The following is a 72,089-nucleotide window of genomic DNA, read 5'->3' on the forward strand; positions in this document are numbered from 1 at the left end:
AACAAGAAAACTAAATACCTGTAAATAAAAAAGAACTTTGACTTCTTTTTCTAAAATCTTCTTATTTCAGCTCCCCCAAAAAACAAATAAAAATCCATAATAACCGTTGCAAATGTTAAAATAAAATAAAAAATAAAAAAAGACGGGAAAAAAAAACAACCCGATGCCCATAAAAATAATCCATCTTCACCCAGCAAGGGCACCGTGCAGACTGAGCTCCGCAGAGCGGGGAATGGCTTATAAATCCTTCCCACGCCCTGCAATTTGACTTGGAGCACTCTGGTTGATTTCAAGTCTCTACATTTACCTGTCACAGCACTGTGATTGGTTGGCTTGAAATCAAACCAATCAGAGAGCTCTGTGTCATTTTACACCATAGACATAGAATACATAAACGCCGCATTCTCTGCTGAGCGGCGAGAAATGTGGTGGCCATCTTGGACCGGTCGCTGCTCTAATGAAGCTATTGAAGAACACTTGGAAAGCCCATCTCACTAAAGGTAAGTGAAGGACTTGAGGGCACTTATAGCCCTTAATGCCCATACCCCTTAGTACCCCTAGCCCATGTAATTAATGCCCCTACCCCTAATCCTTAAAGAGAATTCCATAGACGTGCGGCATCTAGGTATTCTATATCTATGTTTTACACAGTGTGGGAAAGTTCTTTGGAATTTCCCCATGCTGTGTAATTTGACTCATAACACTGTGATTGGATACTTTTCAAAAGAGATGGTCAGGCGTAGGAAACCTCCATAAGACAAAATGGTCCCTACTTTGTCTTATGTTATAAATAAACATAGAGCAGACAGGAAGAAATGAAGAACAGATCCTGACAGAGGGAGAGAAGAGAAATTGATTGGGGAAAGGTAAGTTTGGCATGACAGTGCCGCTTTAAGTCACTAAAAGAGTTATTGCTGTGCTTACCTCCATACTATTTTTAACAGTATGTGAATACATTTTAATTCTGGAATTCAGACTCACATGCATTCAACATTGTTGTGCATCCACATGAAACTTTTTAGTTTGCAATTTCTTCCTCACTCTTTTTGAGTGTTTTAATAGAGAAGCACTTGATCCACTCCTGAGGGTAGAGTGGAGTTAAGTTGGAACGAAGTTCAAATATTCAAAAAGGAATGAAGAAACACATCTATGTTAGAAGCTTGAATGTTTTAAGTAGGTTTTTCTTCCAGTACATTTGCCACAAATTTTGCTAACACAATATATAGATGAAATGTAATTGAACAACATTTGTGTGCACCAGGATGGGTACACTGTAAGGATTCACAAGCTCAGTTATTCCCTAAGCGAAAAAAAAGCCCATTGAAGAAATTTTAGAAACCTTATATTGAATATGATCTGTTTATACAAAGTTGTTGCAAAGTACCATCTTCATCATCATTGAGAATTTTATAGTCCAGGTCAGAAGGTACTCAAAAGCTAAATATCACCCCTGGAAAAGGAATGAACAGAATTTTTATTCACTCAGTCTGCCGAATGACATTATGTAAAAAATCTATGTTCACATCGGGGTTTGCTTGAAGGGATACTGTAGGCACTATAGCCATTTAATTTATTTGAGTTGGCTATAGTACTTCGTGCCCCATGGCACCATTCAGTGTTGAACCATTTTCAAGCACTGAACAAGGCTCCTTGGTCTTCCAGAGTTTGACCCCAGTGGAGGTATGGCTGAGATAGAGATTACACATTTCCTATATCATACCAGCGGTGGGTGGCTGTGATAGGCTGAAAAGATTATATGCATCCATCCATGGCGATAGTGTATGAATGGAAGGGGGAACACTGATATCTTGGATGAAGCCCCGTGACGGGAATGTGAAGGATTCCTTTGTGGGTGAACCCCACTCTTCTGAATTTACACCTCCCTGCATGTGACTTACACAGCCTTCCTTAACACCTTATATAAAGAGAGATCTAATGTTTAAACTTCCTTTTATTGCAAATTCAGTTTAAATTATTTAGACTTTTGTATCTACTGCTCTGTTCATAGCCTTCTAGGCCCTGCTGGAGTCTCTTGTTTGTGAGAAAATGGCAATTTACACAGCAGAAGTTAACCATTTCTAAAGCAAGTTACATAGTTACATAGTTACATAGCTGAAAAGAGACTTGCGTCCATCAAGTTCAGCCTTCCTCACATTTGTTTTTTTGCTGTTGATCCAAAAGAAGGCAAAAAAAAAAAAACAGTTTGCACAATTTTGCAACAAGCTAGGAAAAAAATTCCTTCTGGACCCCAATTGAAAATAAAAAAACATTTTCATGGAGGTTCTGTAAGTCACAGCCAGGGGAGTTGTAGCTGCATAGACAGAAACAAAAGTGATTTAACTCATAAGTAGCAGAGAATTAAGCAGTGAGATCCCATGGGCATGATATTTACCCCCAAAACTGTTTCATTAAAACAAATTATTCTAAAGTTTATAGTATCACTTTAAGTGCTTAGTGTATTTTTATAATTTGGTTTGAGATTGCAGATGTTCAGTTGAATCTGAAGAGGCTGACATCCGATCAGGGCTGGTGCAAGGATGTTTGCCGCCCTAGGCATTCAAAAATTTGCCGCCCACCCATGTGATCTGCCATATGAGCCAACGCCAGTGCTGCACACAGTGTCTCCTCTCTGAACAGGCAGTGTGTTTATATTAAAAAGCCTGCTTAGACCGGCTATAGATACCAGAACCACTAAATCAAGCTGTAGATGGTTCTGGTGACTATAGTGACCCTTTAATGTGAGGTAAATTGGGGATTAGTGCCACTAATAATATACTGGATTGCCTACTTACCACTAGATGAGGACAAGAGGATAATGATCTTTGTTAATTGTATCACAGGCAGAGGGGAGGGATTGTGTACACTGTATGGGAGTGTCTGAATGTAAACCTCTGTTTTTATTGGCTTGTATGTTTTGTATTCGGTGCCCAACTAGGTCCACCTGGGCATCGCCTTTGCTGTAAAACTTGTATAAAAGACCAGTGTGTGCCATTAAACTTTCTGTTCTTGATTTACCCTCAATCTTGTCTTTTATTGGGGGAAACTGCTACAAGGGATTGCTATGCTCTTCATACTCCCTTGAATAATCACTAGCTCTTGTAAGAGCTGTTCCTGCTTCGCTCTCTGGAGGAAGAGAGGTTCACCCACTGGAACCTGAAGCCTTGCCGTAGGTCCAGGGTGGGTAGGAGACGGCGAGACCCAAACAAAGCTGCAGCGGTTTGTGGGGTCTGCAGTACTTATGGTGTCTGGAGAAGTGCTTGGAGCACTCGGTAAGCACTGGGAGCATCTGTCGGCGGAGGTACCCAACCGGGGTACACAAAGCTCCGTTACAGTCCTTAATTTCCCTTGTGGTTTTTTTTTTAAACTAGAGCACACAGGAAATAAATAAAAATAAATTCAAACACAAGGAACCATATAGAAACATATTTGATAAAGTTTATTTTTGGTGACAGACGCTTTAAGTGGAACATTCGGGAAGAAAAACTGTAAAATGCAGTTGAAAAGCAAAGAAGTGAAAACAGGATAAGAAATCTATCAAATCAGTTGGTAGTAACTCTTGCACATACATATACCTTTTTTGAACATTTTGCAAAGTACACACAGCTGCACTAATGAGTAGGAACCTTGTGTTTATCGTAGAAAAATGTAAAAACTCCTGCAAAAAAAATACTTTCTGTGTAGGGTAGTGAAGCACATGGCTCGAGAAAGACATATTACAAACACTGGAGTGGACTGTCCTGTTATTTGAGGTTCTCCTACTATATAACGTGTCATTTAGAGCCTGTGTCTTTTATTCTGGGTTTCAAATGGATAGATTCAATAGATTCAAATGGTGATCTGGCAGGGGTGTATTTTGAAATATAACCTATTTTTTTTTTCTTATTCTTTCTTTTTTAATACTACTTATCACCAATGAGAACATTTTAGATTTAATGCACTTCAATGGCTACATTGGTTACATTGTGAGCCTAGTATCTTCCTTTGAAGCCGTATTGATGGCTGACAGAGATTCATAATTTTTCGTTAGTCAGTCTATATTGGCATGGTCTGATGCATACATCAAGAGCATCACGTTCACCAGCTGGACAGACGGGCTAGCAAATTGTAACTTTCTAGCCGGTACCCTCTGTAATTCTCCCAGTTTGCACATGGTTATAATAATTTAAAGACATATCTTCTTATGCCAAAGGATATCAGCAGTTGGATTTCACTATGGTCTTGTCAATCTTTCCGATATATAATTAACATTGACTCAAAAGATGCAGCAAAATAGTCTCAATCGAATATTGACATGATCAATACAGAAAAGAAAAACCGGAAATGTTTGTATAAGATTTTGGCATGTTCTAAATCTAAACAGTAAAAAAAATAGGTCAGCCTCAGCCAAAATATATGACTAAATAAAAGTGTTCTGTCTATAGTCTTGGAGGCATGAATACGGTTTCTAAGTACTTACAGACTTAATTACACCCATTCCGCAGCTGCAGATGTAACATGTCTTGACAAGAATTCCGTATTCGTGAAGAGTCATCGCAACATATTATTTTGCCCATGCATTTTCATTAAGGAGTTTGAATGCATTATACCAAATCTAAATGTATTTTAGACACACAATATGTGGGGAAACAAAGTAGAAGGAGTCAATGTACTGTGATTACTAATTGGAGGTCCTCCTCATCACACAGCCACTGGCTTAAGGGCGAACCCTGGTTCGTTGTCTCTTCTTCTGTAGGCCCCCCTCACCAGGACTGAAAGAATGAATGCCTCCACAATCAGCAACTGGTTGTTCATCACTAGATAAAACCAAACATATAGCTGGGTGAATAACAGCTGAAAATGTACAAAAATATATCAATTTCATTGCTTTTATTACAAGCATTTGTTGTTTTGCTTTTATTATTTTAGAAATCAGAACTGGTAAGTTTAAGTCACAGCTTTTTTCATTGAATATAATGATGCTTGTGTCAAGAGGTGAGCATTTAGCACACAGTTTAGTCTAAGGGAAAAAAACACAACATATTTTCTTAGCTACTTAAATAATACATGATCTATTGATTGATTGATGTCATAGATTCAAACATTCAAAACTTTTATAATTCACTTTTGCTAACAAGTTGCCAAATGTTGGTATGATAAATGAGTCAATATGAGTGTTTACTCAAAATAAATTGTATGCAAATGTGGCCAATATCCCCAAATATACAAATTTAATTAAGGGCACATTTGGTAATTTTGCGATTTTTCAGATAAATTTAGGAGAAAATGTATGGATTTCACTTCAGTACCCCATTGAGAGACATTAGGCATTTGATTTATCATGTGTGTGAAGAGTTCAAAAAAAAAAAGAACACTACTCACAGCACTCTCATTCTCCCTGGGTGTGACAGGTTGACAATGCAAAAACACTCTTAGTCTTAATTTGCACTGGTTTATTTGCTATTTAGTGGGGAGTTTTGTTCACAGGCTGGGGGCTTGATATGTGGTCTCTTTTACTGGTCCATAGTGCCAGCAATACTTGTACATTTTAGAACCCTAACTTTGTGTACCTAGGATGTACATATAGCTTGTAAGCTGTGTTACAAAGAACATTAGACTCACTCTGAGATCTGGCTTTATACATATATGGTGGCACACAAGGCAGCTGTCCAAAACTAGCCAGCATGTTGAAGATTGAGCTCTGCATTGTAGTCAAGATGAGGAGAATCTGGAAAATTAAATAACAATTAATATGAAGAAATCTTAAAAAATAAGAAATAAAAATTAGTTAATAGTAAATATTTTGGAAGATTATTACAATAGCTGTTGCTGCTGGCCAAAATTAGTGTAAATGTGAGCACAAGGCTTATTTCTGTGTGGTTCTATGTTGAAATACTATCTAAAACAATGTAATGTTTTCTGATTTAAAATCGTTAGATAAAGTATTAAATCTCAAACACATGTGATTGTTACAAACCTTGATACTTGAGGAAATAAGAAGAACCTGGTTTAAGGAAAATGCATATTTTCTGTTCATCCATATAAATATAAAAAAACAATGCATTTTCAAGTATGCGTTGCATTTCTTGTTGTTTTCAATACAACACATGTTGCCCTGTATTCTGTAATTGGTGTCCTTAAAGCTAGCAAAGCATTATGGGGTTTGTAGTTCTACAATAGCCAGGGATCTACATTTTTGGCCACTACATTTTGGCCACCCCTAATATAATGCTTGCACTGGAACCCAACCCTCCATGGCTTGGAGTTTGGCCTTTATAATTCTGATACGTGTTGCCTTGTTGCGTAATCTAGTGGATTATAAATTCTCCTTCTTGCGTGTTCTACCCTTATACTTGATGCTTACATGCCACTTATCTATTTCTGGGTACTTATCAGCTAGATTACATGATTTGTTGTGGTAACTGTATTTTCCATGATTCTCTGCTATCTTTTATCTGTGTTATTTTTAACAGTAACCACACTGTCTGGTTCTTGTGCCTTAAAGGGACACTCCACGCCAGAAATTAATATAAATAAATGAATACAATCAATGTAGTTACTCTCAATGAAAACGTACATGCATTTAATTATGAATCTTTTTATTAGAGGTGTATCTAAAAACAGATTGCAAAAGCTGTAGCTTTTTTTATGTAAAGCCTTTGCAAGTCCTCCCCTTCTTCCCAGCCCAGACTTTCTATTGTTGCCCAATTATAGACTTCACAGTCTTTGCTAGGCAGGTGCTCTGACCAATTGCCTGTCTCTTGAGTTTAGCTCCACTGAGCTAAGCAATCAGGAAGTAACATGACTGACTGTCTAACTGACAGCTGGGAGTGTAACAAGGATGATTAAAAAAAAGTGTCAATTTCTATTGAAATCTGCACTTTTTTAACATGAGAAAAAGAAGACAAAATAGTCACCCATAAATCACTTTAGCAAGCTGAAGTACTTTAGGGGTCTGTAGTGTCCCTTTAAAGGGACACTGTAGGCACACAGACCACTTCATCTCATTGAAGTTGTCTGGGTGCACTGTCCCTTTTGCACCTAGTGCTGCAATGTTAAACGTTGCAGTTCCAGAGAACTGCAATGTTTACATTGTAGCTCTAAGTCAGCCCACAGTGGCTGTCTCCCAGACAGCCACAAGAAGGTTTCCTTAATCGAAACGAACCTTTGGTCCGATATCTGATGCTGGAGGTCCTCATGCTCTGCTCTGCATGAGGACCTCCAGCATCAGATTTTTTTCCCCATAGGAAAGAATTGATTCAATGCTTTCCTATGAAGAGGTCTAATGCGCATTTTCAGCGCATGCACATTAGCACGCGCATGTCGCGGACTGTCGAAGGTGGTGGAGTGTCGACCCAGCGCTGAGAGACATCAGTGCTGGGGAAAGGTAAGTAAATCAAGTAGTTTTGACCCTTTATTTACCTGTGCGGTGGGGAGGGGTGTGAGGGAGGGGGAGATAGGGGGAGCTATAATGGCAGGAATACAGCTTTGTAGTCCTGGCGCTATAGTATCCCTTTAACTATATACAGTTGTGGTAATATGTATACCCTAAGTTACTACTAAACAAGGCTATAAATGTAGAAGTATATATATATATATATATTTTTTTTTTTCAATTCTTTATTTTTGCAGTGCATAGAGGTGTAACAGACATGTATGTCACTTGCTAGTTCCAATAACAGTAGAGACAGTGGGGTATATAATGACATTTGCACAATTTTATAGTTAAGGTAATGGTAAATAGTTGACAAGCATGAGTAGATAAGGTACATTAGGTATAACATTACTACGGCTGCCGAGTATTAGTTAAGTGTCGGGTGGCATGCTAGAGTTGGCGCTACTGCGCTTGCTTGTGTAGTCACTGTGCGCTTCCCCATTAAGTGTGGCACGGTTGGTGACATTTAACTATTCGTTGGATGGTACATCCTATGTTAATAAGATCATCGTAGAGACCCCTAGGGTTGAGCTGACTAAGTAGTTACACATAGAAAACACCTAATAAGCAGTTGGGTATAGTCAAGAGACACATAATAGAAATAACAGTGGTGATGTACATATGTGGAGAAAAGAAAACTGGTTTACTAGTAAATTAGCAAGCAGGCAGGGTTGTCATTATGCTGGCAATGTCAGAGTAGTATGCTGAGTGCATGCCTAGTTTGTGTCATGCAAGGATATATATTGCTATGCTATATTATGGAGCTTAATAACAAAACAGCTTTGTCTGAACTGTAAGCATCTATTAATTCGTCACCCTGGCTGAACTAGAGTTCGCAATCCGTCCTCAGCTCCTGGAGTCCTCGGCTCGGTGGGCCCGAGGCTTCGCCTAATGTAGTGTGCTCTGAGTCAGCCAACGCCAGATCTGCAGCGTCGGTGTGGTCGGGATCGAATGTCCGTCAGTCCCTGGGGTCGGGCGAAGTCCATTCTTGCCTGTCTCTGAGCCTCTCGCTGGTGTCCCCTGGGCCGTAGCCCCGCCGGGGTAAGCCCGCCACTTCTGTGCTGCAGGAGGGTGGTGTCCGCCGGGATAGATATTTGGGCGTCTCTCTTGCCCTGTTGCCCGGTGCTTCTTGTGTTCCTCCTTCGAGGTCGCTGCACTGCAAGAGGTGCGTGGGGTGCGCATACCGTCGGCTCTGCTGTAGGTGAGCTTTGCTTGGCAGTTGGGTATTAAGTCGCTGGCAGCAGGGCCGGATTAAGAGCACACTGGGCCTGGTGCTGACAATTCTGATGGGCCTAATTACGGAATCTTATCGACCAAAAACACTAAAACAGTCATACCTCCCAAGCGTCATGTATCTGATGGAGATGGTGCTGGAGGGAAACTCATAGGATTCAGCTATAAGAAAACACATACTCTATGCTAATCTCTCTCTAATTTATGCTTTCATCTTTCAAGTAAATCCATACCCCCTAACAGCAGTGTCCAGTGAAGCAGGAAGTCAATGGGCGGGGTAAAAGGGTGGGCCACTGATGCAAATCACATATCCAGAACTGCCAAAAGGGGAGAATATGCCCAAAAAGGGGGCATGTCTGTCCAAAGAATTTGAAGGACAGCCTGGCATGAATGCATGTCAGGCTGCCCGCCAATAATGCAGGCTGTCCAACTAAGGGCATACTATGCAGGCAGCACCCTGAGGCAGTACTGCCTAGTGTGCAGCACTGCCATTCAGTGTCTCCACCCTCTGCATGCAGACACTGAACTTCCCTCATAGAGATGCATTGATTCAATGCATCTCTATGAGGAGATGCTGATTGGCCAGGGCTATGTTGGACTTCTGCTGGCTCTGCCCCTGATCTGCCTAGTTGACAGTATCAGCCAATCCTATGGGGAAGTATTGTAATTTGCTCAGACCACCACTTCTGATGATGTCAGCAGGCAGTCAGTTCAGAGGCAGATCCAGCAGCATATTTTACTATATTTAGGGAGTCAAGAAGGGGCAGGGTCAGAAATACATGATTGTGTTCCTGACCCTGTAGTGCTCCTTTAAGCAAGAGTATGTGAAGAGTAGTTAGGGTTGCCACCTTTTTTGAAAATAAATACCAGCCTTAATCATGTGTATAATCACAAGGAGTGACATCAGAGAAAATTCCGTAAAATCACCAACAAACTACTCACAGTTTGATTCTGCTGTATAGATGGATTGCTCCCAGTGTCTCAGTCTCGCAAGTCACCCAAGTGTCTCAGTGTCCCTATGTATCACAGTGTCAGTGTCCCCATGTCACCCAGACCCCTAGTCTCCCAGTGTCCCCATGTCTCAGTGTGTCCCCGTGACACTGGCTGGGAGACAGACACTTGGGGATACTGGGAGACATGAGGACAGTTGTGGACATAGACATGGGGACACTGGGACATATAGGGACACTGGGAGACATGGGGACACTAGGCACACTAAGACACTAAGAACACAGACACTGGGAGACATGGGGACACTGAAACATTTGGGGACACTAAGACACTAGGGACACAGACATGGGAACACAAACACTGGGAGACTAGGGGACGCTGGCTGGGAGACAGACACTTGGGGACACTGGGAGACATGGGGACACCAAGACACTAGCGACACTGGATGGGGGACATGGGGACACTGGGAGAAATGGGGATATAGTGTCTCCGTGTTCCAATGTCTCAGTGCCTCCCAATGTCCCTATGTCTCACAGCGTCCCCATGTGTCTGTGTCCCCATGTTTTCCAGTGTCCCCAAGTGTCTCAGTGTTTCCAGGTCTCCCAGTGTCTGTGTCCCCATGTGTCCTAGTGTCTCAGTGTGTCCTAGTGTATGTGTCCCCTAGTGTCTCAGTGTCCCCATATGTCTCCTAGTGTCTCAGTGTCCCCTAGTGTCTCAGTGTCCCCATGTGTCCCTGCTGCCTTTCCCCCCATCCCTCACTTACCTGAGCTGTAGAGCTGCTGTCTGGACTCTGTGGTGTGTAGCTGCTCCCCCACGGATCAGTAAGTAGTAGAGAGAGGCAGGGATATGCTGTAACTTCCTATCCCTGCCTCTCTCCACACACAGTGACCCCTACTGGCCGGTGCTGGTATTGCAGAGTAATCTCCATTTATTCTGAGAAAAATACCTGCATTTGTATTGCCGGTATTACTGCAATACTGGCACGGCCAGGCAGCCTCAAATACCTGCTGTGCCAGTAAAATACCAGTGATGTGGCAAACCTAAGAGTAATGTGTAAAAAAAGGCCCAAATAGGCCCATTTTTTTTTTAAATGGGCCTATTCCATGGGCCTGGGCCTGGAGCTGCAGCTCCATCAGCCCCTATGTTAATCCGGCCCTGGCTGGCAGGGGTAATCGCTGTGTGGCATCCTAGTCTTCCGGCTCCTCAGCCACAATCGATCCGGCTGGGACTCCGTCGCTGCTCGCCGTTGGCGTGGCTCATGTAGTGGACGTGTGAGGAATTGCCTGCTATGCTGTGGTGCGGGGTGGAAGGGCCACGGACTCTTCAGGTCTCTTGGGCTCATGTCCAGACACCACGCTGTTTGCTGGGAGCTCGGTGCGAGGGCCGTGCTTTTCGCCTCCTCCGGCGCACATGGCTTCCACCATCTTGTGTGCTGCGGCCGGGTCGTCGAGCAGGGCTGCAGCGTCGTTGGGCCTTGGATGCAGTGCCTCTGGGTGAGGACCGGGTTCACCCCCAGCGGTCCATAGGGGGGGGAACAAGCCCGGGTCCCCCCGGGTCTGGGCCTCTGGCTGGGCACCGTTAGGCAGGATAGTGGGGCAGTGGCCGTCCGCCCCTCTCACCGCCAGAGTAGTCCCCAACTGGGTCATCGAAAGCCTCCCCTCCAGGGGACTGAAGCTCGAGGAGCCAGCCTCACCCTGGATCCAGTGTCCCTTCAGCGTTAAGGACTTTCGCTGTCGATCTGTAATTAAGTCGATTTTCACAGTTTTCATGTTTAAAAGCTTGTATGCAGCAGGAGCTAGTCTTGCTTGCAACCGCTTAGCTTGGCGGTCCGGCTCCGCCCCCCAGAAGTATATATTTTTAACTGCACAAAATATCTCTTTTCCAACTATTCATTGCTTTATTTGCTACAAAACTCATTCCAAACTGTAATTCTGTGTAGAAAAGATTCATATTGCATTTTCTCTGTTGTCATATTCTCCGTAACAAATTTAAAGAAGAATCTACATTATGATAAATAGTTGCAGTTGGAAAGACTGTCTGTTGTTAAAGAGATACTTAGTACCCACCAATCTGCCAAGGTTAATAAAGATATCCCCTGTGCCCTGTTTTTGTTGCTGAGAAGATCAGCTGTATCTTTACCAAACAATTGTACTGCCCCGACTAACAAAACAGTACATTGAGGTGTGTTGACAACCAAACTGAAAAATTAAGGCCAGAAAAGCAAAGTTTGAAAACCATCTCTTTTTTTCATTGACCCCAATTATGGGTATTGCAGAAAATGTTCCTATATAAAATTCACAATGTGATCTGAATTTGGTTCACACTGTCTTATTCAGGCTTATTCACTAAAGTGAGAATTCAGAGTGAATTACAAATTTAAAGACAAAATAGCCGACTGAAAAATTCTCCAAGTCAGTTAGAATTTAACTTTGACTATTATGGCCTTGAATGTGGAATTCACTTTGAAGTCTCATTTTAGTGAATACATCCTTGTATGCTCATAGATAGTATTGTGAGAAACGTAAGTAGTGGAAATTGTAAGTCTTACCTGGAAAACTGCAAACTTTGTCCCAATGTTCTGCTCAGCCAGCTGTGTTCTGGCTTCACGAAACAGAATTCCAATGGGCCACAAAGCAATTATAGTAGAAAACCCAAGGATGGAGTTCATCCAGAGTGCAACGCTTCCAACAGACATCTATAACCGCAAAACAGTTATTACATTACACAACATGCTGTTATACTGTAATGGTCACAATATGAAGGAGTAACAAGAGGAAATGTCACCCCCACTCCTTTAATTTCATGACTTAAGGTCACACTATAAGGGCATCTGAGAATGTATAGTCAAACATTGCTCTTGCAATGTGCTCTCTGTACACACCTTTTTATTGAGTGATGAGGTACGGTATGTTTAATGGTTTTTATACTTTTCTTTTTTTTTTTTTTACCTATGCAGGTATATTTTCAAGGTGCATTGTTTTGTATGCCCATACGACTTGATTGTCTCTTCTTATTAGACTAGCTACAGAATGCCAGTATTAGTCTACAGGCATCCATAATTTGAATGTAACTTCCATCATTATCAGAAACCTTTCCACATCAGTTCACCAACATGGATCTGTCTAATCTATCTGACAGCTCTTTATGCAAATCTCACCAAGTCCTAGGCATGGAGCAAATAAACATTTGAAGTGTTCAGGGGTATAATCAGGATTAAACTAAATATTAATTTCAATATCTAACATAACCACAATGGAGTTCATTGCATTCTAGCCAAACCATCATGTATTATTTATGGTTCTTAATTTTGACTGTAGGCATTATTAAAACTTTGCATCATTGCAAAGGTTAGTGTATATAGAGCCCACTGCCCTTGTGTCACAGCCCTTACCTTTACACTTCAAATCCAGTCTGTTCAAATCCTGCCAATTCCACCTTAAACACATTGTCAATATCCGCACCTTTCTTGTGCTAGATGCTACTAAGGAGCTTGTTCATGCTATTGTAATAGCACTTACTACTGTAATTTTCTCCTAATTGGTCTGTACAGAAACCATACTACCTCCCTACAGTCCATAATAAATGCTACTGCCATGCTCATTTTTCTCCTGTCATTTTTCTCCTGTCATACATCACCCTGTGTCAATCGTTACAATGGCTTCCTGTACCATACAGGATTCAAATCAAAATACTAACTTACCTACAAAGCTCTCATAAACTCTAACCCACACTACATTTCTTCACTAATTCATGGGTACCATCCTTGTCAGCCTCTTCACTCTGCAGGTGACCTTCCCCGGCCCTTTGCCCATACCCATACTGCTAACTCACCCTTACAGGACTTCTCGCAGGCAGCTCCACTGCCATAAAACAACCTGCCTCCTTCCAGCAGACTCCCATAGTCTAACCCAGTGGTTCCCAAACGTTTTAGGTTCAAGGTGCCCTTAATATTTCAGTATTTTTCCAAGGCCCCCCGAGTCAAAATGTCTAGGTTGTATATCTGTACAGCGCTGCTGCATTTACTGGCGCTATATTGTAATGTACAGTGTTGGTGTTTGACGGGGTGCTTGTATACATTTATTAGGTTTTAATACAGGAGTGTGTTTGTATGTAATATTTGCGTTTGATTGCAGGGGTGTGTCTGAATGTCATGTTCGCTTTTAAATGGGGATGTACATTTGAGGTCTTTGTGTTTCTGTGAAGGGGTGTGTTTGTATATATATATTTTTGAGTTTAAATGCAGGGGTGTGTTTGTATGTAATATTTGTGTTAGATTGCAGGAGTGTGCTTGTATGTTCTGCTGGTGTTTGACTGATTAGATGCATGCACATACACTGCCACATACATACATACATGCATTCTTACACAGATACTTACACAGACACTCACAAACAACCTGACACACACACACACTCATACTCACTCATACACATGCACACACACTCATACATACACTCACACACATACAAACACTCATACACATACACATACACTCATACACATACACACACTCATGCACACACACTCAAATACACACACACATACACATACTCATACTCACACTCATACATACACTCACACTCATACACATACAGGTGATGCTCGAAAAATTAGAATATCGTGCAAAAGTTCATTTATTTCAGTAATGCAATGTAAAAGGGGAAACTAATATTTGAGATAGACGCATTACATGCAAAGCAAGATAGTTCAAGCCGTGATTTGTCATAAGTGCGATGATTATGGCTTACAGCTCATGAAAACCCCAAATCCACAATCTCAGTTAATTAGAATATTGTGAAAAGGTGCAATATTCTAGGCAGGGCCGGACTGGGGATACAAAGCAGCCCTGGAAAAAAAAATTATGCCAGCCCCATAATTCACTGCGCCATATATTGTAATATGTAAGGCTATGTCTTGCCAGGACAGATGATTTAGTAATATATATATATATATATATATATATATATATATATATATCTTTTTCTAATATAAAATATTGGTCCTTTCAGAGTAAAACTCACATGCAGACACAGACAATCTCACTGACATCTCAATGACACACACAAGCTCATTGATACACAGCCTCATAGACAAACAAACAAACAATCTCACTGATATACATCAGCTCATTGACATAAAAACACAAGCTCACTCACTAGCAGGCACACACATGCAAGTAAGCTCATTCACTAGCAGATGCACACACACAGCTTAATGTAGTGGTACTGGTGTCTATAGCATGTCCCTATAGGCTTTTCAATGTAAACACTGACTTTTCAGAGAAAAGGCAGTGTTTACATTGCTTCAAAGTGACACCGCTAGTGACAGTCACTCAGACGGTCACTAGAGGTGTTTCCTGTGTCAGTGCACCTACATTCAGGGCCTCCACACTCTGTAGGTGCTGAACGTTCCTCATAGAGATACATTGATTCAATGCATCTCTATGAGGAGATGCTGGTTGGTGTAGCATTTTGCAGCCAATCCTATGGCAAAGCATCGGATTGGCTGAGATCCTCAAGCTTGATGATCTCAGCCATAGAGGCAGGGCCAGTCGAGGGGAGACCAGCACGCTGTGTGGGGAAAAAAAAGGTGAGCAAAAACACTTTTTTAAAACACATATATACACCATGACAGACACAGAAACACACACATATACCATGACAGATACACACCCCATGACAGACAAACACACACACCATGACAGACCATGACACAGACAGACCCACACACACCATGACACAGACAGACACACACACATATACCATGACACACACACCATGACACAGACAGACACACGCCCCATGATGGACAGACACACACCCCATGACGGACAGACAGACACACCATGACACAGACAGACACACACACACACACCATGACAGACAGACAGACACACACACACACACACCATGACAGACAGACACACACACCATGACAGACACACACACACCATGACAGACACACACACACACACACACTATACAGACACCATGACAGACACACACACACACCATACAGACAGACACCATGACACAGACAGACACACCCCATGATGGACAGACAGACACGCCATGACACAGACAGACAGACACACACACACCATGACAGACAGACACACCATGACAGACAGACAGACACACACACACACACACACACCATGACACAGACAGACACACACACACACACACCATGACAGCCACACCATGATGGAGAGACAGACACACAATGACATAGACAGACAGACACACACACACCATGACACAGACAGACACACACACACACACACACCATGACACAGACAGACACACACACACACACCATGACAGACAGACACACACCATGACAGACAGACACACACCATGACAGACAGACACACACACCATGGCAGACACACACCATGACAGACACACACACCATGACAGACAGACAGACACACACACACCATGACGGACAGACAGACACACCATGACACAGACAGACAGACAAACACACACCATGACACAGACAGACACACCATGACGGACAGACAGACACACCATGACACAGACAGACAGACACACACACACACACCATGACACAGACAGACAGACACACACACCATGACAGACAGACACACACTATGACAGACAGACAGACACACACACACACACACACCATGACAGACACACACACACACACACACACCATGACAGACACACACACACACCATGACAGATACACACACACACACACCATGACACAGACAGACACCATAACAGACAGACAAACTCTGACACACATTACTCCTACCTGCCAGGGGGTCGTGCAGTGCAGACGGCTGTCTGTGCTGGAGGCTGCTGGGGCACCTGTGCTGGCGGCCGCTGGGGAGGTCTGCTTGCGGCCGCTGGGGGAGCTGCGCTAGCTCTGCTCTCCCGCCCTTGCACGCTGCTGAATGAGACCGGGGCCGGAATATGACATCATATTCCGGCCCCGGTCTCATTAAGCTGCGCGCTGGGGAGCAGAGCCAGCGCAGCTCCCCCAGCGGCCGCCAGCAGACCTCCACCAACGGCTGCCAGCAGACCTCCCCCAGCGGCCGCCTGAAGACCTCCTCCAGCGGCCGCCAGCAGACCCAGGTGTCTGCCCGGCCCCAGGTGCCGACGGCCCACTGGGAAATTTCCCGGTATCCCGGTGGGCCAGTCCAGCCCTGATTCTAGGCTTACAGTGTCCCACTCTAATCAGCTAAGTAAGCCATAACACATGCAAAGGGTTTCTGAGCCTTTAAATGGTCTCTCAGTCTGGTTTAGTAGGAATCACAATCATGGATAAGACTGCTGACCTGACAGTTGTGCAGAAAACCATCATTGACACCCTCCACAAGGAGTGAAAGCCTCATAAGGTGATTGTGAAGAAAGTTGGATGTTCCCAAAGAGCTCTATCAAAGCACATTAATAGAAAGTTATGTGGAAGGGAAAAGTGTGGAAGAAAAATGTGCACAAGCAGCAGGGATGACCGCAGCCTGGAGAGGATTGCCAGGAAAAGGCCATTCAAATGTGTAGGGGACTTTCACAAGGACTGGACTGAGGCTGGAGTCAGTGCATCAAGAGCCACCACACACAGACGGATCCTCGACATGGGCTTCAGATGTCGTATTCCTCTTGTCAAGCCGCTCCTGAACAACAAACAACGTCAGAAGCGTCTTACCTGGGCTAAAGAAAAACAGACCTGGTCTGTTGCTCAGTGGTCCAAAGTCCTCTTTTCTGATGAGAGCAACTTTTGCATCTCATTTGGAAACCAAGGACCCAGAGTCTGGAGGAAGAATGGAGAGGCACACACTGCAAGATGCTTGAAGTCCGTGTGAAGTTTCCACAGTCTGTATTGATTTGGGGATCCATGTCATCTGCTGGTGTTGGTCCACTGTGCTTCATTAAGTCCAGGGTCAATGCAGCCGTCTACCAGGAGATTTTGGAGCACTTCATGCTTTCGCAGACGAGCTTTATGCAGGGCCGGATTAACATAGGGGCTGATGGAGCTGCAGCTCCAGGCCCAGCCCATGGAATAGGCCCATTAAAAAAAAAAAAAATTTTTTACACACTACTCTTTGGTTTGCCACCTGACTGGTATTTTACTGGCACAGCCGGTATTTGAGGCTGCCTAGCCGTGCCGGTATTGCAGTAATACAAAATACAAATGCAGTATAAACTGAGATTACTCTGCAATACCAGCACCGGCCAGTAGGGGTCACTGTGTGTGAAGAGAGGCAGGGATAGGAAGTTACAGCATATCCCTGCCTCTCTCTACTTCTCACTGATCTGTGGGGGAGCAGCTACACAGTACAGAGAGTCCAGACAGCAGCTCTACAGCTTATGCAAGTGAGGGATGGCTGAGACTGTCAACTAGGCTGATCAGGGGCAGAGCCAGCACAAGTCAAACATAGCCCTGGCCACTCAGCATCTCCTTATAAAGATAAATTGAATCAATGCATCTCTATGAGGAAAGTTCAGTGTCTGCAATCAGAGGGTGGAGACACTGAATGGCAGTGCTGCACACTAGGCAGTACTGCCCCAGCAAGCACCTCTAGCACCAAAAGCACCAAAGCCTGGTTCAATTACTGTGGGATTACTGTGCTTGATTGGCCAGCAAACTCGCCTGACCTGAACCCAATAGAGAATCTATGGGGCATTGCCAAGAGAAAGATGAGAGACATGAGACCGAACAATGCAGAAGAGCTGAAGGCCGCTATTGAAGCATCCTGGTCTTCCATAACACCTCAGCAGTGCCACAGGCTGATAGCTTCCATGCCACGCCGCATTGAGGCAGTAATTGATGCAAAAGGGGCCCAAACCAAGTACTGAGTCCATATGCATGCTTATACTTTTCAGATGTCCGATATTGTTCTATGTAAACTCCTTGTTTTATTGATTGCATGTAATATTCTAATTTACTGAGATTGTGGATCATGAGCTGTAAGCCATAATCATTGCACTTATGACAAATCACTGCTTGAACTATCTTGCTTTGCATGTAATGCCTCTAAATCATATATAATAGTTTCCCCTTTTACATTGCATTACTTAAATAAATGAAGTTTTGCACGATATTCTTATTTTTCGAGTATCACCTGTACAATCATACACATACACTCATACACATACACACACATACAAACACTTATACACATACACACATACAAACACAAATGATTCTTTTTTTTGTAATATCTCCAGCCACCCTCCTGTTAGCTTACCTTGTGTGTCCAGGAGGGTGGCTTGGACTCCTGGTCCTGCTGGGGGGAGTGAGGGGTGTGGAGCTCTTCGTGCTCCTCTCCCCTCACGCTGTGGCTGCCTCCTCTCCATCCCGCACTGTCTCCCTGCGTGATGCTGGGTCATAGCCTATAGCCTCCCATGGTAACTGTCTTTCTTCAAACATATCTATTACTCTCTAAATTTTACTAGTGGGTTCACACTCCACTTCACTCTCACCTTCCAATTCTGCTAATTTCCCACTCTGGTACTTGGTTGCCATCCCCTCATTGTGGTTTTTATAACCCACCTCCTCTAGATTGAAAGGTCATTCCTGCATGGTCCTCATCAACCTATTGTTTCTGTCAAAATGTATCAAATGTATCATCGTTGTTATATCCTCCCATTTATAATAAGTTAGCTCCATATAAATGCAAACAAATAAAAAAGAATAAAACAATTGAAGAATAAAACGCTTACTAGAAATATAGGCTCATGATTGGTGGAACATCTTCCTCGTCTAGGAGGGGCCTGCCTGGTGCTTCTGTTTGAACTGTTCTTGCAGAAGTAGCAGGACTGTGATTCTGGGTATTTGTTTTATATATTTAATGTATTACCTATATAATGCACTTAAAAAGGGGATTGTTTCCTGTATCCTTTTAATTAACTTGTTTTGGATAGTTCTTTTAAAAATATGAGAAAAATACTATATGAAACGAATGTTCCTTTTTGGTTAAAACATAATTCCAACTTCTAGAAGCAGACACATTATAGTTTTTCAGATTAAATGATAGCTGTATACTTAAACTGTTCATATGTAAACATTTAAATGCATTCACCCCATTCACAGTATTTTACATAAGTAGCAACAATCCAAGTAATCTCACATCATCTGGATTGAAAGCTCCATCAGCCGAGAGGATTACACCAATGATATTGAAGACTGGTTTCAGGAATGCCATCTGGAAAGCACCCAAAATTAAAAGATTCAACTTCCTCCTGCAAAGCAAATAGTGAATGTTTACAGAATTGCAAAAAATCATCCAATGTATCAAATTTAAATACGTTCGTCTTGACAGTGAATATTGAAAGGACTTATTAAACAGATGTCTTACTAATTACCAGTGATGACAATTTAAGTAATGAAATATGAGAGCAGTTGCAGTGGTAGATAGCAGATGCTTTGTTTGTTTGTTACTTCCTGCTATACTTGTTTTTAAATTGTACAGGACATACTTATTGTATGTCACCTATTTATTTGATAATGATAATGCATGTGTATGTAAATCTAAAAACTTGAAAAATGCACTTAAGATCAACTATTTTACACATAACTGTTCGTCCTTTGGTGCATGAATATAAGAGAGCTGTGTGTAGTGTGGCTGTTCATGCACGGGATACTAAACTATTCAAGTTCTTTTAACGCGCCATAATCCATTTAGCTCATTGATACTCCCAATCCCCAATGTTCACAGTCAAAACATTTTAGAACAGTTTGACATCTAATCATGCTGTAGGGATTATGGTGTTTATTAACCAATCTCTGTGCATTCTTACTTGGTAAGTTTCATGAGAGGCAGACATGGGCAACAGCAGCAGCATGGGCCTGTATTGATGTGCATAGGGGAATTTTCCATTCTCTTGATCAATGCATCTTTTCCTCCATATCCTTCAATAATGACCATTATTGTGAAATAGAAACAGGTTGCAAAATACCTGGGAATTGGCAAACATTACTAATAATGAGCACATTTTTATTACTGTTTTATGAAGAAAAAGGGTATGTTAAGGGACGTATTGAAAGGTTAGCATGCATAATCTTTGCTAACAAAAAGTGCATAGAGAAACTTGCAGGGTTATTCAATAAAATGTGAATTGTAAAGAATCCAAAGTGAATTCGTGGTGGATTTCAAATTGTATGTCAAAACAGCCGAACTGAAACATAACAAAATATATCCAATTTGCTTATCACTATTTTGTGAATAACCTTGAATGATTCTATCAGGATCCTATCCTGACAACTCAAATCATGTTTCATTTCTTCTGTTTTATTTCCTACAATCCAAATCTGCTATAAAAGGCCACACCCAACCAAATGAGTTGCCTTCACAATGAGAGAAGTTATTGTTTTGAACCTGACAAGTCTTCTGCTCCTGGCTCATTTTAAAGAAAACCTGCTCTACTCTTACTTACTTTGAACCATCCTGATCTACACTCATGATTTAATCCAACCAACCTGCTTCATTTCATTCTGGACTTTGATACCTTTATTGCTTTGTTTGAACCTATGGTTCTCCTACCTAAAACAACACAACTTTCCTGGATATTATAGACTTTCCTATTGTTTGCAAGTATCCTGAAATACCCTGATTAGAACAATCTGAACCTACAGTTCTGATTTCAAACCAAAGAGGCTGATCATCTCAATTGCTTACTGACATGGCCGGACTAGCCCACCAGGATACCGGGAATTTTCCTTGTGGGACGCGGCACCTGGGGCTGGCAGAAGCCCTAGTGTTTTATTCAAATAATTTTTCCACTTATGCCCAGGCCCAGTATGCATGGAAGCTCTGCCCCCGCACAGATGCCCCTCCCCTGTTCAGAAGCCCCGCCTCCGCACATAAGGTCTGCCTCCTGCACTCAAGCAGTGGACCTTGCTGCAGGAAGTGGCCTGAAAATGGCCTCCCAGAGAAAACTAATCTCCCACAGCCTCCAGTGCCAGGTAGGGTTTAAATACTGTGTCTGTAGTGAGTGTGTGTAGTGAGCATGTGTGTTTCAATGATCTTGTGTGTCAGTGAGCTGAGGGAGGGGGGGTTATGATGGTGTGAAGGAGGGGTGAGTATTGAGGGTGTAAGGGGGGGTATTGATGGAGTGAGGGAGGAGGGGTATTGATGGAGTGAGGGGGTATTAATGGTGTGAGGGGGTATTGATGGAGTGGGGGCATTGATGGAGTGAGGGGGTGATGATGGTGTGAGTGAGGGGGGTATTAATGGGGTGAGGGGGGTATTGATGGAGTGAGGGGAGTATTGATGGAGTGAGGGAGGGGGGTACTGATGGAGTGGGGGTATTGATGGAGTGAAGGGGGTATTGATGTAGTGGGGGTGATGATGGAGTAAGGGGGGTGATGATGGTGTGAGGGAGGTGATGATGGTGTGAAGGAGGTGGGTATTGATGGAGTGAGTGATAATGTTAGGAGAGAGGGGGCGTGCTGGTAAGGGATTAAATATCTTTTAGCTTCCTGGTGGTCCGGTGGCCATAATATCTGGCCTGCAGCTCCGCAGAGCTGCAGACCATGTATATTACAAGATCCAGTCAGAGCGTTGCCATGGTAACCCGCATCAATGCTCTGATTGGCCACATCTTGCAAGAAACATGGTCTGCAGTTCTGCACATTGCGGACAGACTAGAGGGGCCTCGCACCCGGCGGCGAACAGAGCAAGCTGCCGGGACCCCTCCTGGTGTCAAGTCCTCGGTACCAACACAGTTTGCCCTAAGGCGATTTATGTTCTACCTTCTCCCTTTTGTCTTTATTATTTCCTCGTCACTATAAATCCTGTTACTCATATAGTTTTTCTTGTTTAACCATGTCTAAACACTCAAATAAAGAACCTCAAGTCAACCCGGCATAAGATCAGAACCATGACAGATTCACTTCTCTATCCTCTAAACACAAAATTGTAATTACAAAAATTAAAAAAAAAATTGAAAAATAAAATAATTTTGAATTTGGAAACATTCTTAAACTTAGTTATAATTATAATTTGGATATTTTTGCCTAAATTTTGCGATTCAGTTTTCAATTTACAACATTTTGTTGTTTGGTGAATAAAACTCCAGTGTCCAGTGTTTTTATTGAATTGTGTTTTTTTGTTGTCACTTACGTGCCAATACCAATATCTATAAACAAGGCAGAGCGTGGAATCCACAGACCAAAGCAGGCAAAGATGGCGACCACCTGCAAATAAATTATCACATCAAAATCATTCACCTGCCTTTTTAATTCTATGCATATCTTCCATTTCCATCCAAACAGTATACATGACCATATGTATGGAAACCTTACAAAGCTTACTAACTAACTAACTGCCTTAAGGTGGTTCTGTCATTTTTCAGCTTTACATAAGGATAGAATCAAAGTAGTTCATACTTTGTGTCATATACATAAGACAAAGTATGGACCACTTTGTGTCATGTAACTGGCAATATTTGGTGATAGACACAATTTGTGCTTTCATTTCCCATCAGCTGTTAGTCGCACTGGTGGATAGAACCAACAAATGTGAAACATTTATGGAAAACCCTGTGGTCTTACAGAATCTGGCATATATCTTGTTTTGTACTCTCATACACACACAAGAGTACAATAGTGAGAATGACTTCTGGCCGGAGAAGTATGGTTCAGGAAACAGTAAGGTACTAAGACGAGATAACTTAAAGGGACACTATATAGGCACCCAGACCACTTCAGCTCATTGAAGTGACCTAGGTACAGTGTCCCTATTGCACTTATTGCTGCAATGTGAAACATTGCAGTTCCAGAGAAACTGCAATGTTTACATTGTAGCTCTAAGTCTGCGCTCAGTGGATGTCTCCCAGACAGCCACTGGAGTCACTTCCTGGATCAAAACAGACCTTTGGTCCGGTAACTGATGCTGGGGAGGTCTAATGTGCGCATGGCATTTGCTCATCAAGGGACGTCGGAGGAGGTGGAGCCACGTCTCAGCAACAACTAGTTGGGAACGAGAGACAGGCGAACAGAGGGAGCTCTAGTGCCAGGAATACAGCTTTGTATTCCTGGCACTTATAGTATCCCTTTAAGGAAGGTATACAACCCTAACTGCTCTGATACCTCCACACAATCAGATATATCACCAAACAGCTGCATCACCTCTACACAATGGATATATGATCTGGAATCTTTGCAAAAAAAAAATCAAAGACCCTACAAGTGACAGTGCTGCTTTAAAGAATCATACTACACCATAGATTTTTAACATGAAATGGTACACCATACATAAATTCTAAAATAAATTAATTCTGTCTTATTTTATGGATAAACTGCTTGACTGCACAGCTTCTAAAAAAATTGCCGGCATATCTGTGCCAATATTATATTTACATGCATTTCTTTATGATTTTACATCTCTGGCATTAAATATAGAAATTAGGATATGTATATTAAAAAGACCGTAATGTAACGATTTGTAAGGTGATGTGAAAGTTCATTTCCACTTGCGTTTTGCTGAAATGAATCAGTGTTTGTTGTAGTGTGTGAATACTCATTTAGTTATATGGTGATTAGCAAATATTTGCAGTCGACCATGAAATAGACCCTTTACCCAACATAAGGACTCTTTGTTTTGGTGGGTAAAAAAGTGGGAATCTTAACTCATTTTAGAAATGTCTCAGTTAAAACTGCAAGTTCTAAATGTTAAGTATTTTGATAGGTACTTTATAATGGCAATTCACTCCAAAAGCTGAGGCATCAGTAAAGCAATTTTATTATCCCTCGCAGTATTAGATTAAGTGTAGTACTGCACGTAGTATCCTTTGTTTCATAGATTATGGTTGTATTGGAGTGTACACTAGATGGACACTAGAGAAGCTGGATCTCCAATCAGGGCGAAACAACTACAATAAGAGGCATTTGAAAATATTGCAACCACAATTATCACTACCACATTTTAGAATGGTCTTTTTTTGCAATGAGTTTATAAAAAGACCTTCCAAGGATCACAATGCCACACACCAATGGGGTTATTCACTCAGCCCTGGCTGAGTCTTGCAGTATGACTACACCTGCTACCTCTCCAGGTGCACTTGAAGAATCTAATAGGGCACTATTTTGTTTTCCACACTGAGATTGACAGCATGGCAGGCTGTGAGTGTATGTGCAGGGTAGTAGGACAAGCTCTCCTGCTATGTGCTGAAGCAATGATTGAAAAGCACACTTAAGAAAACATCTTGCAGGCAACCAGACGAATGGTGGGAAATTGTCACCAATCTGCACATTGGCTTTGTGGTCACCAGCTGAACTGTTAAAATGGTCAAAGTTCTGTAAGATGTTTCCGTTGTAGGTGTGTGCTGTTCTGCATATATCCTACAGCTTGTAGTGAAGGCTGCAAATCATGAAGCAAACACAAAGGTGCAAATCATACTTAAGCATTGCAGGAGGATAGCTTATATTTCCACCGTAATGTGGGGGCTAGCTAACTATTGAGGCAGAAGCAAGAAGAAACGAGGCTTCCCCCATGTTATCTATGACAGGATGTCACAACACAATGTAAGTTCAGTTTGGACATACTGGAAACAATTTTGGATCAGTAGGTGGTAATCCAAATTCTTCAACCAGTACTTTGGTGTTGACCCACCACTGGGGCATGATGATTGGAAAATAATCATCCCACCTAGTGTCAGTATTTATTTTATTTAGGGACATGACACAAACTTTGCGTGACAGTAATGCCAGTTTTTTTAAAGAAAACTCGATCTGTGACAAATGGCAGAATTTTAATGTAACCCGATAAACACTGTCTTACCGTGGGAGCCCCACTGTTCCATAAGAGGGTTTGCCTTTTGACTGGACATCGCACCTTCTTCTTCAAGTAGAACGCATCTTCCAAATAAATAATAATTGATAATATGGCGAGGACTGTGAGAATCCCCAAAATGCTGAGTTGCAATGTGTCCAGCACTAAAACAAAAACACATCACTTAGCATTCATGATGGTGAAAGGTACAGTATGATTCTAGTCAAGTATCAGGCAACATGATCGCCAATGACTGCTGCAGCTTCATTGTGGTATCTGACTGTGCCTGGTGTTATTGGTGTCATGTTAGAAGAAAACAATGATATACAATTATTCAGTAAAGCGAGATCTGTTCTGGTATTCAAAGTGAATTTCAAATTAAAAGTCAAAGTAGCCTAAATGAAAGCATAGCTGACTTTTGAGAATTTTTTTCAGTTTGTCTAGTTTGGCCTTAAATTTAAAATCCACTTTGACTTCATTCTGAATTGCTGTCAATTCTCGTTTTACTGAATAACCAGCAAGAGGAACTGATGGAAATTCAAAGTAAATTCAAAGTGAATTTTACATTAGAGGCCAAATTAGCTGAACTGGAAACAGCTGACTTGGAGGATTTTTTTCTGTCCAGCTATTTTGACCTTAAATTCACTTTTTAATTACCGTCAATTTTCAGTTTTGTGAATAACCATGTCAACATGCATTAAAAACATGCACATAGACTTCACTTGAGAATGCATTTATTTTGTATTTTTGTTTGTTTTTTAGCTTTTAGCTCAGTACAATCCCCATACAGACATTGATATATCTTACTATAAAACAAAAACACCAGGACCTGATAGGATTTGCGGGAGACAGCCATTTTCTGCTCAATATACATTAAGACCACCACAGTTTATTTAATTCTGTTTTTCCTCCAGTTTTTTTCCATACTTCATCTACACCATCTTATATTAACTGTTTTCTTTAAATTTATAGTATTCCTTGCAGTAATTTGCACAGCAGAATTCTATAAATGAAAGTTAGTTAAATGGTGCAGTAATTAATAACCATGTATGTCGTTACACTGTATAACTATCTCATACGTTGGTCACAATACTGCACCGCAAATTAAGATATAGGTCTGGTTTCAATCCACTTTTAAATGTTTGCCCAGCTCTTTTTTTTATAGCCAAAAGCAAATATATACACATATAATACAGTATAACCTTGGGTTGTGTTGTTAAGTTAAATGATGTACCTACAATATGGAAGCTTTGAGGAAGATGGAGCTATGGATACACAGGCCCTTGGAATGCTGAAATTTTTAATCAGGAGCTGAAGAAAACCTGGTGGGAACCTGGGGGAAAAAAAGTCAAAAAAAGTCAAGATATCACTTTCATGTGAAGCACTAGCTCTTTCTTGATTATCTGCTTTGGACTTTAGTTAAAAACATTCTCACCAGTTTGCTTGTCAGTCTTCAGGGGTAGTCAACCTGATCCCTACCGCCCAATAGTGGGCGATTTGGGATTACAGGTGGGAGGTGGAGGGTTCTGCAATAAACGCCCAGTGGGCCTCGATGGCCCTGGACCAAGCCGGCAAGGGAGATCCTTTAATTCCCTATACTTCTATGACCTCTATCCTTTCTGCATACTTACTATTCATACATCATATTTTTAATGATCTACAGATATTGGTTAAACCAATGTTAAACATAGGCTCTGATTATACTTCTCATTAGAGTGACTCTTACCACACAGATAAAAGTTAATGCTAAGATATACAATTACTAGACTCCTTCAGTAATGGATTGCATGATGTCTGAGAGATTCCGATTTAACTTTATTTAGGTCTTACGTACAATCAACCAGGGCCATTTTACCCAACGGAAAACTTTGGTGTACTATAACGAGGTCTAGATTAAGGTTGTTCAAAATAGGCTGAAAAGAGCTGCAAGTTGAAAGGTTGAAACAAGTTGTTAGGTGGGGTAAGAAGAATAGGATGATTAAAGAGGAGTAGGTGGGGACATTAAATATCCTTAATTTAGCTCTCTTTCCAGTGTTATTGTATCACTGCTGATGCATGTTCATTAGAAGTATAACATTTATTAAGGTAAATTTTAAAATTTAATTACATTGTTTCAAAATGTTCTGTTGTTGCCCTTTCAACACTACAGGTGAATCCGTCATAAAAAATAGACAATGTGTTGCCCCAATTGACTCACACAAGCAAACATAGAAAACTTCCACTGTTGGGTGAACCAATATGGCTATGTCTGAAAGTTAAAACCAAAGGACAACTACTATTATGATGAGAAATGTAAAACCGAAACATTGAAGAATGCCACCCGTTGTTTATACAATATCAGAAGTTCATCTCGCTGATTTTAAAATGACCCATCTGACACAAACACATTGTCTTGGTGTGGGGATGGAAGGTAACACACATATTGGGTATTACTGCCTGTTAATGAAACAATCAATTCAAGACTTATTGGGTCCCAGAATCATTGCTAACCAATTATGAAGCTCTTGTATTAATATAATGTTATGTGAAAATGAATGCACTCCACTAGGTGGCATAATTTCCCACTAAGAAAAAATAATTGTTTCTAAATATATATTATATAAACACATCTAAACACTCTTCAACTCCATTGCAGTGTTGCCGTTCTAGCTTGAACTTTGCCATTTGTATTCGTATTCACAATTTAGAGTTTAGTAAATAACCTTAAAACGGTCATCCAGCTATTGAAGTTCCAATGGTTTTAAAACGGGGTAAAACTAAGAACTAATAAGAGAACATCTTCAATGTCTCCGTGGTGTCTTTCTGTCTCGTTAGGTCTTATGCTTTTCTATTTTTTTCTGTAACTTGAAGGTGTGCATATACACATCCATAACTTTTTAAAATTATTATATTTGATTGCAATAGATATAAATATAACATACATATATAGACAATAAGGTACAATGATTGGGGGGGCGGAGCCTAGCTTTCAGGCTGAGAAGACATAGACTGAACTCCTGGCCAAAATCACTGATATGGGGGGGAAAAAAACAAAAACTCGACACGTCCACCTTCTGGAGGGCTCCCAGCAAGCAGGGGACACCCGGGCGCACTCATCGCTACAAGAATTTTGTCTCTCACCACCCGGGAACCCGGATTAATCTGCTGAGGCCTACCGAGGTACGAGCCGGAGAGAGGCGGCCTCTCTCCTCGCGAACTCGCGCCGGGATCCCTCAGCTCTCCTGTATCCTATCCCCCCCCCATTTGGACCGGTGGGGGATATCCCGGTCTGCACTGGGCATCGGAAGCAACCTGCCTGGATCGAGTTCTGAGCCTTGAATACCGCACACGTGGAGAAGACCTCCCATCAAGGCAAAGGCCCCAACAAGGTGCTGCCACTGACTCCCTGCAGCGCTTAAAGGCAATATTTCTCCGCTTCTTTGTGAGACTCCGGGAGCGCACACAGGCTGTGGGAACAAGCCACAAGACAAGCCAGTCAGGGGTGAGCAGGGTCACATGCAGCGGGGTGCTATGGGGTCACCCTCGGGCACAGCACCCATTTTTCCCAACCACCCACACTTTCCATAGCCCACCCGGGCTGGAGGCCACAAGGGCTAGTTATCGAAAGCATCACGCACACCTGCAGAGGCGCAAGCACCGTAAGTGGCAGCAGACCACCAGGTCCTCCAGTACTCCCACATGTGGAGGAAACTCGGACTCTGGAAATCACTGAGTTTGTGGAAACGAGATGCAGGCTTCTACACCAGCCTGGGGCTGGAGGGATACCCTCACCCACACCCGTGCAGTAGTGGCCCCTCCGAGGCCCACCAGCGGGCTCCAACTGTTTACCAGCAGAGGGAGTCGGGTGACAGAGACAGTCACATGCATTCTATCCTGTGTCTCAAGTGCTCTCTTCAACGTACTCATGTGCACCTCAATCAGACATGTGGACTCACTTACCCATGGCAGCAACACTTAAAGCTTAATGTGACCTTTTCCTAGAGAACCAGACTACAGTGCAAAGCAATTTTTAGCGTGCTTTCCTGCATACCCACATACGATAGACACGTTCTCTTGCACACATATAGAATTACGTGGCTCGCCTCACCTAATTTCCTAAATTATGTTCTTGAATCTTGACCTGTACTCAATACGTTTGCCCAAGCATTCTCTACTTTTAGTAGACACGTCCACATAATCTATTGTCTCTTGTAGTTTAAAGGGTGTGGTTTAGCTTATTGTCCCAGGCTACTGATACCAGCATGCTTTCACATATTAACCCTTTCTTGACAACAATCACCTTTATTACCGTGTTATTATATATAAAAAAGTGTGCACATTTTTCTGATACCATGCCACTGTTTATTCTCACTGTTTTGAATCGCCTGCTATTACTGTTGTGGTATCGCAGGCATGTTTATTATCACGTGCACTACAAAAAATAAAAAATTAAAACATTATTTTAAAAAAAATAAGGTACAATGATTATATACGACAAATTACACACAAACAAATACAGACATAGACATATAACATCGGGAATCAACGGAGCAGCTAGCCAGGTAACTACAGACAGAATTCATCAAAAATCATTTACAGATTAAACATAATTTTGGTCCGAATGATAAACATTCATAGCTTTATATCCAAAGCATCAATCCATTTACTCCATATTCTGTATTTCAATGGATTAACACAAAATATTGACGGAATACCTCTTTCCATTTTGCATTGGTATTTGATCGCCTCTTTCATGTGTTGCCAAGACTCAACCTTAGCTGATTTTCAATTTCTAGCTATAGATGTTTGAAATGCCATTAATGCATGGCTCAAAAGCCATTTCTTATAAATTTCTGTTAAATGTAAATGTAAGAGAGCAATCTGGGCTGTCCATAGTTGTTTAAACTGCGAAGCCTATTAATATTTAAGGAAAAATAAATTCCAACCCAATTTCAAATGGTGAAAACACATCCATAATTTATGTGCAAACAGCATGGCATTGCTAGGGAGGCTTTAGGTTCAGAAGCCCTGGACTTAGGGACATAAAGCACTGCATGTTACATTTTACATACAATTTCCCTTAGCTCTAAACCCTTCAGGGTTGAAACCAAGGGCCTAAGGAAACTTTTCAGACATGGGTCAGTTGTGCAGTTCAGAGACATTACTCAACTGATTTGGTAACAGTGATACTGCTTGTTTTTGGTTAGTACATTAGTACAAACGAGAGACAAATTTTTCGCACTGCTGTTTCCTCTGTTTAGTCCACACACAAAAGTGTTATTCATCAAAGTGCGAAGTCAATTCAATGCGAATTTTGGATTTTCCACCTGTCAAATTTACATAATGGTGACCCATGTTGATAATGCTAAGGGTTTGGTCATTTTACCTCCAATGGTGGCACATTTCTCAAATTTGTATCTATTATGACATGATAACTGTTGATATAGCATTAAGTAGTGTGTTGTAATGGGTATATATTTTGCACGTAAAGACAAGCACTAAGCATAATTCGTTACAGAATTAGTCTTTTGTATAAGTCTGATACAATACTGGAAACACTTAATGACACAAATGCTGTTACAAATAGTGACTGAGACTTGTGGTTACTGAAGACTAGAGAGAGAACGTGGCATTTCTCTGTCATCCTCTCAACACACTACAGTGCAAAAAGGAATTATTTAAATGTGATATAATAACTATGTTAGCGGGATGAGATTTGTTTCTTTACGGGAATCAGAGTGGCAAAGTTTTTCCTCTACTGTGAGATTGGCGAAACACACAGCTGGTGGAGGAAGGTAGAACAGGCCCTTGTTAGATATGCTGGTAGCCTCAAGTTGCTGCCTCAACTTACTGCCTGGTTTATCTTTGGCTGTGACTTAATATGTGACAGCAGCACAATTTATTAGGATTAGTATTTCTCCTCACACGTATTTTACAGATGATTAGTGGAAATGACATCATCAAGATATGTGTGTATTTCTCATTAAACTGTCGGGTATTTAGAAAGTGCTCTTTCTTTATATATTAAAAAAAATCGTATTTTTAGAGGAAAAAATATATATTTCACAATTACTTTATGGAATATTCTCATTCAAATAAATAATAAGTTAAATGCTTTTTGTAAACACAATTGAAACTAATCCTACAAAATCTACAGATCTGTACCATGTCTGGTAGGGTATGTCTGTCAGTCTGTCAAAGTCACCTTTTGGAACCATAGTGACCAATACAGCATATTCATATTTCCAAGAGCAGGTTTACAAGTTGACCACATTCACAACAGAGATAATACAGAGTAACATAGTAAAAACAAGCAATAATAGTTTATGATGACAGATAACAACCAATTCTTCAATCTATTCTGCCTACAATATAATCACAGACTGGTCACGATTGGTGTGACGAATATAAGACATCAGTCCAAACGTTAATGCATCCCATGTTGTTCTTCTCTGAGTCAACTTATTCTATGGGGTTTATATGTTTATTTTTGTCAAATTGTTTTCACTATATTTCACTATTATTTTCACTATATGGTAAATATCTCTAATAATCTCTAATCATATCATTCCATTTCTGTTTTGTGCGGTAGTCGAGACTGGAAGTCCAGCCCTATAGAAAGTTCAGTCTTACATCGCATTGTGATAAAATATATGTATAATGTTTTAATTAAAGTAGCAGACCAAAGTTGTTCATTTATAAAAAGTTTTGTAAAAATGTTTTTTTCTATCCATACAATGAAGACATATTACACTACCTTGGGTCTGGTAGAAGTTCATCTGTGGACGCCATGTTCTCCTGATTCCTGCTGTACTCTGTGCTGTCCACAGCTCTGGTAATCTCTGCCCTTGTGCACTGATGAACTTTGTCAAGTCCAAGTGCCTAAACTTCAGCATCAACTATTTGCCTGGTAATGTGCACAGGACCTTGAGTGCATTGATCCTCATAAATAAACACATTTAATATCTGCAGAGTTTCTCTTTGAAGTATATACAGAAAGGGGGACTTTTCTGGGAGTGATTTTGGGAAGTTATTTACATCAAAGTTGATATTTTTTGTATAATTAGTTTTTATTAAGACAAGCTTGCAGAATTTTTTAAAATTTATATATATATATATATATATATATATATAAAATATATAATATATATATTTTGCACCCCTCCCTGTCACAGAGAACTCGAGATGGAAGGATTTCCCCAAGTGAGTAGCTCATTTAGTAGACAGTTGGTTGTAAGAGTAGGACCTGCCAAAGATGGGGTACATTGACGTTGTGGCAGGCTTATGCAATGTATGATCATATAGTGTAACCAAACCCCCATTATTTTTTGCCTAGATTAGGTGTTTTTAACCCCTTAAGGACACATGACGTGTGTGACACGTCATGATTCCCTTTTATTCCAGAAGTTTGGTCCTTAAGGGGTTAATAAAACTAGCAAAATCTGTCAGCACCAAAGTAGCTGTTTAGTAGATAAGGGAGTGCGCTGGATTTTCATTTTTACTGTACTTATTGGCCCCCAGCAGCACCCCATTTAAGCATATTCAGGTGAGTGCAGCCAGCCCCCTGTTTTCCAATATATATATATATATATATATTTAATCCTAATAGCTCTGCACTCCAGCTTAAATACTCTCTTTGACATCTGTTTTATTGGGCTCAGCAACACACTATATACATAGTAAAGATCATACCTGCAATCTGGGATTCTTAATAAAATTCTTCTTTATTGCATAAAAAAAAAATCCATATGTCAATGTTTCAGTTCTAACATAGAACTTTTCTCAGGTTCTATATAATCATACAAATTGCATTTTACAACATGACAAAATTAAGTAAAATTAATAGTAAATAACTGAGAAAAAGAGATAATGTGTGTACAAAATAAAATAAAAAATATGTAAGAAAAGGGGATCTATCCAGTTTAGTTTTTTTTTTACCTTGAATCTGTGCATAATTACTCCTCTAAATTTGCCATGCTTAATTAGGTTTGGGAGATGATAGAACTGACTGGGAGCTCAGCCAATGATACAGTATGCAGAATCCCTGTACTGACTGTTCTATGTTAGATCGTCCAATTTACATGTACATAATCCTGACATGAACCGAATGGCAGTACTGCCTGTCAGTGACTGCCAGTGATCTACTGCTTGTTCTGCTTAAATTACTGTAAGCATATTATGTGGCAACTCTAATCCAGTCAGATATTATGGTCAGGGAGCACAGTGTTCCCTCTCAAATATTGTATCTGGTTAAAAAGAGGGTCTGAAAAGTACATTATGAAAGGTATATCTGTCATTATCTGTTTTATTGTAACTGAGGTGACCTTTTTGCTGACAAAATTCACATTCTCATTTAACTCTTTCAGAACTATGGCATTGCAATGAATTCAGCTTCTAATGAAGAAGGTACAGAAAAACAATTTGAAGAAAGTATCACTGATTGTATGATGATTTTCATTAGTTTTTAATTTGTATTTATTTATTGTTTTTGCAGTGCTTAGAATTACAAACATGCTTGTGCTGCCACAACAGCAGGTACAAGCTAATAAATAGATCAGGGTAAACATTGTCATGGCATGCAAGGAACAGCACCATTTTTATGGTTAATAAGGTATGTCTGAAGCTTTTCTATGCTTAAGTAGGATATATAATCAGAGGAGGGGCAAAGAGGAAAACATATAAGATACAAGCTAGGTCGTCTGATTGTGTAGCTTTGACGGGTGTAAGTCAAACAAGTGTGTCATAAAATACAAGATGTACAAATGAAATTACTTTGGTAGGCTAGCTGACCACACTGAGTAGGACAAATATAGTGTAACCACCAGTACTGAGTATCATCCAGAGATCAATATATGCTTTGTGTACGAAAGCAAAAAGGATGCAAAACAGCATAGTACAAGTAAAAAGCAGTTAGGTGGAGTGTCTGGTGTTGTGCACTAAAGGTATGACCTCTTAGGTGGCAGGCAGGAGTCCACGATAGTCACCCTCATCCGAAGCCCCGCATAGGGAGGCCGCTGGAACCAGCCGATGAGTAGCTTGAGGCAGGTGCAGGGTAGATGTGAGGCATGGCATCCCCCCTACTGTCAGGATTACAGAATGATCCAGCACGTAGACTTGTGTAACACAGAGGACTGATAGGTAACGTACACCGGACCTTAGAATGGCCGGACTAACATACCAAAGAATAGTCAGGAATAGCCGAGGTCAAGGGAAACAGAAAGAGACAACGATAAGGAAAAGCCAGGAGTCAGGGATGCCAGAAAACAGGGAAGTCAAAAACAATGCCAAAGTCAAATAACCAGAATTACCAGAATCAATAACGCGCTCTCGGACAACCACAAGGGAATCCACAACAGGGCACCGAGCAAGATGAGAACTGGGCCTATATACCCCTTCTCTAGATCTGATAGGCTGTAACCGGCCTTTGACCCCAGAGCAGTTACCAGGTTCCCATTTGCATAATTGCTGCTCAGCATTAACCCTTCTGTGGATTTGGCTGCTGCTCGGCACAATTTTTCCTGTGTGGAGAGTAAATGTCATTAACCACATTTTTATAAGCGGATGAACATTACCCCCCACCTGAAGAACTCCCACCGGGCAGGCAGGACCAGGCTTGAGAGGAAATTTGGCGTGAAAACAGCAAATCTTGTGGCCAGCATGTATATCAGATTCCGGAACCCAAGAACGATCGGCCGGTCCATAACCTTTTCAATCCACCAAGTACTGTAAAGTGCCCCGAGAAAACCTGGAATCAATTATGGAGGAGACCTCATACTCTTCCTGTCCAGAAACAACTAAGGGAGGAGGAGGGACAGTTGAGACAGTATATTTATTGCAAACAAGAGGTTTGAGCAAGGACACATGAAAGGTATTAGAAATTTTCAAGGAGGCCAGAAGGGCCAGAGAGTATGCAACAGGATTGATCCTACGAAGGACACGAAAAGGTCCAAGGAACCTAGGAGCAAATTTCATGCTGGAAACTTTGAGCTTGATGTTACGAGAAGATAACCAAACCGTCTCACCCACTTGGTAAACAGGGTTGGCACCTCGACGTGTATCAGCAAAATGCTTGAAACGGTCAGCAGCAGTACCCAGAGCAGATTGAACTTTAACCCAGGTATCACGGATGGAAGCCATAGCCGTATCAGAAAAAAAGAGCTGGTAGGACAGTAGGATAACAAAGAATGGACTATGCCCAGAGGAGTCATGGTCAGCATTGTTCCTGGCAAACTCGGCCCATGGTAATAATTCGGACCAATTGTCTTGAGTGCTATTAACGAAACAACGCAAGTATAACTCCAAAGACTGGTTAGCCCTCTTAGCTGTACCATTAGTCTGGGGGTGGTAAGAGGATGAAAAATACAATTCAATCCCCGATTGCTTATTGAAAGCCCTCCAAAACCGGGATACAAACTGAGAACCTCTATCAGATACAATATTGTAAGGAATGCCATGCAGATGGACAATCTCACGTATAAAGATCAGTACCAGATCTTGAGATGATGGTAATTTCTTGAGAGGGATGAAGTGAGCCATTTTAGAAACGGTCAACAACCATGAGAATAGTGGTATAACCATTAGAACTAGGAAGTTCTACAATGAAATCCATAGACAAGTGGGACCATGGGACCTCAGGAACAGGAAGAGGTTGTAACAAGCCACAAGGGAGTTTATGAGGTACTTTGAAAAACGCACAAACGGAACAAGCCGTTATAACAAAGTATAGTTGACGCAGTTCTGGGCATAGACATAGAATATATGAGGGCGTGGTTTGTGAAGACAAGGCATTCTTTAAGCCAATGAAAAATATCCTGGGGGCAGGACATGGGTGGACATTGATTGACAATATGAGGGTTATGCTTATTAAGCCATGGAAATCCTAATATGATCGGACAGGAAGGGGATGCAATAACCTGAAATGTAATCTCTTCCTTATGTAAGGCACCAATGGACAAATTAATGGGTAAGGTTTCGTGGGTAATCAATGGTTGTGAGAGTGGTCTCCCATCAATAGCTTCAACAGCTAGGGGTGATAGTCTATCCTTGATAGGTATAGTATTACCTTTAACAAACTGAACGTCGATGAAGTTTCCAGCGGCACCTGAATCCATCAGGGCTTTGCATGAAAAGTTCTTCTTTTTAAAGGCAATAGAAATATCAAGGAGAAACCTATTTTTATCTATTCCAGAGGACGTTTCCATTACACCTAAGACCTGTCCCCTTAAGGTGCGGTAGTTTTCCGGACGTATGGGACAATTGTTTCTCATATGTCCTTTTCTACCGCAGTATAGACATAGGCCTTCTTTTCTCCTATATTGTCTTTCTGCTTCTGACAGTCTAGTGACCCCCAACTGCATGGGTTCGGGTTCTGACTGTACAGGAAATTCAGGGACAATAGGTCTGGAGAAGTAGGGTGCTAAAGGCATATTCATGTGTCTGGTCTTGTTTCTAGTACCTTCTCTGGTTCTCAATCCATTATCAATTTGCATGACAAAAGTGATACATTCATTAAACTTTTTGGGTAAGTCTCTTGCAGCAATCTCATCTAGCATAGTTTCAGATAGTGCCGTTTTAAATGCAGAGATTAACACACTATTAGTCCAGTCTACCTCGGAAGCTAGGGTACGAAATTATATGGCATACTCCGAGATAGACCGGTTCCCTTGTCTGATATGCATCGGGGCAGTAGAGGTGTCTTCCTCCCTGCCTAATGGTTCAAACGTAAGTTTAAATTCCGTAATAAACTCCTGGTAATTGTGTGCCACACTCCTATTACTCTCCCATAATGGATTGGCCCAAGCTAAAGCTTTACCTTTTAATTGATTCATCAGGTAACCAATTTTAGTTCTGTCTGTGGGAAAAGATCCCGGTGAGGCCTCAAAATGATACTCTATTTGGTTAAGGAATCCCCGGCATTCTTGGAAATTACCATCAAAATGCAGAGGAAGAGATAGAGAGATGGTTAGTGCCTTGTATACTATAGGCAGAGGTACACAAGGCGGAGGTGAGACAGTAGGAGCAGCCGCAGGTTGCATATGCGCTGTACGAGTAAGAAGCGTACTGAAAGCCTGGGCAAATTGATCCAAGCGGTGATCATTCTCCTCTAGTTTCCTTTCGCAAGCAGCTATGTGCTTACACAATTCTACAGGATCTATGGCCATGTCATAATGTCAGGATTACAGAATGATCCAGCACGTAGAATTGTATAACACAGAGGACTGATAGGTAACGTATACCGGAGCTTAGAATGGCCGGACTAACGTACCAAAGAATAGTCAGGAATAGCCGAGGTCAAGGGAAACAGAAAGAGACACAACGATAAGGAAAAGCCAGGAGTCAGGGATGCCAGAAAACAGGGAAGTCAAAAACAATGCCAAAGTCAAATAACCAGAATTACCAGAATCAATAACGCACTCTCGGACAACCACAAGGGAAACCACGACAGGGCACTGAGCAGGATGAGAACTGGGCCAAAATACCCTTCCACTAGATCTGATAGGCTGTAACCGGCTATCTGCCGACTATCTGCCTGCAATGCAGTGCTCTCTCCCTTCTTCCTCCGAGGTGCACTCCAGCCCCAGATTTCTTTACTGGGAGATGGTTGCTGATCAGGTGGGAGATCCTGCTGTGTTCGACCTTGGATGTGTTGCCAGAATCATGTACAGATTTCGTCGAATGTTGCACAGAAGTTTTCCCTCCATCTCGACACCGGGTCTGTTGCAGAGGATAGCTGAACATGTGCTTCTCCGTTGCCCGGTTAAGTGTCGATTCTTGGGTGAGTGACCTGTATTGCGGTGGTGGGGACCGAGATAACTCCCACCGGTTCAAAGGGGGGGAAACAGGGCCTGCCCACAGCTCAGCTTTCAGGGTTGCCGGCAAGGAGTTCGGCCGTAACTCCCAGCCAGGACCATACAGGGCCGCAGTTCCACCGTGTAAATACTCCGTGGTTTTCAAGTACGAGATTGCACCAGCGGTTGTCCGGTAGTTTCAGGGTGTTGGTAGGTCGTAGTGTGAGTCAGTATTATGGCTTTACACCCATTTTGTAGGCGATTTGGGCGATTCAAGTGTGGAGCTCACAGTCCATGCGTCTGCCTGGCTCGGCGGTCAGGCCCTGCGCCCCGATTTTCATTAGTTCAATTATTATTATTATTATTATTTCATGGTAGTAAATCTAATTTTAAATGAATATTTCTAAAACAATATAGTAAGTTTGTACAAGGTCTTTATGTGCAAATCCTTACAAGGATACTGCTTTGATACTGCTACTGGGATACTGCTTTGAGAAGCACCAGCAGTTTTGGTGTACAGATCATTGTAGCAGACTCTATTCCCTTGTGTTCTGTTGTTCATACCCCCTTTGTCGGCTCCCAAATGACTGGTGTGTGGTCCCCTTGTTATGCCCCAGTGAACACGACCTCCCCTGACTGTTAACCACAAATTAACAACTTGACACCTTTGCTTAAGGGCTTTCCCTGGGTGACCGCCATTCATATAACCGAATGCATGTGGTCCAGTGCATGGCGGCCATTTTGTCTCCCGAACACAGGCAGGTCGTCAAACGCCTGGAACAATTTTCGCCCTTGCGTCTCCGTAAACCCGGACAAAGATGGTATCGTTGCCCGTCCCACTTTCCGACCAACTAGAAGAACAACGTTCGGGAGATAGGATCTACCGAACAGGGGGAGCATTCGCTCTATAGCAGTCAGGGGGAGCATTCATCGGTGTTCGCACAGGAACCCCTGAAAGCTGACCGGCGATCCTGCCTAATACTCTGGAACTGTTTTGGGCTATCACCTCATGAACTTTCATCCTACCAAACAGATCTGAGCGCTTTTTGCATATGTTGTGCGCTCAGATAGGGGCTATTTGGGAATATGATTTTGTGGGGTTCCTGTATTCTTTTTGTGTATTTTTGGAGTATGTTAAAAATGTATGTAAGTTTCTGTATTTGAGAGATAATTGAGTTATCCTAATTTGAGCTAAATTATGTCTCAAACACAAAGGCTCTTAGGAAGAAACCCCTGTGTTCTTGATGTGAAAACCACATGCTAGGGGCCAGTGCATAAAAGCCGTGTGTGGCAGAATAAACTATAGTTGTACTACCAGAACTGTGTGTCGTCCAGTTACTGGGAAGGAGGTGGGCTATTTACTTGGCAATTTCCTGTTCCTGATGTACACTCTTGGTGATCCAGCAGAGGAAAGTCCTGGGCAGGACTAGGGCTCCGCTACAATCATGCCCCTGCAGTCTTACTGCTCAGTTCTCTGCTATTTAGTAGTTAATCACTTTCTTTCTGTGTAATCAGCCCTTGCCACACCTCCCATAACTGTGTCACACAGCTTAAATACAAAAATATGTAACAGCACAGTGTGTTTACTTTAAAATTGTGTATCTCCTGCTCTGTTAATGGAACTTTAGAGCAGCAGATATGAAATTCTAAATTGTACACACTGTGCAACAAAGGACACCTAAACATTAGATCTCTCTTTACAGGAAAGGTTGAGGGAAGTTGTGTAGATCGCATGCAGGGAAGGTGTGATCTAGGGGTGCAAAAGTTTTTAACTCCTAAATGGCAGAGAATTTGGCATTGAGCTACAGGGGCAGGATCTATACACCAAAACCATTATATTTAGCTTAAGTTGTTTTGGTGCTAATAGTATCCCATTAAGCACAGAAACTACTCTTATTTCAATCTGTAATGTGCATATCTTATTACTGTTCTTTGTATTCACTAACTTTCTGATATGAAAATATCTTTAAAGGAACATTTACAACCCCACTTTATGAAGTTGTTATGGGGGGCACGAGAGTCTGAGCACCATCATAGCTTTACAGGTTAAACCATTTTCTAATTATTTAATTCCCAAAGTTAATCTTCCAGTACCAGACAGCTTTGTCTCCTCTATTCCTTCCTCCTGGCTAACACTGTCAGCCCATCAGTAGCCTCGAAGCAAACCTTACTGGAGTGGACGGTGGCCAGGAGGAAAGAAGAGAGAAGGCAGAGTTGTTGGACGCTGGGGGGCCAATTTTGGGTTATACAGTTTGAAAACTGTTTAACATCTGAATGTAAAATGCCAACCAGGCATTCCTGTTCGTTAGCTAAAACAGTGATAATATAGCAATACTATTTAATAATATGGTTCTTTACAAGTCCAGATATATAGAATTATACAAACACATATTTTGCATTCCTCCCAATAATATTTATCAGCTCCCAATAACCCTTTAATCTGTTTAAACTAAAGGCTTATTGGGAACCAATACCTTTTGCATCAAATAATAATCTAGATTTTAAAAAAAATCAATATTATACCTTGCATTTGAATTTTCAGATTTGACACTTCAAGGACATTTGTCAAGGACATATTAATATCAGCCAGCGTGAAAATGATTTTTCAAACCTTCCCCATCCCTCCACTTGCAATGTAGGGCATGTCCACTAAATAACAAGCAGCCAACGGCTGCTTGTTGTATTAAATGACTAGCAGCTGGACAGCTACTGAATCTCTGGAGCACTGTGTTACCTCATCCTACAGTCACTTGACAACATCAGAGTCAGCCTTAGATACTTCAGTCTTCAGGGAAATACCATAGAGGCCAGTGACTGGGGGCTATCCCCCAGGAGAGAAAAAGTCATTATTAGAATGTAAGATACGATAAGAACTCATCACACTCTAAAGCAAGGTTGTCCACAAGGTAGATCCCCAGATGTTTTAAAACTACAGCTCCCATAATGCTTTGTCATTCTTAAGGCACCCAAAGCATCATGGAAGTTGTAGTTCTACAACATCTGGGGATTTACCTTTTGGGCACCGATGCTCTTAAGGGTTAATTTTCCAAGGGCTATAATGTGAGTAGGCTCCTCACATATCCTTCTGGACAATGACCTGACATTTTCACCTCTGCTATCCTACCTGGAATGGAATTTTTTGTTTGTTACTAGATAATGAGCAAGTCTGACTGTTGAAAGTCAAGGCCTGTGTGTCATCCAGAACGAGATGTAGGCAGGAACAGCAGTTGTAGCCAGTTTACTAAACTGACAGAAACCTGTTTATAGTGGATGTAGAAACAGAATCAATTTAGGCTGTGAAAGGCAAGAAACAGATCACAAAATCAATTAGGCTGATAGTATTTTAAAGCTCAAAGGGAGTTAAGATGTTGTTAACATGTAAACTGTAAAGATTGGAGACGAAGTGTCAATCTAATCGTAAAATACCTGAACTGGTCACATATGAGTTGGGATTTCTAACAATTTGACATTTTTGACCTAAACTCAGCAATTCTCTTGTTTGTAAACAATTTCCTGACCAAAAATACAGTTTTTCACTCTAGTGTTGAATTGATTGCTGATACATATAATATTTCATTATCTGAAATAGACCAGAAACTATTGCTCACCAAATAGCAAATTGTTTAATGGATACTGTTAGAACCACAACTACTGCTCATTGTAGTTGTTATGGTACTAAGGGAGAACTCCCTCAGTTTTTTGTTAAACAACTTTGGAGAGGTTTAATATAAACCTGCTTTCTGGTTAACTGTGGTTTGCCACAGCACATATCCAAGTAACTGACGCGTATTGTTGTGGTGTCTTTTTTTATGCTGAACTCTCTGAACTCATGTCTTTCTATACAAAATAAGGATGCAGATCATGTGCTTGAATTGTTGACGCAGCTGTTTCTTGATTTCCCTTATTTCAGAAAGTCGGGCTGGATAAGAGGCGTGTGTGGGTGTGGGAAAGTGTAGGTGTAACTGGGCGAGGAGTCAGTGGCGTAGCGTGGGTTGTCAGCACCCGGGGCAAGGCAAGTAATTTGCGCCCCCTAACCCGTGGATTTTAGTACTCGAGTCTCTTCCACTAGATTAGTTAAAGAAACCCTTACCCCCCAAGCACATGTATTGTTTGTTATGAAAATACTTATGTAATTAAAGTAAAATGCATCTAAATACAAATTTATTTTCCAACACTTTATTGAGTGCGAACATGCATTACACATTCTCCACATTTTCAGCAGGTCTATGAATACAAATATACAAATGTAGTAACCTAGCATGGGCCATGCTATTAAATATATATATATATATATATATATATATATATAAATATATATATATATATATATATATATATAATATGGTGTAGTATTCTGCTAAAATTCTAAAAAAAAAGAAAAAAGAAAATCACTGTCTTGCCTTGCTGCACTTTTAGCACCCCTTCATTGTATAACCATTTATTTACTCTTAACATAATGTTTATTCACCTTCATGCCTATTGCCTTACTCTTTCAGCAAAAAAATAAAAATAAATTAAAGGTTGCTAGGCCTAGACCCACTAGCTTACATCAACTTATGTTGAGCTGGAGCAGCTACATATGGATCGAAATCTGTCTCGTCACTGTTGAACCAACCAAACTTCAATCCATCTGGTCAGCTCAACATGCCAGTCTTGACCTGCAGACCGGGAACATCCCAAAGAAACTTCAGTTTGGGAGATGCTCTGCTAGCACTACACAGCCAGCCCACTGAGCCCAGTACTACTCCAGTCAGTCCTGACTCCTACCTTTTTTTTCACCGGCTGTCCCGGACCCGATCACAGCAGTCAGCAGGCTAGGTTTTCTCCTCCAGGTCCTCCTAGGTTTTCCTCCTGCAGCGTCTGTCACCACTGGCTCCCTCTCTCCTCTCTGGCCTGTGTCACCTGCCGCCGCTGCCAGCTTCTTCTTGCTGCTGCCTGGGCTGGTCTGGTGTGGTGTGGTTCTCTCCCGCGCTCAGAGCTGCGCTGTGCGGCCGCTGCACTGTCCCTCCCCCAGATAGTCCCTCACTGTCTCTTTGCACCCACCGCATTGCACGCCTGGCACCCCCCCCCTCCACAGTGGGTGGCGACCCGGAGGCTCGGATCGGATTCGCACAGCCAGCACTGCAGAGAGAGTGAGTGAGCCAGGCAGGGGCAGAGAGCTCCCCAGTGGTGTATCCTGGTTTTGTGCTGCCCTAAGCAGGACAAAACTCAGGCGCCCCCTTCCCGCCCGTGCCACCCCCACCCAACCCTTCCCCCGCCACCCCCACCCAACCCTTCCCCTGCCACCCCCACCCAACCCTTCCCCCGCCTTCTAAATACACACACACACATTCGCTGACAGATACGCATACACTAGCTAACAGAAACACACACACTAACAGACACAAACACACGCACTGACACACACACTAACAGACACAGACACTAACAGACACACACACTAACAGAAACACACACTAACAGACACACACACACACACACACTAACAGACACAAACACATTAACAGACACACACACACACACTAACAGACACACACACGCACACACACTAACACACACATACACTAACAGACACACACACACACACACACACACACAGACACTAACAGACACACACACACACACTAACATACACATACACACACTAACATACACATACACACACTAACAGACACATACACACACTAACAGACACGCACACACTAACAGACATACATACACACTAGCAGACACACACACATACATACACACACACACACACTAACATACACATACACACTAGCAGACACACACACACACACTAACAGACACACACACACACAAACACACACACACTAACAGACACACACACACACACACACTAACAGACACACACACACACAGACACTAACAGACACACACACACACTAACAGACACATACACACACTAACAGACACACACACACTAACAGACATACATACACACTAGCAGACACACACACATACATACACACACACACACACACACTAACAGACACATACACACTAGCAGACACACACACACACACACACACTAACAGACACATACACACACTAACAGATACACACACACTAACAGACATACATACACAAACTAACAGACACACACACACACTAACAGACACACACACTAACAGACACATACACACACTAACAGATACACACACACTAACAGACATACATACACACTAGCAGACACACACACACACATACATACACACACACACACTAACAGACACATACACACTAGCAGACACACACACACTAACAGACACATACACACACTAACAGATACACACACACTAACAGACATACATACACAAACTAACAGACACACACACTAACAGACATACACACACACTCACATTTTTAACATATTTTTTTTTAAATGTAACCCCCCCAGCATCCTTACCTTTGGAAATGCTGGGGGGGAGGGGGGTTCTTGTCCTCCCTGGTGGTCCAGTCGCTGCTGGGCGGGCGGCATTGGCGGGCGGCAGGCTGGCGAGGGAGCACTTCCCCTGAGCTGTCTGCTCAGCTCCCTCGCGCGTCGCAGAGTGAGGCTGGGAGCCGGAATATGACGTCATATTCCGGCTCCCAGCCTCACTCTGCGGCGCGCGAAGGAGCTGAGCAGACAGCTCAGAGGAAGTGCTCCCTCGCTGGCCGCCCACCAATGCCGCCCGCCCAGCCTAGCAGCCCGCCGGCATGTCTGTTAGCCGCAAGGCTAACAAGACATTTGCCTTGGGCATTTGGGGGCGGCTTTTTTTGCCGCCCCCTGGAAAATGCCGCCCAAGGCAAATGCCTTGTTTGCCTCGCGGCTAATACGCCCCTGGCGCCCCCCCTGATGTTGCGCCCGGGGCGGCCGGCCCCCCTGCACCCCCCACGCTACACCTCTGCGGGGAGCATAACTTAAGGGTGTGGTAGACCAAAAAAAGACCAAAGAAATATACCTTATACAGATACACTTATAGATAAGGATACTTATCAATAGTATGTGAATACAGCCTCCCTCAGATCGCTCCCAGCTGGCAATCTACTTGACCACAAGAATATATATACACACACAACGAGGGAACCGGCTGATATCTAAATGAAAATATACAAAAGAAATATAGTGTAATACTGTTATACAATTATAACACTGCGCAACTTGAAATGCACTCACAGGATCGTGTATGATTCAGGCATTTATGGTGCCTCCCCTGATGACATGGGGGGCCTGGGAGATTCCCCAGAATACTTCCACTCAAGTACAGGACTCCGGGTGAAGGTTGAAAAAATAATATATAAAAATGTATAAAATAAATACAAAAGATGGTCCTACGCGTTTCGTCCCTTCTACACAATATGGGACTTCCTCAGGGACCACAATATTAAAAACAATCAATCAATACAGTACAACCAAAAAAGCAGGGTGTGGTAGAGCATTTTGCCCCCTTACCTCAGCCATTTTAAAATTCTGGCATGGTAACAGCTTCCCTCCCTCACTGCACTTTAGCTTAGATGCTGCTCTTTGTGATGTTAACGTATTTCTTGTTGCAGCTGGCGGGCAAGGTCCTTGCCAATCGGGATTGGATCAGGAACACATGGGGAAGAAAGAAGGTTGGGGCTGATCCCTCCCCTAACCTCTGATACATGGTTTGGATAAACGGGCATGCCCACTGAGCTAAAGGCCGGCTAGTGGTTGGCATTGTTCTATGGTAAGGTCAAGTTGGAGGCCCATTGGTGGTTAGGATGAGGGGGTAGGACAGCCCCCAGGAGGATTCGGGATTAACAGTGGGACGAATTGGCAAGGACGAGTTACGTTAAATATTATATTGTGTTAATATGTTATATGGCACATGCCATTCTTTTTTTTTTTTTTTTTTTAATTCTTTATTTTTGAGTGCAGAGTTAAGTACAGGCGTAGGCAGTGACATGTTCAAAATAACATAGCATTTCAAGCATTTGGTACATGTAGTCAAGAGGTACTGCACTTTTGTTTTGTTTTTTAACAGGAAACAAAATAATAACATTAGTTAGGTAGGCTATGGCAAAATATAGACGTACATAGTTTAAACAGTTAAATGTAATTCTATGCTGGTTTATCCAGGTTCTGAACGATTTAGCTGCTCTAAGCTGCAAGAAACTGTCTATTACAAGAAATCATGCTGTGGCTGAATATCTGACTTCAACATGGACTCTTCAATGGTTACACATGTTTATAACAAAGAAAAAAAAAGGTGATTGTAAGTCACAGCATAGTGAACCACCTAATAAAGATATACATGACATTGAGTCTCATCTGAGAGGGTCAGTTAACAAGTTTATGCCGCCGCAACAGCTGGTGACGACAGGGCAGTAGCAATTAATATACAATAATATGGCTTATAATGCAGTGCACATTTTCTTTTTCCTTTGTTTTCTTTCCCCTTTTGTTTTATAGACCAAGAATAACCTGTTAACTTTTGAGAGGTGTAAAAGGTCATAGGCTTGATAAAACATAATCCCTTTGGTGAGTCATATCAGTACATCAGAAATATGCATGTTAAAGTTAAATAAAAACACAGCGCCCATAAGGAGCACTTAAATGATACCAGCTAGATTGATGCCACAGATTGGTGCAAGACTAAAATAAACTATGAGCACGAAATAAGGAAAAACTAAAACTTGTTGCCCAGACTGGCAAGTTGTTGAAAATGGGGGTGCATGTGGGGAGTGGGGCCCTATTGAGGAGGATCAACATCCTCTGCCCACTGATCCACACAGCCTGCCCCAAGGTATAATCAAGTACTGTCGGTGGGCAGAGGGACTATGAAGTAAAGGCCATCGGTGTTTACTAGTCAGGCTATTAATTATTCGCATACGACTGTACAGTCTCATAGGAGGTCTGCTGCAGTATGTAGCTCAGGGTTTCCCCCTCTCAGGCTAGTCCCCTAGTTGGCTCAGTCTTTGCCAGCAGGGGGTACAATGCAGTCCCCGAGTGCAGAGGTACACTAAGGACGTGTCCTGTTTAACTAGATTAAGGGCACGTTTTGGGAATAGGTATGTTTAGACAGGTGTCGTTGAATCTTCAATAGTAGAGTACGTCCGGGAACTTGAAATTACAGTTGTTCCCATGAGAGGCTCAGCGAGGTAAAGTTGTTAGTCACGGTGGTGCATTATGTTCTAGTGAGTGATTACATTTGTGAACAGGTTACGTCTGCTATGGGTATATTTAGGTACCAATAATATAGGATGACCAGTCTGCTAGGTCGTTAGTCACTGTATGCAGTAGAAAGTGATAAGAAAATGAATGAATGAATACATAAAACAAAAAACAGTTATTCATCGGTCATTGCATTCAGTATTGTTAAGGTAATACAGGTTACACGTCTCTTAGGGCCGTGTTGGCTGTAGTGTCTAGTGAGGTGCCAGAGCAGGCGACAACTCCCTGGTGGGCTTAAACTGGGAAGTTAAAACTTGGAGAACAGTGTGTAGGGTCTGCATCGTTAGAAGAGGGACACCATGAAGGGTTGATCTATACTCAATATCCAGTAGGTGTTGTGTCGTGTGCGCCTTATGCTGGATCTCTGCTGTCTGTGTTCTCAGGACGGCAGCGTTGGTATATTCTCCGTGGATGCGGGGTCGCTGTGTGGTTGTCAGCTAGGCCTTTGGGTTAGGAGTGCTGCACCGAGTCTCTGGGTCGCACATCTACCAAACTGTCCAGCCTGGGAATAATTTGCGGAAGGTTTATGTTGGCCATGTAGGTAAAGTTAATTCCGTTTGCGGATGAGAGTGGCAGCGTTGGGACAATCCGGGTAAGAGGCCCAGTGAACTGGTATCGTCTCTGAACAGGGTAAGAGGGTGGGCCTGTAGGGCAATGCTACTGAAGGGGGTAGTAGCTCAATCACTGCGGCCGGTGTACGTCCCGTGCCTCTGCTTAAGTGGTGACAGATGCGTAGGTGATTGGTGTGGCATTCCGCGGTACAAATGGGGCCGCATTCGCTGGGTCCTAGCCGTGGTCTGGGGGGGCTGGGGTTAGAGGTCCCGGTTGGGAAATGGAGTCGTGAGGTAGGCCCAAGGTGTGTAGAAGGGCTGTGGCGTCTTGCATGCCCTGGATTTGGTGAGTTTTCTCTCCGTGTTGCACAAGTAGCTTGAAGGATGCCCGCCAGCTGTAATAAATGCTGTGGCGTATGGAGGTGAGTGGCCGGAGTTCTCGAACCGAACGGGAGTTTTGCCTCTGAGGGCGGTGAGGACCGTCGCTTTGTCTGAATTATTCCCAAAGGTAAGTATGGTGTCCCTTGTGGCTGTTGCTGGGGCTCCAGGGGGTTTTGGTATCCGGAATATGTCCGTTGGCGTGATAGCCTTGGTGGGGCCTGGGGGCAGTACCGAGGTTAGTATTTGTTTAATTGCTTGTGGCAATTCTGCCTCTGGTAGCCCTTCTGGGATCCCCCTAACCTTTAGGTTCAGTCTCCGACTCGTGTCTTCCAGGGCCGCAAATCTTTTTTCATGCAGCGAGTTTTGGTGCCGCAGGTCCTGCATGTCCCTGTGCAGCGAGGCCATGGTCCGCTGTTGTTCTTGGGAGGAGTCCTCCAGTGTTGTTATGCGGCCTGTCAGGCCCTGTAGCTCTCCCCTGAGTGCGGAGACGTCAGTAAGGATGTTCTTCTGGAGTTCCGCTAGCAGAGTCTTTAAAACCCCGGTAGTTACCAGATCAGCGTCAGGGTCTGCTCTCGGTTTGTTAGGCTTCATTCTAGGCTTCAGGGTTGGCGCCGGGAGGTAATCGTCGTCCGCGCCCCCTGAGCCGTCGTCCGAGAAGCCTCCATGAAGCGCGGCCATATTTGTTACGCTCTGGCCGCATGCTTGTTGCCACATTTCCCCTATTGTGAGCCCTGGGGCTGTATTGTCCGGGGTCTTTTTGTGCTTACGACCCATGGGGTGGTCTCCCAAGTGAGCGGTGCTTGTTAGGGGTAATTTCAGCGGTGTATAAGGCAAGTTTCTCCGATTTTAGCTTGGAGCTCCGGGCTCGTGCGTCCGCTCGCATCGGCTGTCAGGCTCCGCCCCCGTCACATGCCATTCTTAACGTCTGAGTACTTGTTCAGTCTCCTTTCGGGTATCTTTTCACTTCAGCATGTATTTGGTTATTCCATTATTATTTAATTTCCTAACATTAACATTTAAACACAGCCACACTAAGGACCAGTAATATGTTTCTATCCTTTTATCATACAAGGATCATGTGGCTTAAAACACTGTATGTGTTCTTTTTTGAAAGCAACCAATAAAAGTGTTATAAGTCAAATTACACAGCATGGGAAAATTCCAAAGAACTTACCCACGCTGTGTAAAATGACTCAGAGCATTCTTATTGGTTTGATTCCAAGCCAACCAATCAGAGTGATGTGACAGGTAAATGTAGATACTTACCTGTCAGTCTCTTCATTTACCTGTCAGAGCGCTCTGATTGGTTGGCTTGTCATCAACCAATCAGAGTGCTCTAAATCAAATTGCAGGGTGTGGGTAGCCTATGTAAGGCTTCCCCCGCCCAGCAGAGCTCATTCTGCAAACTTTTTTGCGTTCAGGTTTTTTTTTTTTTTTAACAGTTGTGACAGGTATTATGGATTTTTATTTGGCCTTTTTTGGGGACTGAAGAAAGAAAAGAAGAAAGAAGACATCTAATGGTAAATATGACATTTTATCTTACAAGGTTAGTTTACTGCCCCCCCCCCCTCGCTATTTATAGGGTGAAAGGGGTAGGTAGGGTATTTTTATTGGGGGGGGGAGGGACTAGGGGTCTGGGAACCCCTAGTCATTTTATTATTTGTGGTCCCCACCATAAGTCATGGGTGGAGACCTGGGGGGACATTAGGTCCCCCCCCCATTATTTATTTAATTAAGGTCCAAACCCGCCGGTCATGGATGGGGACCTGGGGGGACAATAGCACCCCCATTATTTGATTAAGGTCCCCACCCAACAGTCATGGGTGGGGGCCTAGAGGGTACACTAGTTCCCCCATTATTCATTTAATTAAGGTCCCCACTCGCAGGTCATGGATGGGGACCTGGGGGGACAATAGGCCCCCCATTACTTATTTAATTAAGGTCCCCACCCCCATTTATTATTAATAGTCCCCACCCAAGGGTTAAGGGTGGGGGTGTGGGAGGGGTACTATTTCCCCCCCCATTTAGTAGTGGCATGCGGGAGGACTTAACCTCCCTTTTATCAATATGGGGATCATAGTGACCCCTATACTGATTATACCGGCTCCCTCCTTGCCTTTCTTTTCCGCGCATGCGCAGTGTTATTTTCTCAGTGTTGTTTTCTTCAAGAGCAATTTGACATCCCCAATCTTGACCACAAATTTGAAAAAAAAAAATTTAAACTTTACATTTTTTTATTTATTTCACCCAAATCAAAACTATATGATCTCCTTATGTTATTCTTATTTTTCTTAGTTTAAGATTCAAAACCGGATTATATTCTAGCCTGGGAAAAAGATTTGGGTCTGCAATGTGCCCTGGAGGAATGGCTTGCATTCACATCATCTCTCAAAGGGATCACGCAGTATAGAAACCATATAGAAACTCACTACAAAATATATATCGGTGGCACCTGGCCCCTTCAAGACTTCATAAAATGAACACAAAATATTCAGATAGGTGTTGGAGGATCTGTGGAGACCTTGGTACTCTTTCACATGAATGGTGGTACTGTGCAAAATTGCAACCGTTCTGGCAGGGAATACATTCACTGGTTAAAAAGATAGATCCGTCAATTATAACATTCTCTCCAGAGGTGGGTTTATTCAAAAATCTCTGAATTAGATAGAATCATGGTAGGCCACATTGTTATTGTGGCCACGTCGATCATACCTTGTTATTGGAAGTCTAACACTTTACCATCAATTAAGGAAGCACTGATTTTAGTGCTCGATAACAAAAGGTATGAACTGGTGTTGCAGCAACCCTCACCTCAAAAAGTGAATTTGCAGTTTTATTGGGACACCTGGGAAAAATATATAAGTAAAGAGTTTCTCCTGTAGACAATTCCACACACCTTGTTACATATTGATATACAATATAATTAGACATACAAATGGTTATATTACTCTCTGTATTATATTTTGACTGGGAAAAAAAAATCCATTATTTTATTATTCTACATTTGGATAGTATCCGCCCCTCCCCTCCCTTTTTTTTGTTTCATTTTGATCATTATATTTTTCCCCTTCTTTTCTTATTTCTACTCATTTCCATTGTTAAATGTTGATTTCTTTATATACCAAAGTAATGTGAAATATGTTTTTTTTTTTTTTTTTAAATACTGGTTAATAAAATTTTTTGAAAAGGAGTGAATAGGACTGTATGCAGTGCACACTTGTAATGCAACTTGACGCACTGCAAAAAGGTGTTTTTCCTGCAATTTCCATTCACTTGTAAGAGCTGTTCTTAGATAATATTTATCTCAAGTGAATGAGTAAATGCTTAGTAATTCTCTCTCAAAAAGTAAGACCAGGGGCCGGCTAAAGTGACCTTATAGATCTTGGATTGAGCAGACTTAACTAGAGGACAATAAGAGTCCAGGGATTTACAGGGATGCACAGTGGATCATTCAAGCGGAAAATTGCATTTTTAGTGCTTTATTTATATAAAATAGGAAAATGAGGACAAATAATTAACATTGGATAGTCTATTAATAGTGAGCATTTGGTCAATCAGTTCCAAAATCCAAGATGGGTTAGTATTAGCATCTCGATAGGTTTGTTTTCAAATTCTACAGAATTTGCAGAAATCTCTGAAATAACAGGATGTATAACAAAAACTCATACATATGCCAATGTTCAATGGCTATCAATATGATAAACAATGCTCACAGTATTTTATGTTGTGCTACACAACTGTCATACTGCCCCCTGCCAGATGGTTACTAGTATTACTTCAAAAATTCCTTTTGTCTTGCTATAATTGTAAATAACTTTTTTATTAAAATGTTTTAAATACAATATAGCAAAGTTATAACATCATGCACAACCAATGTATTTGTGGCAAAGAGGTAGAACCCAAGATTTTGTAGAACAAAAATTCCTATGATACTCTACCTTTTGGCCATACTATAATATATATCTGAAGTACAGCATGAGGTGATAGCGCACAAATGGTAATTGTAGGTCACAGCAATGCGAGTAGGCGAGGTGGAATGAATTTAAGAGGCCTCAAGGTTGGCTCTGAACGCAGTGGGTATTTTCCACACTCTCAGGTTGATGTGGTGTATCAGGTTTCCGTGATGCTGCCCGTCTGGATTGAGGATCAGAAACCAGCAAAGTGAGTATGTATAAAAGCGTATATAACCATATATGGTTCTTCCGGGTTATAGTTCTGTGATAGTTCCGTTTTCCAGTTTCCAAAATGGCGCGAATCGTCAAAGCTCTAAGTACCCAATACAATCAGAAACCTCCCAAGCACATCAAGAAGCCCACCCCAGGATGAGTGTCACAAATGCACCCCATATCTGTATTGTAATATTCATTTTTTAGATCTTAATATTTACATTTTAAATAATAATAAGAACTCACCTCTTATTCAAACAAGTAGATGTAAACAGTTTTATAGAAAAAGATAGTTGCCTTCACCGACTGGTTAGAAAATGTTCCCAAGGGTCAATTTCTGAGACTGAGACGAAACTGCTCAAATAAAGAAGATTTGATTATTCAATCTGAAGTTCTTAAAAAACTATTCGAAGAGAAAGGATATAATTGTGTACATTTAGGAAAAAAAAATTTGTGATCTAGATAGATCACAATAATTGGGGGCGGAGCCTGACCGGGATCCAAGATGGCCGCATAAGCCGACAGCTCCCAAGACCCAGGCACAACTAAGCTACCGAAAGCACACTGACAGCACAGCAGACCCCATCAAAACACCCACTCACCCACCGGGTAACCCACAGCAATGGGCGGCAGCTGATAAAAACGTGAGTCACAGCCGTCCGTAGCCTCACACTTTCGCGCGCAAGGAGACCCGGCGCCATCTTACACACATGACCACGACAACTCCGACTCGGAACACAGCGAGATCTCAGCCCCGGAATCAGCACCGCTGACAAAAACAGACCTCCAACTGCTGCTTAAAGAGGCAGCAACCGACATTAAAAACCACATGGCAGCAGAACTGGAGAAACAGCTCCAGGGCATGAAGGCAGACATCACAGAACTGGGGGAGCGGACAGGGCAAGTGGAGCAAAGGGTAGACGACATTATGGACACAGTAGCCACTCAGGCAAATACCATTTCAACCCTGCAATCACGCATAGAAACACTGGAAAACGGACTGGAAGACCTCAGCAATAGATCCAGAAGAAATAACATCAGGATCATAGGCCTCCCTGAGACAGTCACCGGAGAGATACTACACTCCACACTGCAAGAGGTATTTCTACCCTCCTACCTGACAAAACCCCACAAGAGCTGACCATGGACAGAGCCCACAGAGCCCTGAAGCCCCCCAGCCAAGACCACACAGCCCCCAGAGACGTGATAGTGAGGCTTCACTATTACTCCGTCAAGGAAGCGCTCATGGAGGCAACCAGAAAAAAAAACGCCAAAACTAGACACCGCCACGCTGGCATTCTACCAGGACTTATCACCCACCACACTAGCCAAGCGTCGAGAGCTGAAACCTCTCACAACGGCACTAACCCAGGCAGATGGGGTCACCCCTTCAAACTCCTCGTCCGCAGAGATAACATGACCAATATCCTCACAGACCCCACCAAACAGCAAGCATTTGCCTCCAAACTGGGCCTACATCTACCGATGACAAGACCAGTAACCACCACCACCACCACACAGAGAAGGCCCCCACCACTACAACCACTGTGGGAAAAAACGCTACAGCAAAGAAATCGTCAATCCGGGAACCACCCACAGGCAACGCCGGGTGCCAAAACGAGAGTGACATGACTCCAGCGCACCGACACTGAACCCAGACATCCCGGAAGCAGACCAGCAAGGCTCTCCGACACGACGAACTAAACCAAGCGCAAAGGAAGCAGAGACTGCACCTATATAACAAATCATAATATATCCTTAAACAGCAAGATGTACCTGAAAAACAAAACAGAGACACCACATAGACCTGCCACAACAAAAGGTAAGGGAGAATTAAGTAAGATGGCCCCTAAATCTAAAATGGCCCCTATATATACTCCTCTTACCCAAAACCCCACCGCTGATATCCACATAGCCAATCCATACATATCCCTGTTCTATGCCTGTCTCCTAGCAATGTCAAGGCCCATTCCCCTTAGCTGCACTGCTACATGGGCTACAGAAGGGGGGTTGATAGTGCCTGCAGTCTGGATAGACAAAAGCTCAAATGGATTTTTGAACTGCAGACACTGTCCCCAAAATGATTAAATATTGATTTTGATACTGGTACCCTCCTTTGATTCTATATCTCCCTTTTATCAAATTTCAATAAGTTACATATGTGTATTTAATCCCTACTAACAGTATTAGTTTTACCATCAATTTTTTATCTTTTTTGTATTATTGTATGCATATATTGATTATATTTTATGTATTTTTATATTTATAATGTCGCACCAGACACCAGACAAATGTACTTTCTGCCCATTTATATTACCTTAACCTCCATGGCGCGAGAGGACTCACTGAACTATATTCCCCACCTACGTGGGAGGGGATTTTCCAATGAGAACGTCACACTTAGTGATGAACGGAACACGCTATACTAAAAGCGTATCTTGCCGGAAACGGATATTCTGCCGTTCTAATAGTTTCACGTTCCGGCACACACAATACAGATAATGGGTGCATTTGTGACGCTTATCCTGGGACGGGCTTCCTGATGTGCTTGGGAGGTTTGTGATTGGATGGGGACTTAGAGCTTTGGCGATTCGCGCCATTTTGGAAACTGGAAAACGGAACTATTACCCAGAAGAACACCTGTTTCAGACCTCATTATTCTGTCATGTATAAATAGTATGTTTTTTATTCATGTTAGTAGATGCACCTGAGGAAGACTTTTTATTGGTCGAAACGTTTTGTGCTTATTACATGGCTGAAAAGAGACTTGCGTCCATCAACTTCAGCCTTTCTCACATTTGTTTTTTGCTGTTGATCCAAAAAGAAGGCAAAAAAAAAAACAGTTTGAAGCACTTCCAATTTTGCAACAAACTAGGAAATAAATTCTTTCTTGACCCCAGAATGGCAGTCAGATTAATCCTTGGATCAAGAAGTTATTACCCTACATTGAAAAAGTATATCTGTTTTTGCAAGTATGCATCTAGTTGCTGTTTGAACATCTGTATGGACTCTGATAAAATATTAGACATGTGCAATTCATTTCGGTCCGAATCTAAATTCGGACGAATTTTGGCAATTCGGACATTCAGGTACTTCCGAATGTCTGAATAGCTGAATTGCCGAAGTCCCGAATTTTCGAAGTGCCAAAGTGCCGAAGTGCTGAAGTACCGAAGTTCCGAAGTTGCTGAAGTTCCGAAGTGTCAAACTGCCGGAATTCCAAAGCACAGTATTGCCTAAGTACTAATATACTTACCCAGTGGAAGAAGAAAAATGTCACATTGTATACAAGTTTAAATAAAAAGTATACAAACAAAGCCAGGATTCAGCTGTAAGAATTTGCAACACTTACAACAATCAAGTAACACACATTCATATAAAATGTAAGTTACTTAGCCAGTCAATGGAATGCAGGAATGAATAAGCAGATAACTCCCTAATTCCCCTGGTATTAGGGAGCTATCTACTAAAAGGCTGAAAGACCTAAATTGGTCTTTCAGCCAACTTTACTAATACTAAGTAAAGATTACTTAGTATTAGTAAATTATGCCCCTACTTGCTATACCATGTCTAGTAAACAGAGAGCAGCCTGTGGCACGTCCCCCCCTCCCGAGCCCCCACCCGTGCTGCGCGGGTAGGGGCTTCTAATCTGAAGGGGGGACCTATTGTCTGCCCCCGGCCCCCACCCCTGAGCCGTGGGTGGGGGCCCTAAATTAGAATAAGGGGGGGCCTAATGTCCTCCCCCCTGTCCCCCACCCCTGAGCCATGGGTGGGGCCCTAAATTAGAATAAGTGGGGGACCTAATGTCCTCCCCCTGGCCCCCACCCCTGAGCGGTGGGTGGGGGCCATAAATACCAATTAATGGGGGGGGACCCAATGTCCTCCCCCCTGGCCACCACTCCTGAGCGGTGGGTGGGGACCCTAAATACTAATTAAGGGGGGGACCTATTGTCCTACCCCCTGGTCCCCACCCCTGAACGGCGGGTGGGGGCCCTAATTAAAAATGTATCCCCCCCACCATAGGTGACTAGGGGTCCCCAAACCCCTAGTCACCCCCCTCCCAAAATAAATTAACCCCTACCTAACCCCCTCACCCTAAAAATAATGAGGGGGGACCATTAACTAAGTACCTGTAAAAAAATAAATAAATAAAACTTACCATGGAATGTTTCCACGCTGTGTAATTTGACTCATAACTCTCTTATTGGTGGATTTCAAGCTAACCAATCAGAGTGCTGTGACAGGTAAATGTAGAGACTTACCTGTCAGTCTCTTCATTTGCCTGTCAGAGCACTCTGATTTGGATGGCTTAAACCCACCAATCAGCCTAATTGCAGGGCTGGGGAAGGCTTTATAAGCCTTCCCCCACCCTGCAGAGATCAGTCTGCGCGGAGCCCTCCATTGCACCTGGGGGGGGCATTCAATTTTTATTTAGCGCCCCCATCCACCGCTCAGGGGTGGGGGCCGGGGGGAGGACATTAGGTCCCCCCCTTATTCTAATTTAGGGCCCCCACCCACCGCTCAGTGGTGGTGGCCAGGGGGGAGGAGATTAGGTCCCCCCTTATTCTAATTTGGGGCCCCTACCCACCGCTCAGTGGTGGGGTCAGTGGGAGGACATTACGTGCCCCCAATTGTTATTTAGGGCCCCCACCCACCACTCAGTGGTGAGGGCCAGGGGGGAGGACATTAGGTCCCCCCCTTATTATAATTTAGGGCCCCCACCCACCGCTCAGGGGTGGGGGCCTGGGGGGAGGACATTAGGTCCCCCCTAATTGGTATTTAGGGCCCCCATCCACCGCTCAGGGGTGGGGGCCAGGAGGGAGAACATTAGGTCCCCCCCAATTGGTATTTAGGGCCCCCACCCACCGCTAAGGGGCGGGGGCCAGCGGGGAGGACAATAGGTGTGTCCCCCCTTTTTTACTTTAGGGCCCCCACCTGCCGCTCAGGGGTGGGGCCCAGGGGGGGCAAAATGTCCACCCTTTAGTTTAAAAGCCCCCACTCGCGCAGCACGGTTGGGGGCTCGGGAGGGGGGACACTTTTTTTTTTTAACAGCTCACTGTATAATAGACATGCCCCTACTCGTGGTATAGCGAGTAGGGGCAAAATTTACTAATACTAAGTAATTTTTACTTAGTATTAGTAAATTTGGCTGAAAGACCAATTTACGTCTTTCAGCCTTTTGGTAGATAACTCCCTAATACCGTGAGAATTAGGGAGTTATCTACTAAGCGGCTGCAAGAGAAGTCCCGAAGTGCCGAAGTCCCGAAATTCCGAAGTTCCGAAGTGTCAAAGTGCCGAAGTTCCAAAGTGTCGAAGTGCAGAACCGAAGTGCTGAAGTCCCGAATTGTCCAAGTCCCGAATTGCCGAAGTTCCGAATTTCGGAATGATGAACCGAACTGAAAATTTTCCCCATGCACATGCCTAAAAATATATACTTTCAAACGGCCTAATTTTTGCTGTTTTTTAATCTTAAATAAAGTGTATTCATACTCACTTTGCTGGTTCCTCATCCTCAATCCAGACGGGCAGCATCACGGAAACTTGATACACCACATCAACCTGAAAGTTTTGAAAATACCCAGAGCCGACCTTGAGTGCTCCTAAATTTATTCCACCTTGCCTACTCACATTGCTGTGACCTACAATTACCATTTGTGCACTATCACCTTATGTTGTACTTCAGAACTTTGTAGTATGTATAAGTGTTTGCTGTGACATAACACTTGGGTGAATTCTTGCTGCACTGTATTTTTTGTAACTGTGGCGCCATAATATCTGTTATATAGATTAGTTATATACATATATTAGTTCTATTTCTTCTATCATATATATCTACATAAATATTTTATATGAAATAAATATTGAATATTGATTTTGAACCAGTGAATATTATTGGCAGTAGTTAGAGATGAGAATTGCATAGTTTTTCTAGAAATCATGCCTCACAGGGAAACACTAACCAGTAGAACCTCTGCATGTTAAAGTAGTGTTTTTTGTGAATAGATGCTACCCATTTTATCAGACAGTGTAATATGTTCCTGAGAAAAGGCATTGTTTACACTTGGCTGAAAGCACACCTCTAGTCACTGCCTCCTTAAGACCTTTGATTTTTTTTAAATGTAATTAGAATTGGATTGCAGTGTTGGGAGGGGGATAGCTGCAGTGAGGGTGGGGAGCAGAAAAATTATATATATACCCCAATGTATATTGTGTATGTTGCCACATTTCCCATGCTATATCACACTCACATTGCAGCCATGTAGCCACTTTGAACACACACAAATACATGTGCAGACAAACACACACTGATACACACATGCATATAGTTATTAGGGTACATGCACATATATGCACTCGATAAATGCATGCACATACACATTCTGATCCACGCACATACACACACAAACAAAATGATGTACAGAGACACACAATGACACACATACACACACACAGATACATTGGCTGATACAGTCACAAATTCACAGTGTGTGTACTTGTACCCGTATGTGCATTTCTGGCATTATGAAGAATGTATGTGTGTGTGTGTTGGGCAGTGACTACCCTTGTGTATTTGTGAGTTTATATATCTGTGTATGTGTATCTATGACTGTGCCTGCAATGCATATCTGTGTCAGTGTGTCTCTGTGTCTGTGAGCGTATGCGTGGAGGAAGATGCTTGCAGTGTGTTGTGTGTGGTGGTGCTGCTTGTGGTCTTGCTGGGTGTTACAGTGGGGTTATGTGTGAGGGGTGATTGGGTGAGTATGAGGGTTACGGTCTATGGGATGGTATACACGAATGCCACATAAAAGGGATTAAATAAACTATCCAAAGTAAACAAAGCGGAAATTCACTGAGGATAAGTGAGAATTGTGCAACGCAAATAAAAAGTTGGTTTGGCTGAACCATTTTTTTCCAATAATAAAATATTGTTCAGGACCTTGTCCATCTTACATTTGGGTTTGTCCGAATATTGTCAATACAATAAATGGGAAAACGATTCATATGAATAGAATTGGAGCTAAAATGAGCCAGTTAGTGTGCTGCAAAATATATACACAAAGTACCATATATACTCGAGTATAAGTCGAGTTTTTCAGCACATTTTTTGTGCTGAAAACCCCCACTCGTCTTATACTCGAGTCACTGTCTGTATTATGGCAACTTACATTGCCATAATACAGACCAGGACCGCCGGGCTCATTACAAGCCCGGCGGTCCTGTTGGGGGCTGGCAGCGAGCTGTAACTTACCTTTCCTGCAGCTCCTGTCAGCTCCCTTCTCCTGCGTTCCGGTCAGCTCCCCTGTCAGCTCCACTGTAAATCTCGCGAGAGCTGCGGGGTCAGAGCGTTGCCATGGGTTACCATGGCAACGCTCCGCGCGGCAGTCACACCGCAAGACTTACAGTGGAGCTGACAGAGGAGCTGACCGGAATGCAGGAGAATGGAGCTGACAGGAGCTGCAGGAAAGGTAAGTTACAGCTTGCTGCCAGCCCCCTCCTATACAACCCATGCCACTGGACCACCAGGGAATGAGAGCCCCCCTCCCTGGCCAGCTAACAAGCAGGGAGGGGGAACAAAAATAAATAAATACAAATTTAAATAATAATATAATAAAATAAAAATATTAATAATATAAAAATAATAATAATAATAATTAAAAAAAAAAAATGCCCACCCCCTACCATGGCTCTGCATCACATACACACACACACACACACTGCATTCATACACACACACACACACACACACTGCACTCATACACACACACACACACACACACTGCACTCATACACACACACACACACTGCACTCATACACACACACACACTGCATTCATACACACACACACACACTGAATTCATACACACACACACACTGCATTCATACACACACACACACTGCATTCATACACACACTGCATTATTTACACACACACACACACACACACTGCATTCAAGCAAGAAAAAGTAACCAATGGGAAGGATAGAAGGAGCAGTATAAAAAAATCTGTTTATATAATTATATCATTTTCCCTCCATTAGGTTCCCAGAACAAGTAAGAAAAAGCAACCAATAGAGAGAAAAAGGAGGAGCAGTAAAAAATCTCTATATATTTATGTTATATATGTATTTATTTATTACATATACAATATTGAAATGTATAAATATAGAATTTTTTTTTTTTACTGCTCCTCATTTTTTCCCCTCTATTGGTCACTTCCCACATCTCACATCTCACATCAACATTTGGTGGATGTCCCCTAGCCATTAATATTTCTTTTAATTTTTTTTACCATCAATCAATTTTTGTGGTTGAAGCAATTTAACCTGTTCGTTCATTGCAGTAGTCGTTTGCTCGGATACATGCCCTTATGGAGCTTCGGAAATACAGATACAGCTGATCTCCCTAAATCTAAAAGCACAAGTCCATTGCTAAGCATTTTCCACCAGGTGATAAGGTGTCCATGGGTACTGTTTGGAGTGAAAGCAAAACTGCTACATTTTAATGCATTCCTAGAATGTACTGTGACGAAAGCAACTTCGCCACTGGTTTTTGGAGGGGCCTGTTTGCCAGCCCTGGGACTATGGGACTATGGGCCCTGTGAAAACCCATGTTCAAAAGTACTGTTTCTGCCCCTTGGATGTTTAACTGGCACAGATTCAAACATGTGGCGGCAGCCATCTTAAATTGTCCAGTAGTGTTTTGTCGTCGAGTGTATGGAACTGTTTTGGGCATGGGACCATGTGCACGGTGGGGCAAAAATAAGACTTCCAGGAAATTCCTAAACCCCTGAACCGTCTGGGTGATTTTTGGATATGTTGTTCACCAAGATCGGGGCTATCAGGGGGTGTGAGGATATGTTGTATTTTGGGTACTTTTTGGGGTTTGTAAAAATGTATGTTTTTTCTGTTTAGAGTTTATTGAGTTAGCCCATTGTTTTTGTTAATTGTATCACAGGCAGATGGGAGGGATTGTGTACACTGTAGGGGAGTGTCTGCATGTAAGACTCTGTTTTTATTGGTATGTAAATTCTGTGTCCTGTGCCCCACAAGGCCCACCTGGGCATCAACCATGTGGGGAAAAACTGTATAGAAACTCAAGCTGTTCAATAAACCTTCAGACCTTCTTACCCTCAACTCGCAGCCTCGTCTCATGTTGTAGGGTACTGCTATATCACACTGGGGATTGCTATACTCTGTATACTCCCCTAAGAGCTTTTCCTGCTTCGCTCTCTGAAGGAAGAGAGGTTCACCCACTGGAGCCTGGAGCCTTGTTGTAGGCCCAGGGTGGGTAGGAGACGGCGAGACCCCAACCAAGCTGCAGCGGTTCGTGGGGTCTGCAGTGCTTATGGTGTCTTGTGCTGATGGTCATTGGTAAGCACCAGGAGCGTTGATTAATGGAAGGTCCGTTACATGTACTTATTATGGGTCATGTCCATGAAGATTAGTCTAATGGTTTTGTCTTGTTTTAATTGTGTATAACTATTTGTTCATTCTCATCATTGACTTAGTTGTGATGTTGCTTTTTGTGCAAGCCATAAACAAGATGTGATAGCTAGACGATTTAGTGGTACAGCTCCTTTGTGGACATTTTGACTCAGTGTTGTGGAATAAAACACTATCAGGGTAATTGAGTAAAGTGAGAATTGTCAGGAATTAAAAGGCAATTCAAAGTCGAGTCAAATTCAAATTTAAGGCCCAGATAGCTGAACTGGAAACATTCTACAAGTCGGCTATGCTTTTCACTTTAAATAGTGAATAACCCTGTATGTGACCTGGGCTAGGGATATATAAAATAATGAGCTATTCATGTACCTGCTTTCTGAAGTACTGTTTAGTTAGATTATAGTAGCTTAAGCAACATTAGTGTTTTAAAAAATTGTCAACAATTATAGGCTCTTGGAACATTGATCTTGATTGATTGCTTTGTTTAACCTTTCAAACCTTATGCAATTATATCACAATTCAACAGCAGGAAAAAAATAAACAATTCACTATGACACAGAATATTTTCTGAGCTTCAGTTATAGGCACACTCCATACACCAACAGTAAAAAAAAGTATCGCAAAGGAAATCGTTTTTTGTGACGCAAGGAGCCTGGCAACACAAATCATAAATCTCTGGATTATTGTTCTTCTACAGACAGCTGTACATTTCCTTTGAAATCATTGCACAACCATAGCCTATAGCAATTCGTCTTTCATTGAGTTTACCCGCAGGGAGTGCACAATGAGCACTAGAGTGAATATGCCTTATGCACTATTCCACAGAACAATTTCATTTTCCTCTTCCTTTTCTACTACTACTCAATTTCCATATAACTTTAAAATAGAATACATTTGCATGGGGTTGGCCAGACATTATGCCTGACAGTTGTAATATAACATAATAGAAAATTATTTTTAAAGCAGTTTGTGTATTTTACGTGCATTGGACCAATTCAAGCCAGTGATCTGCCAACATTACTTCTGATTTAAGAATTGCAAAGGGTATTTCTACCTGGTAAAGCAATCTCATCAACTGATATGCTGAATGTCAAACTTTTTATTTGTTAAAAGAACTTCATTTGTTATACGCACCAAAGCAACTTTAGCTTAATGAAGTGGTTTTGGTGTATAGATCATACAGTCTAACTGCTCAGATCTCTGTCATTTAGGAGTTTAAAGCGGCACTGTCACAGTCTGAATTTGCAAAGTCCCCTAATGGTGGCATTGCCACTGGTGGTACAGTGGATACAGTCAGGGCCGCCATCAGAAATTTTGGGGCCCCTAACACAGCTCAAGGTCTGGGCCCCCCTTCAAGCCCGCCCACAGGGCCCGCCTCCAAATCCCGCCCACAGGAATACACACACACTAACAGATACAAATACTGAAACAGACATACACACATGCTTAGGGAGATACTGACACACACACACACACAGAGGCGGCTCTCTAATTAGGCGGTTTAGGCGGCCGCCTAAGGCCTCGCGCTGGCTGGGGCCTCGCGGCCGCCTAAACCGCCTGTGGGCAGAGTGTGTCAGGTCCTCGGTCACTGACCGAGGACCTGACACCAGGAGGGGGCCCGGCGGCTTGCCCGGTATGCCGCCGGGTGCGAGGCCCCTCCTGGCTGCCCGGCCACCATCGCAGACACTGGTCTGCAGCTCCGCAGTGTGCAGAGCTGCAGACCATGTGACTCGCGAGAATTGGCCAATCAGAGCGTTGCCGCGGGTTACCACGGCAACGCTCTGAAATCTCGCGAGATTACACGGTCTGCAGCTCTGCGGAGCTGCAGACCGGAAGCAGTGGCCACCGGACCACCAGGGAGCCCACTGGACCACCAGGGAAAGGTAGGCTCTCCCTCCCCATCACCCCCAACCACACTCAGGCTCACCCCCAGCTTCACCCCCCACCAACATCACCCCTCCCTACCCTCCCCATCACCCCCCACCACCACCATCACCTCCCACCACCCTCACCATCACCCCCACCACCCTCAGCCTCACCCCCCACCACCCTCACCATTACCCCCCACCACCCTCACCATTACCCCCCACCACCCCCAGCCTCACCTCCCACCACCCTCACCATTACCCCCCACCACCCTCAGCATTACCCCCCACCACCCCCAGCCTCACCTCCCACCACCCTCACCATTACCCCCCACCACCCTCAGCCTCACCCCCCACCACCCTCACCATTACCCCCACCACCCTCAGCCTCACCCCCCACCACCCTCACCGTTACCCCCACCACCCCCAGCCTCACCTCCCACCACCCTCACCATTACCCCCACCACCCTCAGCCTCACCCCCACCACCCTCACCATTACCCCCACCACCCTCAGCCTCACCCCCCACCACCCTCACCATCACCCCCACCACCCTCAGCCTCACCCCCCACTACCCTCAGCCTCCCCCCCTTCACCCTCACCCCCCACCACCCTCACCATTATCCCCCACCACCCTCAGCCTCACCTCCCACCACCCTCACCATTACCCCCACCACCCCCAGCCTCACCTCCCACCACCCTCACCATTACCCCCACCACCCTCAGCCTCACCCCCACCACCCTCACCATTACCCCCACCACCCTCAGCCTCACCCCCCACCACGCTCACCATCACCCCCACCACCCTCAGCCTCACCCCCCACTACCCTCAGCCTCACCCCCCTTCACCCTCACCCCCCACCACCCTCACCATTATCCCCCACCACCCTCAGCCTCACCTCCCACCACCCTCACCATTACCCCCACCACCCTCAGCCTCACCCCCCTTCACCCTCACCCCCCACCACCCTCACCATTATCCCCCACCACCCTCAGCCTCACCTCCCACCACCCTCACCATTACCCCCACCACCCCCAGCCTCACCTCCCACCACCCTCACCATTACCCCCACCACCCTCAGCCTCACCCCCACCACCCTCACCATTACCCCCACCACCCTCAGCCTCACCCCCCACCACCCTCACCATCACCCCCACCACCCTCAGCCTCACCCCCCACTACCCTCAGCCTCACCCCCCTTCACCCTCACCCCCCACCACCCTCACCATTATCCCCCACCACCCTCAGCCTCACCTCCCACCACCCTCACCATTACCCCCACCACCCTCAGCCTCACCTCCCACCACCCTCAGCCTTACCTCCCTCAGCCTTACCCCCTCCCACCCTCAGCCTTACCCCCCCACCCTCACCATCACCCCCCACCACCCTCACCATCACCCACCACCACCATTACCCCCCCACCACCCTCAGCCTCACCACCCCCACCACCCTCAGCCTCACCACCCCCCACCACCCTCAGCCTCACCCCCCTTCACTCTCAGCCTCACCCCCCCTTCACCCTCAGCCTCACCATCCCCATAACCCCCACCACCCTCAGCCTCACCTCCCACCACCCTCACCATTACCCCCCCACCACCCTCAGCCTCACCATCCGCCATAACCCCCCCACCACCCTCAGCCTCACCTCCCACCACCCTCAGCCTCACCTCCCACCACCCTCAGCATCACCCCTCACCACCCTCAGCTTCACCACCCACCACCACCCTCAGCTTCACCCCCATACCACCCTCAGCATCACCACCCTCAGAATCACTCCCCCCACCACCCTCAGCATTAACCCCCCACCACCCTCAGCATCACCACCCTCAGCATCACCCCTCACCACCCTCAGCATTACCCCCACCACCCTCAGCATAACCCTCCGTCACCACCCTCAGCCTCACCCCACTCACCATCACCCCCTCCTTCTCACATTACCCCCTCTCACTCTCACATTACCCCCCCTCACTCTCACATTACTATTACCCTCGCTCCCTCTCACCATCAACCCCCCGCTCCCTTTCACCATCAACCCCCCGCTCCCTCTCACCATCACACCCCCCGCTCCCTCTCACCATCACACCCCCCGCTCCCTCTCACCATCACACCCCCCGCTCCCTCTCACCATCAGCTACCCCATACACATAGGGTCTCAGACAAAAATGCAAACATGCTCACAGAGACATAAATTCACACACAAGGATACTCTCTGTCAGACACACTCTCAGGCACATACACAGGTAGACAGTGCATTAATGTGTATATGTGACACTTTTTTGTTAGTGGGGCCTCATGTTTGCGTTTTGCCTAAGGCCTCATAAAGTCTAGAGCCGCCTCTGCACACACACACATATACATGCAGACATACATACTGACAAACATACATATACATACACATACTGCATACTGATATATACATACATACACACACACTGGCATACATACACACACACTGTGGCATACATACACACACTGTGGCATACACACACACTGTGGCATACACACACTGGCATACATACACACATACATACACTGGCATACATACATACATACATACACTGGCATACATACACTGGCATACATACACTGGCACACTGGCATACATACACTGGCATACACTGCATACCCACATACATACACTGGCACACTGGCATACACACATACATACACTGGCATATACTGGCATACACACATACATACACTGGCACACTGGCATCCATACACTGGCACACTGGCATACACACATACATACACTGGCACACACACATACATACACTGGCATACACACATACATACACTGGCACACTGGCACACACACACATACATACACTGGCATACATACATACATACATACACTGGCATACACACACTGGCATACATACATGCATACACTGGCATACACACATACATACACTGGCATACACACATACATACACTGGCACACTGGCATACATACACTGGCATACACACATATATACACTGGCATACATGCACTGGCATACACACATACATACACACATACGCTGGCACACTGGCATACATACACTGGCATACAGACATACATACACTGGCACACTGGCATACATACACTGGAACACTGGCATACATACACTGGCATACACACATACATACACTGGCACACATACACTGACATACACACATACATACACTGGCACACACACATACATACACTGGCACACATACACTGACATACACACATACATACACTGGCACACTGGCATACACACATACATACACTGGCACACATACACTGACATACACACATACATACACTGGCACACTGGCATACACACATACATACACTGGCACACATACACTGACATACACACATACATACACTGGCACACTGGCATACACACATACATACACTGGCATACATACATACATACATACATACACTGGCATACATACACTGGCATATATACATACACAGGCATACACACATACATACACTGGCACACTGGCATACATACACTGGCATACACACATACATACACTGGCACACTGGCATACATACACTGGCATACACACATACATACACTGGCACACTGGCATACATACACTGGCATACACACATACATACACTGGCACACTGGCATACATACACTGGCATACACTGACATACACACATACATACACTGGCACACTGGCATACACACATACATACACTGGCACACTGGCATACATACACTGGCACACTGGCATACACACACCTCATTTTCAGCCACCCTCCTCTCTTCCTTACCATTTCGTCACAGGAGGGTGGCTGGGGATGATGTGCGTCGGCTGCCTCTCCTCGCGACCTTTCTCTTCTCCTTCCCCCGCGCGGAGTAAACAGGGAGGAAGTGACCGGACGTCACTCCCTCCCAGCAGCACTTGCTTTCTGGCTGCATTTTCTTTTTAAAGGGGCCCGGTCGCGCTATTACAGCGCTGACCGGGCCCCTGAAGATAATAGGGCCCATTGGGTGGCCCTAAATGCTTGGGCCACCTGATGGGCCCCATCAGCGTGTGGGCCCCGGTGCAGATGCACCGGCGGCAGTTAAGCTAATACACGTGGGGCCCGGGCGGCCGGGCCCCCCAGGGTCGCCGGGCCCGTGACAATTGTCACGGTTGTCATGCCCTGATGGCGTCCCTGGATACAGTGGCATGTAAGGGTGAGATTACTTAACTGAACCTGTCCCCCGCAGGCACCATCATCTTGGTGGCTTCAGCACCAGGGGCCGACACACTATTGTACTCATCACTGCTTTACTCTCACGCATGCGAGACAGCAGGATCCTCCAGAGACCAAGTCAATACCTGGCAGCTGCCACTGATAACTCCTTGAAAGATCCGTCTTGTATCAGGAAATGTCAGGCGGAGGAAAACTACAGAGACAAAGTAGTCCCTGTTTTGTCTCTGTATTCCTCTTGACTGGGTTGGAATTTCAGCGAAATTGCAACACTGTCACAATGAGCATTTCATAAAGGCAGTATCTTTATGAAATACTAATTTTTAATGTGGTAGTGACAAAACTGTTTAATTCACTTTGTTTATGAAGTCCTAGTCACACCTCCCCTGCATGTAATCTTCACTTTAACCCTACACATTTACGGCAAAGAGAGGTCCAATTATTAAACTTTATTGCACAGTCTGTTTCATTTAGAATTTTCTGTATCTTGCTCTGCTGATAACCTGCTAGAGCATGCAGACGCCTTCTCTGTGTGATGACAGTTGCATTAATAGAACAGGAGAGAGAAAAAAAACTTCTTAAGTAAACACCTGTGCTGCCACATCTAATTGAAAATACATTTTAAAAAATCATAGACGTTGTGTGGGATCTCCTGACATCCAGAATTTGTTCGTAAAACTAACAGACTGCATATTTCACCTAAACTGAGATTTAAAGACTAGAGTTAACCTTACTACTACTTACCTGACTACTTGGCTGACCAGTAAATCATACAATCTGTGCTGGATTAGATACAGATGAGAACAAAACAGGGTTTTGTGTTTGTGTGAAAAAAACTTATATGTATTTAACAGGTAGACTGTCTCTTTTGGAAAATGAATAAAAGTGACAATAAAAAATTTAATCGACCAAAGTTAAATGATCAGGCTGCTAAAAAAGTGAAAACGGAAATTTTGTGCCACACCAGCTGAAGTGCTTGCACACAGCATATATGGGTAGTTACCCCTTGAATATTTCCACATTTGCAGTATTACAGTCTGTACATTAGAATTGAGCATTCATTTTCAAAGGAATTGTAATGCGCCCAAATAAATGGGTCTTCCAAATTCCGTAACTCAAAATCATCATATGACCGACTAATGAAACAAGCAAAGCAGGGGACAGCTACTAAAGTTCCACTGCTCCAAATGCACCCCCAACCTGCCTGCTATGTTCCACCACACTTTTCTTGGAGGTCTGCTACTGTTCACCTGTTGATATATTCTACTAAAATGGCTCCTAGCTACATATGGCTCAATAGAATTTTTTGTAGAGTAAAAGTCATGACATGTTTTGGCATTTCCTCATAATCTAAGAATTATTAACACATTCCGTGTCTATTCTTAAACCTCTAATCTGCAATTTCTTTAGATGCTACTTGTTTCTTTTGTTCATGTGTTGCAGAAGAACTATGTCAAAGTGCAAGGGATTCCAGACATAACAAAAGGCTTACAGATAGGCAGTGCACCGCACATATCATTAGAGGGTGCACCCAGGAGTTCTTTCTCTATGTAAATTTTTGAAATTTTATATAAATAAAACATTTGTAAAAGAAATACTCCAAATACCATAACAACTAAAGCCCGCTGGTGCCAGACCTAACCTGGTGTCCTTCCAGTGTAATTTGTTTTAGAACAGTTTAACAGCTTAACAGGGTCCCACTGGGCACCTCCACCTGTCGTCTCTGCTTCCTGTTTCTCCTTGCAGGCCATGATTTAATTCTTTGAAGACCAGTGGCTGAGGGACCCATATCTGGTATGTATGTCTGGTTTTAATGAAGAAGTTATTTTGCTTATTTTTAATTATTCTGACACCGGGGCAAGAAGGACTGGGAGACAGGCAGAGTTATTTACTAAACTAAGGATTTTTGCAAATAAAAATCTGAATTTAGAAAATTTAAGTTAAAATAGTTAACCAATGACTGAGTTGGAAAAATGTTGACCTACATTTTACAATTAAAGGAGCATTATAGGGTCAGGAACACAAACATATATTCCTGACCCTATAGTGTTAAAACCACCATCTAGGCCCCCTGATCCCTTCTTGCCTCCCTAAATATAGTAAAATCTTACTTGTATTCAAGTCTGCAGCTGCGTGCTCTGCCCCTATCTGCCTCTGGTCTGCCCCTGTCTGCTGACATAATCAGAAGTGGTGGTCTAAACCAATCACAATGCTTCTCCATAGAATTGGCTGAGATTGTCAAGGAGGCAGATCAGGGGCAGAGCCAGCACAGGTCAAACACAGCCCTCACCAATCAGCATCTCTTTATAGAGATTAATTGAATCAATGCATCTCTATGAGGAAAGTTCAGTGTCCGCATGCAGAGGGTGGAGACACTGAATGGCAGTGCTGTACACTAGGCAGGATTGCCCCAGGAAGCACCTCTAGCAGCCATCTGAGGAGTAGCCAGTGGAGTTATCACTAGGATGTAATGTAAACACTGCATTTTCTCTGAAAATAAAGTGTTTACAGCAAAAAGCTTGAAGGGAATGATTCTATTCACCAGAATTGTCCCTTTAAGATTTTCCCTTTCTACAACTCAGTTTCGTGAATAACCCTGTAAGGAATTGGAGGCCTTGTATACAAAATACAAAATCCAGCGCACTCGCTTAGTCACTAATTAATGATTCCAAATATCACAGATTGTAATAGTTTTATTTAACCACTTAAGGACCAAACTTATGGAATAAAAGGGAATCATGACATGTCACACATGTCATGTGTCCTTAAGGGGTTAAAAACGCCTCAACTAGGCAAAAAATAATGGGGGTTTAGTTACATTATATGATCATACATTGCATAAGCCTGCCACAACGTCAATGTACCCCATTCTTGGCACGTCCTATTGCAGCATCCTAATGCCTGCTCTTATGAGATTAATCTACTTACTTGGGAAATACTTCCTTACTGGGACTCTCTGCAAGTCAAGGCTAAACAGGGCCCTGGAATGAGGCACCTGTGTCAGGGAGGGTTGCAAAACCAAGGAGTTGGCCTGAACTCACAAATACATTATAGGGTGCTGCTGGGGCCAATTTATACAACATACAAAATCCAGCACACTCGCTCATTCATTAAACAGCGATTTCAAGTCTCACAGGATGTAATAGTTTTATTTAAAACACCTCACCGATGGGGGTTTAGTTACAGTATATGATCATACATTTTATAAGCCTGCCACAACGTCAAGAGCAGGCATTAGGCTGCTAGAGTAGGACCTGCCAAGAATGGAGTACATTGACGTTTTGGCAGGCTTATGCAATGTATGATCATATACTGTAACTAAACTCTCATTATTTTTTGCCTAGGTGAGGCGTTTTTAACTATCACATTCTGTGAGACTTGAAATTGCTGTTTAGTGAATAAGAGAGTGCGCTGGATTTTGTATGTTGCATAAATTGGCCCCAGCAGCACCGTATAATGTATGCATGTTCAGGTGAGTGCAGCCCTCTGTGGGTGGGAGCCTGGAATTGTGTGAGGGGTTAGTTTGCCTATAAATATATAGGTTGCCACTTCCTCTGTGCTATTGCTGCCTGGTTCACCCACCGTTTCTTTTATAAAGCCATTCAATTTTGGTGGGCAGTCTTTTTACAGGCCTACCCGAACGTCGGTTCCCACACAACACAACTGACTTATGCCAACACTACTATAACTTGGCTTATTGTCTCGACCACAAATGTATATTTGTATATATTTGTGGTCAAGGACAATAAGGCGAGTTATAGTAGTGATAACTCAAGTTGTGGTATGGCGAAAGCAAAGCTCGGGTAGGCCTGTAAAAAGAGGGCCACCAAAATTGAATGGCTTTATAAAAGGAGTGGTGGGTGGGCTGAACCAGGAAGTATCAGCCCAGAGGAAGGGTAGTATATTATAGGCCAGGTAACCCTTCCCACAACTACAGGCTCCGCCTACTGGATCAGCCTATATATATATATACATACATATACAAGGTCAGGAGGGCTGCACTCACCTAAACATGCATTTATTCATGGATTTATTACAGGGTGCTACTGAGACCAAAATACAAAGTATACAGATCAGTGCACTCGCTTATTAACTAAACAATGATTTCAAATTGTAAAAAGTACTACTTAAAAGCACCTCACCTAGGTAAAAAATAATAATGGGGGTTTGGTTACATTATA

General features: G+C 43.3%; 1 protein-coding gene across 1 annotated transcript; it reads right to left on the bottom strand.

The window, feature by feature from the left end:
- Positions 1-3,415: 3,415 nt before the first annotated feature.
- Positions 3,416-32,216, bottom strand: SLC51A (solute carrier family 51 member A). The gene is made up of 9 exons (XM_063442816.1): positions 32,080-32,216; positions 26,582-26,676; positions 25,353-25,507; positions 22,695-22,768; positions 20,371-20,529; positions 19,701-19,812; positions 12,144-12,290; positions 5,599-5,704; positions 3,416-4,793 (listed from the first exon to the last, which is right to left on the bottom strand). The coding sequence occupies exons 1-9, from the start codon at positions 32,112-32,114 to the stop codon at positions 4,678-4,680; spliced, it is 999 nt and encodes a 332-aa protein (XP_063298886.1). The 5' UTR covers positions 32,115-32,216; the 3' UTR covers positions 3,416-4,677.
- Between the last annotated feature and the right edge of the window lie 39,873 nt (positions 32,217-72,089).

Source organism: Pelobates fuscus, chromosome 2 (assembly GCF_036172605.1).
Source record: "Pelobates fuscus isolate aPelFus1 chromosome 2, aPelFus1.pri, whole genome shotgun sequence".
Classification (NCBI taxonomy): domain Eukaryota; kingdom Metazoa; phylum Chordata; class Amphibia; order Anura; family Pelobatidae; genus Pelobates; species Pelobates fuscus.

Coding starts and splice junctions, on each gene's coding strand:
- SLC51A (XM_063442816.1), bottom strand. CDS start 32,114: ATGGCGTCCACAGATGAACTTCTACCAGACCCAAG. Junction 5,705..12,143: donor CAAAGTTTGCAGTTTTCCAG/GTAAGACTTACA, acceptor TTAATTTTCCAG/ATTCTCCTCATCTTGACTAC. Junction 4,794..5,598: donor GTATAAAGCCAGATCTCAGA/GTGAGTCTAATG, acceptor GGTTTTATCTAG/TGATGAACAACCAGTTGCTG.